The sequence below is a fragment of the Camellia sinensis genome, chromosome 1, assembly GCF_055761805.1.
Source record: "Camellia sinensis isolate YWXY chromosome 1, ASM5576180v1, whole genome shotgun sequence".
Lineage (NCBI taxonomy): Eukaryota > Viridiplantae > Streptophyta > Magnoliopsida > Ericales > Theaceae > Camellia > Camellia sinensis.
The window spans coordinates 220,112,272-220,184,360 of NC_138961.1; the positions used below are offsets into that span (position 1 = coordinate 220,112,272).

General features: G+C 32.7%; 4 protein-coding genes across 10 annotated transcripts; 2 read left to right on the forward strand and 2 right to left on the reverse strand.

Moving 5' to 3' along the window:
• Positions 1–4,631: 4,631 nt before the first annotated feature.
• LOC114302687 (heterogeneous nuclear ribonucleoprotein 1) lies at positions 4,632–10,604 on the forward strand. Of its 4 annotated transcripts, none has more exons than XM_028247730.2 (14): positions 4,632–4,872; positions 5,045–5,207; positions 5,313–5,402; positions 6,013–6,078; positions 6,306–6,371; positions 6,529–6,614; positions 6,726–6,771; positions 7,006–7,060; positions 8,039–8,115; positions 8,396–8,549; positions 8,635–8,765; positions 8,838–8,942; positions 9,619–9,759; positions 10,194–10,604. In XM_028247730.2, exons 2-14 carry the CDS (start codon positions 5,187–5,189, stop codon positions 10,254–10,256), a joined length of 1,101 nt encoding a protein of 366 aa, XP_028103531.1. In that variant the 5' UTR covers positions 4,632–4,872; positions 5,045–5,186; the 3' UTR covers positions 10,257–10,604. The 4 variants fall into 4 exon arrangements, with proteins under 4 accessions (XP_028103531.1, XP_028103533.1, XP_028103532.1 ...); XM_028247731.2 differs by having other exon boundaries at positions 4,681–4,872; positions 5,024–5,207; XM_028247732.2 differs by lacking the exon at positions 9,619–9,759.
• Positions 10,605–12,492: 1,888 nt separating this feature from the next.
• LOC114312108 (uncharacterized) lies at positions 12,493–19,790 on the reverse strand. Of its 4 annotated transcripts, XM_082895703.1 has the most exons (7): positions 19,064–19,410; positions 18,611–18,649; positions 17,871–18,517; positions 16,219–16,558; positions 14,562–14,643; positions 14,086–14,331; positions 12,493–12,811 (listed from the first exon to the last, which is right to left on the reverse strand). In XM_082895703.1, exons 3-6 carry the CDS (start codon positions 18,442–18,444, stop codon positions 14,125–14,127), a joined length of 1,203 nt encoding a protein of 400 aa, XP_082751829.1. In that variant the 5' UTR covers positions 18,445–18,517; positions 18,611–18,649; positions 19,064–19,410; the 3' UTR covers positions 12,493–12,811; positions 14,086–14,124. The 4 variants fall into 4 exon arrangements, with proteins under 4 accessions (XP_082751829.1, XP_082751820.1, XP_082751832.1 ...); XM_082895694.1 differs by lacking the exon at positions 18,611–18,649 and having other exon boundaries at positions 19,064–19,790; XM_082895706.1 differs by lacking the exon at positions 18,611–18,649 and having other exon boundaries at positions 12,493–12,844; positions 19,064–19,778.
• A 17,511-nt stretch (positions 19,791–37,301) lies between these two features.
• ABA1 (zeaxanthin epoxidase (ZEP) (ABA1)) lies at positions 37,302–46,013 on the forward strand. The gene is made up of 16 exons (XM_082895712.1): positions 37,302–38,131; positions 39,448–39,610; positions 39,822–39,896; positions 40,533–40,633; positions 40,758–40,873; positions 41,079–41,290; positions 41,623–41,714; positions 42,127–42,241; positions 42,344–42,447; positions 43,072–43,117; positions 43,242–43,306; positions 43,449–43,535; positions 43,919–43,973; positions 44,076–44,164; positions 44,252–44,339; positions 45,651–46,013. Exons 1-16 carry the CDS (start codon positions 37,623–37,625, stop codon positions 45,735–45,737), a joined length of 2,004 nt encoding a protein of 667 aa, XP_082751838.1. The 5' UTR covers positions 37,302–37,622; the 3' UTR covers positions 45,738–46,013.
• Positions 46,014–55,023: 9,010 nt separating this feature from the next.
• LOC114312110 (uncharacterized) lies at positions 55,024–56,733 on the reverse strand. Its single transcript, XM_028258290.2, has one exon. The coding sequence runs from the start codon at positions 56,487–56,489 to the stop codon at positions 55,284–55,286; it is 1,206 nt and encodes a 401-aa protein (XP_028114091.2). The 5' UTR covers positions 56,490–56,733; the 3' UTR covers positions 55,024–55,283.
• Between the last annotated feature and the right edge of the window lie 15,356 nt (positions 56,734–72,089).

Sequence of the window (72,089 nt, forward strand, 5' to 3'; positions counted from 1 at the left end):
TAACACAACAATAGACGGGGCCCTTATTTGCGAATCTTTTGACATGTTACTCATAGAATACATCAGATACCCCTTCATTTTACAGTACGTAATCTCCCTTTTAATATTCAAATTTTCAAGTTGATACTTCACCATCCACGGCACCTGTTTGCCGTTAATTGAACAATAACCATTCCCATAATAGACTAACCCGCATTGACAATCCACAGGAAAAATAAACCACACTTGCAAACTGTCATTACCATCTAACCTCTAATCATAAACATTTACTCTGACCAACCCACTGGCATTGGGTGCGCAAATAATTTATCAATATTTTATCAACCTTAATACTCTTTTGTTTGTATCTTAACCTCAATTGCGAAAATAAATTAGGCAACGCAAGTTCAATAAAACTGAAATCACTTGCTGAAATACCTTTAACAACACCAGTTTTTATATTGTCCACCTCCATTCAAAACCTGAACATTACAAATAAAACTGCATAAATTATAATTCTAAACAGTCTTAAAGTACATTTGACTCCTTAATGTAATTTTGCATTCTTTTCCACTAACAGTAGCAGTCACTAAATATATGGCACCCTTCTGAATACTTTCAACATTTCTCAACAGTGTATCTTTATAGTCCGTCCAAACATTAACTGGGAAAAACCGATCTACAACTTATATCCCGTAACGAACATACTCTTTGTCCTTACCCCCAACAAGCTTGAATCTTATTTTTTTTAGCATCCAAAACGAGTCGGACTGGTCAGGATCAACAATTGAGGTCTCAAGATTACCCTCGCCAACTCCAATAAATATCTTGTCAAGTGTGGGGACGGAATCTGACAGACTATTATCACTTATGACGAAAAACAATATGTGGCGGACCACAACTTCATCTTTAGCATCTTGTCCCAATTGAACATTCCCAATTTATTTTATAGCCTTAACTGCGATCTTCTCTGATTGATGGTCACATCTCTTGTTACCCAACTCAATACCATTAAGCAATCTCGCCACACCTTTATTATCAAATTTAGCGTCCCTTAATTGTTCATCGTACAGTTATAACTTCCTTACTCCCCTTTAGTCTTCCAAATATATCGGGGAATATTCTAAACATACCGTCTACGAATGTACGCTGCCTTAAAAAGTGCACAACCATGGTAACTACGCTTATATCCACTGGCCGCCGGTGTCCTTAACCAGCGGTACACAAAGGGAGTCCGATACTGGCTGCTCATTACTCCTTCCATTTTTTATAAAACACTCCAAATCTTTTATCTTACAAATTTTGCAAATTCTATTGCCTCTGCTAACCCTTCTATTCAGACACATTAGTTTTGATATATTTTCCCTCTGCTCCTCGTACCCACAAACCAATTTTGCCGAAACTGACCGCCGCCTCTTTTCCTACAGTCCTATTTGCCACGTCAAAAAACGATCTACACACATTTGAGTGAGCTACCCGTAATTCTCGAGATACTCTTTTAAGGAGTACAACATTGTACACCAAAACAATCAACAAAAAAAAAAAAAAAAAAAAAAAAAAAAAAAAAACTGAAAATGAGGGGCGAAACAAAGTACTAGAAAACAACTTTACCACAATAGCTATTCCACAGCAAAAGCATATTCCTCTATACCATCAAATGTGTTCTGGTACCAAATAAATAGCAAAAATACCCTGTGATTAAGTACAAAGATTCCCCATTCAAAATAATTCAAACACATTTATTTTCCCGCCTTTGTTTTATGTCTATCATTCTGTAAGAATATTTACTTTACAACCACACACACCACTAGAAAAGTGACACATGTATAGCATTATCTGGCAAAGGAATCAAAAGTACTCACACCACTCACACCTAGGCCCAGGTGTGACTTCCTTTTAACCCCACCCATACACGTGTCCATAAGTACAACAATAGACGACCCAGATCAGCGGGAAGGAGGTGTTAGTAATATTAATACAGTGCCCCCTAGTCACACCACTCACACCATTCACATCGGGTTTTTTAACTAATAGGGAGGCCTTGTACAACTGGTGTGAATTCACTGTTTACCACTACAAAATGCCTCACCAAGCCTCTTTCCGTTTCTATGCCAAGAATGTTTTCCTTACCTACCCACAATGCCCTTGTCTAAAAGAACAACTCTTGGAACTCCTCCAATCCCTTCTCTAACTAGCTTGTCATCCATACTACATACTTGTCACAAAGGAGCTCCACGAAGATGGAAATCCTCACCTTCATGCCATGGTTCAATACACGAAAAAGATCCAAACCTCTAACCCGAGATTTTTCGATCTCATTGGAACGAACGGGAGGATTTATCATCCAAACATAGAAAAACTCCATTGTCCAACACCAAGTTGACAGTATATACAGAAATGGGGGCGACATCATAGAATGGAGAGAATTTTCATCGAAAGGGAAAAGTCTCTCGAAGAACAGAGACGAACTCTGGTGGGGAATACTTGCAGAAGCAGAAACAGACGAATAATTCTTTGCACTCTGCAAAGAAAGATGTCCCACCGATTATGTCACAAAATACCCCCAATTAAAAACATTTTCGAGGGATCATTAGAATAGAGAGAGGCCCCCATATACTAGCCCCTTTAATTCATTTCCTTTCTTAAATGAAGAAGTAAAAAAATGGGCAGAAAATAATATTTTTGTTTGTAAGTCGAAATTTTGTACAATACGAGTTATGTCAAAATTATTGTCTCTCTGTTTGGAAGGAAGACGACTGGATTAGATTAGGAATACACAAAAATAATATCAACAATTTATATATTGACGAAGAACTCTCCTCATTCTCTGATAACAAGAACCAGAACAGCGGATCCGGTCCACAACGGTCTACCCTATTTCGGTTCACAGTGAAGGAAACTCCATTAAAGAGATTATAGACTTAAGACCCTCCATTGATAATAACTCCATTGAAGACCCTCATCCTCCATTCGACACTATAGTTCTGAAATCTGTTGAAGGTAAATATTACTTTGTTTCGATTTTGTTATCGCATTTGGTACCATTTTGTTTTCTCTGACGAGTGCGTTGACAAATTAAAATGAACCCTCGTTTTTTCCTTGAAGAATTGTGATTTTGGGAATTTGGCACTAGTTTTTCGAAATTCATTTTTTAATTCGACACTTGGCTTTCGAAATAGATTGATTTTTTTTGACACTGTAGTTCCAAAATATATTGATTTGTTTGACACTATAGTTTTGAATAAAATAGAATATTTTGACACTGGTTTTCTGAATTAATATCGAAAAAAAAACTTATGCACAAAAAAACTAACATTTTCATTACTGCGTTTGCTGTCACCAGGCATATTTGTACTTGATTTTGAACTTGCATTAGTTTGTAACTCTTATAACAAAATCAAGAATAATTGTGGAACTAATGAGAAAACTGTATAAATAATTGAGTATAAACCTAGAGAGTAAAACAATATGAGAGTTATTATGAGAGTATTGTTTTGCAAGCAATAGAAGAGTATAGAGTGTGTAGCAAGCAAAGTCAGAAACAATGGAAGAAGTGACAAATAATATTAAAAAAAAACTAGGGTTTAGTTGTTTTTACTCAAAAGGAGAAAATACATAATGAGTAAGAACAAAGTAATATATATATATATATATATATTTTTTTTTTTTTCTCTTTCTTGGATAATATTACTAGTGTAACATATTACTGCGAACCAGAAAGTAACATGTTACTATTATTGTTTACATCAATTTCAAAGATAATAATTTTTTGTTTAAAAAAAATTCGTAATCAACATGGTTCTTATTTAATAGATCTTCATAAGAGAATTCAAAAAATATTAATTTTATTAAAAACTAATATCTACTCAAAAATTATATTATTTTAAAATTTAGGCCTGGTTTGGCATATCAGGAAAAATACAAAAAGTTAAAAAGTTACTAAAAAAATTATCACTATTCACAAATTAAAAATATAAAAAAAATTAATTTTCCCAATATTTTAATACAAACAACGACTGGACAGCGTTGGTACTGTTAGTACATATTGGTCTATCCGAATGAACAAAAAAAAATAGATGTATATATTTATTAAGTTGGAGAGTAATGTTGGGCCCGTTGGGGCCCAACACGGGTCCGTTTTTGATAATTCGAACCGTTCAATGTATAGAGCTTATCAGGTGCTATATGTTTGTAAAAAAATCACGCTGATCGAATATAGATAGCTATGTGATCGAATCATATTTTTTTCAGCCGTTTATTTTTCACCATCCATTAATTTCATACAAAACTATTTTAATCACATAGTTATCGATATCCGATTAAAGTGATTTTTCATAAACATATAGTACTTAACGAGTTCTGCACATTCAACGGTTCGGATTATCGAAACAAGACCCTTGGTGGGCCTCACGGCCCAACAATACCTGTGAAGCCTCATGCACTATTTCAACCCAGCCGTCCTTTCCTATGCCGGCTGTCATTGATGATGCTGCCAGGGGTAAAAATGTAATTTTATTATTTTATATAATATTTTAATACACATTTTTTTCGTAAAAAGATAAAAAATTATCTAAACAGTCATATATTTTTTTCTCAATTTTTTAATCTTAAAAATAAAAATTACACTTATTTAAAACCCCCTCTTAATATTTGACCAAATCGCCCACTATTTTAACCCCACAAAACATATCAGTCCTCTTTACCCACCCAATCCATATATTTTTTTCTCCGGGAAGCTATAATAAGGGCCTCAGATAGGACCGGCGAGTGCGGGACTGAGAGGCGCGAGCGAGGAAGAGAGAGCGAGAAGGAGAAAGAGGTGAGAGGGAGAGAGAGAGAGAGAGAAAAAGGAGAGATCTGCGTTTAGGGTTTTGAAAACCCCAAACAACCAAGGTTAGTGAGCGTCTAAACCCTTAATAATTTCTTGTATTCTTTTTCTAGGTATTGTATTGTATTGTTATTCTGAAAACGAATTGGAGGAAATTGGTGAGTTTGTTTTGGTATATGATGATGATGATGATGATGATGTTTGTGTGTGAGAAAGAGGTGTGTCTGTTGTGTGCAGGAGTCGAGTGTGAGAGTTCTATTGAGAGGGAAGTGAGATCGAGAGCGAAGAGCGATCAAGAGAGAGCGCAGAGCGATCAAGAGTGTGCGATTTTCTCACCCTTCATCTCGATTTCCTAAATTGGTATCTTTCTTCCTCGATAATGTCGGACAGAAAGCTTGTGGTAAGTCTCTTCTCTTCTGTTCGAATTTCTTCATCTCGTTGTTACTGTTTGATTTGATCTTGCTACATACACAATTTGGTATATATTTTTTTGTATGGATTGTAGGTATTGGGTATCCCTTGGGATATCGATACAGATGGCTTGAAGGATTATATGAGCAAGTTTGGGGAACTGGAGGATTGTATTGTCATGAAGGTCAGTCTTCCCTTCCCTTATATTCCGTAATTGTGTCAAGGAATATATAATTTTTTTGACATTTAATTTGTTTATATGAACCGATTGTTTTTGATTGCTGGGAAGAACAAGATGGAGATTATAGAAGGTTCTTCATTTAAGGGATAGTGACATTTTTTTCTTATTCCAGCTAACAACTATTTTCTGTTTATAAGAGCTGATTACTATGCATGACTGGGTTCCCAATATTATAGGGTTGAAATTTTCACTCCATTGCTTTTGCATTGTCTGGGGATAATTTGGACCAGTGTGGGATAGGGGTTTGGTGTATTTTATTGATTGAAGGATGAATCCAGGAATTAGTGGAGAGTTTTGAATCTGGGTAAAATATTACCCTGTATGGAATGTGTTTTTTAACTTTTAAGCTTCATAGAGTTTGTGATCTTCTTTTAGATTCTCTATCCCATTTTGCTTGTGACAATTTTGTTTAATGCTTCTACAGTTTGATGGCGAAATATCTGACGCTGTTGTGGATAAATTTTAAAAACAAATTTTGTGTTTTTATTTATTTATTTATTTAAGTTGCTAAATACATTCATTTTGTCATTTTTTTCTTTTCTTTTCTTTGTAGGAGCGGTCCAGTGGTCGTTCTCGTGGTTTTGGATATGTGACATTTGCATCAGTTGAGGATGCTAAGGTGACTCCTTGATTATCTATTTAGTTTCTTCAGTCAATTACCATTATCTCATTTCTTGGACAGTCTAGTTAGTTTGTAGTGTTTTCCATGCAAGTATTTCTAATCTTTGTATGTTGATGTTTGTCAATTGTTCGTTTTGAGAACTTCACTTGGATGCAATATCAGTTTTGCAGGTTTAATATGATATCTAATGCCATAACTCTCTCTCTCTCTCTCATGTGAAACAGAATGCATTGTCCAGTGAGCATGTTATAGGCAATAGAATGCTGGAAGTAAAAGTAGCCACACCGAAGGTTGTGTTCTAATATCATTTTCCACTTTTGCAATCTTCCATTGTAATTTCTATGCTACTTTTATTTTTACACTCAATAATGTTTTGATTGTATGTGTATAGTTGTAGAGATATTTGCTAATAATTATATGTATATTGTTCTCAAATGTTTTTGATAGGAGGAAATGAAAGCACCGTCAAAGAAAGTGACCAGGATATTTGTGGCCAGGATCCCACCATCTGTGACAGAAGCGGCTTTCCGAAGGTAATTGTGGTTTTCGTGAAAGGTTTTTTAGGTGATTAATTTACGTATTGCAAACATTATTCTTGAGCTGTGATGAGCAGCTTTGAACTTCTTGTATTATTTTTCTTGCAGTTATTTTGAGCAATATGGTGATATAACAGATCTATACATGCCAAAGGTCTCTCTCTCCCCCCCCCTCTCCCCCCCTCTCTCTCTCTCTCTCTCTCTCACACACACACACACACACTCACTCCAATGCGTGACATTATGAAGACAACATTTTTAGTTACATCTCTACAGATACTGACTTGCACTTACTCATTACTAAATTATTGGAATGTAAAGATACTGATGCAATGTATCCTTGGGTTGTGAATTACATTGTTGATAATTAATGGTATCATTTTTGTAGGATCCAAGTACCAAAGGGCATCGCGGAATTGGTTTCATTACTTTTGCGACTGCTGGTCAGTCCTAAATTTACGCCTCCTTGATTTTGCTTTATTCAATTGACTATGTCTCTTGTCATTTCTCTTCTAGGTTTCACATGGTCATGAAGAAATTTACTTCATGCTTTGTGATTTTTGGTTAAAGGAGGATTAGAGAGGAAGATTGAGCATAGTGTGATATACAGAAAAAGAAAAGGGGGTTAGGGGGGATATATTAGAGGGAGTAGTTTGTAATGGGTAGGTGTGTTTGTTTAGCAGCATTTCTGGAATGCAGCCACAATGTTGTGGCTCATACCAAGGTATTCAAGTTGCTTTTGTTTTCCGCCTCTATTGTCCTCTAAGTTGAATTGGTATGTTCAGAATGCTTCTTTAAAACAATCATTGGAGAGAATTAGAATTTTAGTGAGTGATGATGCGTTAACTATCAAGACCTGTGGAGTGTATCGTTGAACTTTTTTGGAATGTATAAGATGTTATATGGGCATTGGATGCCGCTCATATTTTGTTTTGATTTGAAGATGATCCTTGCAGTGTGTTTGGTTGTTGGGGAGAGGGGAGGAAGGAAAGGAGGGGTAGAAGTGAAAAGGGAAGCAACCAAATGCGTACACATTATAATGGACAGACGAAGAGGAAGACTAGTTTTTTTAATATTCCTTATTTTTATTTTTACCACTTATTTACATAATGAAACTTTTCTTTTTGAGGAAAACACTCATTTCTCTTCTTTATCTAACCTAATTATCCAAGCAAGAAGGAAGACATCCCTATCCTTTCTTGTCTTCTCTTTTCTTTTTTTCTTATGCCTAATATTTTCTTTTGCTTTCTTTTCTCTCCTAGTTTCCGAAACCGAACCCTAGGTTATCTAAATGTGTTCAAACTAAAGGAAGTATGGCAAGTCCAAACCAAAGAAGGGTGTGTTTGTGAGCTGTTATTGGTTCAGAGTCTTCAGACTATTGTATGTTCACAAAATTAATCAACTAATTTTTTTGGTGGCAGAATCTGTTGACAACCTGATGGCTGAAACTCATGAATTGGGAGGCTCAACTATTGTTGTGGACAGAGCAACACCCAAGGCAATTTGCAATACTACTGGCCTGTTCAGTTTTGTATTTTTTTTTTTTTTTTTCTATTTGCCTGCAGAAACTTTAAATCTTTACATCCTGATGTAAGTGGGAGCCTTGTTCACTGAATACCTTGCAATATAATTTACTTATCTAGAATATCATGGAAAGTCACATATCCTAGACATTAGATAGTTTTGTGAATGCTTTTCTAACAGTAAGTTGAACATGTATTTAATTGTTTATGTAAGTGCTCTGCAGTTTTTTATTCTGCTCAATATTATATTCTCAGGAGGAGGAGTTCAGACCAATGAACCGTGTGGCACCAATAAGCCGTGTGACGCAGGGTGGATATGGGGCGTATAATGCTTATATTACTGCGGCAACTACATATGCAGCTCTTGGTGCTCCTACCTTATATGATCATCCGGGCCCTGTGTATGGAAGTAAGTTTTTTTCCACATATGTGCTCATGCAATTTTTTAGAGTACTATTGGAAATGCTCTCATGTTTATTTGTTTGGTGTTTTAGGGGGGGAATCCACTCGAGGAGGAATGGGCAAAAAGATTTTTGTTGGCAGGCTTCCTCAGGAGGCTACAGTTGATGATCTTCGTCAGTATTTTGGTAGATTTGGACGAATTTTAGACGTTTATATTCCAAAGGTAAAATGGCAGTGTTTTTATGGTACAACAGATGGATCTGGATTTTGAAATGTTTACGTGATCATGATGCAGGATCCTAAGAGAACTGGCCACAGAGGTTTTGGATTTGTGACCTTTGCTGAAGATGGTGTTGCTGATCGTGTCTCTCGTAGGTCTCATGAGATTTGTGGACAGCAGGTATTATTGGAAGGGTTATTGCCTTTTGTGTTACGTATTAATGTTGAAACTCCTTGCAAGAATTGAATGGCAGGATTTTCCTCGACATATTCTTTTCATTAAAAAAATGCTTTTTTTTGGGAGTGTGGATGTTGACAGTTTCAGTCTTTTTCATAAACATTTGCATGTAAATCCCACGTCTACAGCTGTGCCTTTGGGTGCTTGTATATCGAATTCTCATGGCATAGAAAATCTATTTGCCAGGAACTATACATTTCACAACCATGTGGTAATTTGTGATCCAACGTTCCATTAAATTTTGAGAAGGTAGATGGGCAATGCTTTAGCTGGCTTGGTTGTCTTTTAATGTTTCTTTTGAAACCTGTATTAGGCTGCCCTGATTTGAAAGATATAGTTCTGTCATTTGATTTTGGGTGGATTGGCTGATTTCTAGTAAAGCTCCGAGAAGGCAAAAGTAAGCTTTTCCTTTTTGTTACGTGGCTGGGGTTTTTCAGAAACTCGAAGCCCTACCCATATGTTAATTGAAGTGATGATTATACAATCATACCAAGTTTTTGTATGGCCCTTTTTTTATGGTTCTGTTATGAAACTGCCAGTGTGTATACTTGATTCATTAAACTTCTTAGGAATGGTGTTGCCATTTTCTAATTGTTGTATATGTCAACTTGCTTTGCAGGTTGCCATTGATTCAGCTACACCTGTTGATGATGCTGGCCCCAGTGGAAATTTCATGATGGATAACGCTGAACCATATGGCGGGGGTTATGGTCCTATGCGTACTTATGGGCGGATGTATGGAAGCCTGGATTTTGATGATGTAAGTGTAACAAGAATGCATATTGTGGTTGGTATAAATAGAGTATTGAAAGTCAGCATTTTAATGTGCCTCCTTTGGGAGCGGTTTATTTAGAAGTGCAAGTGTTACTTGTTTCATTTTGGAAGTGAAGTAGATTTGGTTTATTAATTTGGATAGTATCATATAGATGCTTATAAATTTGTGTAGTTAAGATTATTTTGTAGTAGCATCACCGGCAATGCTTTAAGTTTTGATGGCACATTTGTTTAGTCTATTTGAAGAGCGTTTTACCCCAAGTAAATATATACGCGTATACATTGTCCTTGCAGATTTTTCCTGTCAGTTTCTGTAATGCTTCTTTTTGCAATTTAATTTGGTCACAATTGGGAACTTAAATATTTTTTACAACATTATCTCATAACCTTTGCAATTTTTTGTTTTGTTTTGTTTTGCAGTGGGGTTACGGCATGGGTGGAGGGAGACCGTCTCGAACAGATACAAGGTATCGACCGTACTAGAGAGATAGGAGACTTCACCTTGAAAATAATTGGCATTATTGCGCCTTTCAAGTTTATTTTTTTGGTATTCGACTGAATATTTCATGGCATTTGCCAATCAAGTTTGGTTAAACCATCAGGGAAGCCATTGAATGGGTAATGTTGCAAGTGATTTCATGCTGAATGCAGCTTCTGAACTTGGCATATCAAAAACTTTGTATGTTATATTCCAAATATGGCTTAGGTTGTTTAGAGTGTTTTGCCTTCTGGCATCTCATGCCGGAATTTGTACTAACAGCACAATAACTGCTGCCAACTGTAGTTGATAGAACTTACTTTTTTTATTGAATAATTTTACGCATTTGGTAATTCATATGAGTCCTCTATTTATCTACACGCTTGGATGTTGCGGGCTAGTTAAAATCTATTTGGAAAAAACTTAAAAAAACTGAAGACAGCTGGTATTTGATGTTTCCTGCTCTACTGATTTTCCCATTATCAATGTTGGAGACCTGATCTGGTCAGGAACCTGATATGTATACTAGTGGATCAAAGGCGTTTTGATACCGGGTTGAAGATCACGAGTCTTGCCCCTGCCTGAAATCCTCCTCAAATTTTAGTTTCAAGTTCCAGAAGAGGCACATTCAGTACTCATCATCATTCGATCCGGCCTGTTAATTTTATCTGAACTGATGCAGAAAATTGTGATTTAAAAACACTTGAAGAATGCGGTGAACAGTGGTTGCAATTTTGTGTGTAATCGTCAAGCTTTATTCGTGGTTTCAGATGAATGATTGGTAAACTTATCATTGAATCCTGTCATTTTGTTTCAATCACAACAATGTAAACAATCACAAATCTAGTTCAATAGAATCTTCAGCTGCATGGGGTGGTATGCAATACGTTCATGACTGTTTTTACTTCTTTTTCCTCATCTATAATTCAGTGCTTGTGTTGAAGGAGGAATGAGGAATTATGCATTTTGATTGATAGGAATAATGAGAAATTAAGCAGGAAGGATATCCTAAGAGACGAGAGGGAAGACTTGGACGGTAGTTAAAGTGGTTATGGTCATGACACTTGGGTGTTAGTAAGGTAAAACCTCATATTTGAGTCAACGAAGTATAGTCAACTAGTGGTAATTTAATTCTACTAAGTTACTAACCATGTACATCTTATCATGCCGCAAAATAATAATAATAATCATACATTTAAAAATAGACATTGCACACAAAATAATAATAATGCATTTAAAAATAGACATTGCACACCTATTTTCTCAGTTTATATCATGTAGTCCGTTTAGATATCAACCAAACACAAATTAATTGTAAGATATTAACAAATCAAACTGGGTTTTTGTTTGGTAATTCATATTCCAATGCGATAAAGGTCTGCGTACCAAAGGACAAAAAATGTGACTCAGAGAGTAAGCATCACTCAGGCTGCCACGCCAGGTGGCTAGATCAATTGTCAAACACACACACACACACACACAAATTGAACCTTGTCATTCACCAAATCCTGAAAGAATTTCAGGCTTCATAATTGTAAGATATTAACAAATCAAACTGGGTTTTTGTTTGGTAATTCATATTCCAATGCGATAAAGGTCTGCGTACCAAAGGACAAAAAATGTGACTCAGAGAGTAAGCATCACTCAGGCTGCCACGCCAGGTGGCTAGATCAATTGTCAAACACACACACACACACACACAAATTGAACCTTGTCATTCACCAAATCCTGAAAGAATTTCAGGCTTCAACTTCAATGGTGAAAGAGTAATGTTAGACATTATGAAAAACTTCATAAAAATTCTCTATCATTGGATTACACACGCAATAAAACACCGCACACACTAATCAAATGATAGAAAATCTTCATGAAGCATTTCATGATATTTCTTACCTAGAATTATTCATGGTGAAATTGGAGAAAAATCTTAAACTAATCATTGAAGAATGTAAGGCCCGTATGAAAACGAAGGGAAATCGAACCCCAAATTCCACATCTTTCCAAATTTGTCATCAGCTATGGAAATGGGCAAGCATCACTCAGGCTGTCGTGCGTGCCGGTGGTTATATCAGTGGGTAATTAATCAATTTGGAAAATCTAGTTTAGCCCATAGAATCAACAGTGTGAAATTGGAAAAATAATCATAGTGAGAGCTTTGTGTAATAGAATGGAGTTCCCACAGCACTAGAAGCCTGTTGGCCATGGCTGGAGCTCTGCTGAACCAGAAACTCAATGCTTAAATTGTCTCAAAGCAGAAATCATCAGTTTATAAAGATCTCCAATTCAAGATTCAATACAGAATATATATACTACTTCACAAGGTTCTAAAACACATCATATGCCCCAATCTAGTGATGCAAATGAGAATCTACGTTAGTATCAAAATAACGACTACCTTTACATTCGCTTCACATCTAAAAGCTGTCTTGTGTCCAGCAAACCTAAGAACCAAGCCTTCTACTTGCATAAATATGCTAGTCGGATTATCTACCTGTTTGATTGCTGAATTATTGTTGATGAAGAGACCTTGGCAATGTGCAACAGCTACTCCAACTTAAGCCTGTGACACAGTTCCGACTGTTCATTGCTTTTTCTGTGCCCATTCAACATCAAACAAAAGCACAAGGAAAAATGCATGCAAATTATAGTTGTGATCACTCATCCAGATGGGATAATAACATTTTAGGTTCTACTAAATTAGATAGACCTGAAAAGAAATCACATATTTTACACAGATGATATCGTGTTAGTGGATGAGACTAGAGAAGGAGTAATACTAAATTGGAGACTTGGAGAGAAACACTTGAATCTAAAGGATTTAGGGTAAGTAGAACTAAGACAAAGTACATGAAATGTAATTTTAGTAACAGTAACAATGGAAGCAAAGAAGAAGTGAAAATTGAGGATCAAGCACTACTTAAGAGTAAACATTTTCATTATTTATGATCGATCATCACAATGGCTGGGAAGATTAGAGCAGATGTAGTCTATAGAATTAAGGTCGGGTGGCCTAAGTAAAAAAGTGCGTCTGAGGTATTGTGCAATAAACAAGTACCTACTAGTCTAAAAGGAAAGTTCTAAAGAATGGCTATTAGACTGGCGATGTTGTATGGGACGAAATGTTGAGTAACTAAGAAACAACATGTAGATAAAATGAGTGTTGCTGAGATGAGAATGCTAAGGTGAATGTGTGACAACACTACAAAAGGCAGAGTTAGGAATGAGTATATTCGAGAATGGGAAAAAGTAGTACCGACAAAAGATAAGTTGATGGAGAATAGATTGACATGGTTTGATCATATATAACGGAGACTGATAGAAGTAGTAATGAAGAGATGCAATACAGTGACGGTAGATAGAAGTGTTGGGAGAAAGGACAAACCTAGATTGATGTGGGCTAGTGTAATAATTAGAGATATGAATCTCCTTAATTTGACTAACGATATAGCCTTGGATAGAGTCGAATGGAGAAGAAGGTTTCATTAGCCGACCCCATTTGATGGGACTTAAGGTTTGGTTTGGTTTTACCTTACTTTAAGAACAGTCAGACAGACATACATTGTGCCACCAAACTGATATGCTAAATTAATGCAGTGTCCAATAACGTCATAATAATTCTATGCATGGTTATGAACATAGAACATATCATGTTTCTTATTCCATACAAGCTAATCGCATAGATTTTGCAGATAAAATTTTAGATTAATGTAATTTGTAGTTGATGTTCACATCAATTTGTGAAGTCAAGTGAAGCTTTCTGATATTTAGATAAGAGTAAAAGAAATCAAGACATCAAGGAGATACTGAGAAAATACTACAAAAATTAGGAATTACCTCATCTCAGGGATAAATCAAGAGAGAATATGCATGGAATTAGGATGCATGGCAGGTAAAACAACCCCTCAGCACACCCATTTTGACGTACTTACGGAAGAACACAACTTTATGTGAAGTCTTCGCCACTAGTTGGGCGGAACTGTCTGACTTTGAGCTTCTCATCTCTTGGGCTTTCATCTGAGCAATTCTCAGCTTGTTCAAGATCTTATCCATAGAAGCCGATCTCTTTTTCTCCAATTTCATCTGAACCAAAGTTGTTGTTAGTAAAGGACACATTCTCCTATACAATTTTTGCACCCCGTCAAACCTATTCATAAGGTATTCATGCAATCTCATAAACATGGATTACGGGTAGAACATAGAAAAAGAATTAGCAGAAAAAATCCTATGAATTGGGGAAAAAATTCACCCCGAAAAATGGATATATAAGGTATGTCTTAGTAACATTTGATTGCATATGAGCATAAATTAACCTCGAGCTTCCGAATTGCTGCCTCAGCTTTTGCCTTCTGCAAGTTCTCCCATGCAGTGATCTCAGCTTCCTCTCTTTCAAGCCTAGGCAAGAAACAAAATGTTAATATACTTGAGATTTCTTCCACATATGTTCCATTATGATTAGCAAGTATGAGATGGAGAGGTGCATGGCATTCTTCGGGCCTATTAGCCATGGAAATCATGCTAGTTACCAAAAGGGACTAAATATCCTGACAAAGAGCTCTTATCCAATTTACGTACACATTTCCTCTTCAGCTTGCCAAATTCTTTCCTCCAAGAGATTTAAAATTGTCAAGACCCCTTATTTTTGGGTAAAGATGCAGAATTAACCAGTGCTAAGTCAAATAGGAGGAAATGCGTGGTCTCAAGTGGAGATGTAGTAACAAACAGGCCATTGGATGTTGCATTGTTGGAGAAATGGCTGTAAAGGGCACTGATGAATAAGAGAGCCTATGAATCATGGAAGTAAAAGTAACGCACCAAACAGGAACAAGCGAATCACAAGAAATCAGATTCGCCACTCAAACACACACTTCCACCGGAAACTTATCATGAAATGCAAATCTCCTTGCCAACAAAGGGCAGGAATTTTTATTAAATATATATCTATGGGATGGGAGACGTGTTTGGTATGGATTTGTTTCTATTTGAGTTGCTCTTTCCAGAGTAACACTACATAAGCAGGCCTGGTTAGGAAATTATCTTCCAGATTATAGTTGTTGATATGAGTCCCAAGATCTGCAAGAAACCTTCAGAACTAGGCATTAAAGACAATGAGCATTCTGACATGCCTGTATATTGTGAGATTGGCTCCAGGGGTGGTGATGTAAAAACATGGACCATGAAAAAGTTTTTGTGATAAATTATTTTTTCTTGTGCTTGAAAGGTCACTTCATCTGTTGACAATGTTTTGTGTTGTCTGTGTCTAATTTGGAGTTTGTGGATCCATGGAGCCAAAAACAAGTGGCTTAATAGGGTTACATACTTGGGAAGTTTCCAGGATAAGTTTTGAGAGTGTAGAAGTGACAAATAATGGCATCGAGAGTAGAACAACTAACATGGTGGCTTTTTCCATGACAATCAAAAGGACATTCTTTTTATTATTTCATCGGTCATGCCCTTGTCTCTGTTCCTTGATTACAGTCGTTCTATAGTCTGCTTTATTGTTTCTTAAGGTCATCATCTTTCTCATTAAAACCTTATGAGAAGGCTAGTCAAATAGTTTGCAATTTCAGGGAATATCCTAGAAACTCCTTTGAAACAACACAAACAAATAAATAACACAGGATTACCAAAAAGAAAGATGGTGTTCAATCTCAAGCTGTGGACATGGTTTTCCATCTGAACTACTGAAAGAGGATGACTTCGAATCTCAGAGTACGAAATGTAGTCCAAATGAAAAGTAGGACGGAGAGAGACTAAACCAATTCCCAACTCCAATGGAAACACGTCTATGAGATGATAAATTTAATTGTTAATGTGACCCCTTAGATTCTGTCCTGTCATTGAAAGGTTGTGCTGGTGAGGTTGGTCTCTTAAGTTACTTTTTTTGGATAAATTCTTAAGTTACTGACTTCATTGATAAGAAAGTAAAGTAATGAAAAAGAACAAGGTGCAAAAAAAATAAAAACTTACTTTGACATGTTATTTGCTGCCTCTGCAATATCCCAAGATGAGGTCAAGTTTTTAACATCTGGTGAGCCATTCTTAATCTTTCTCACTCCATGTTTTTTGGCCTGTTTTGTCACAGTGGCTCTTTTGTCTACCTGCACATCCCTGATTTCCAATTTAGCAGAATCGTTGCTGTGCGACTCCACAATGGGAAGGATTGAGGGAGGAGATGTAGAGAATGATGACCTTCCTTTGGGAGATGAGCCTGTGCTATCCCTAGGACTCATCTGGGTTGCCATATCCCGTCGTGAAACAACACGAGAAACCATGGTTTCTGCATCCTTGGCGCCATCAAGCTTCTCATCTACAATTGACCCACAGTGACGGGCAACATCAGAAATTAAATCTATCATAAGGATAATTATGCTCCAGAAACATCATCCATTTTGATGACCATAGACCTCGAAATATTAGTATAGACTCTGGTTTTTAGTTGGCATCCAAAATCTCTCTCTCTTCTTGTTTTTTTCTTTTAGGTTGTGTTTGGATGTTTTGATCTTGGATTTGAGTGGATTTGCAGAGGGAATGGAAAATGGAAGCGAAGACTGGCAAAATTTTAACTTCTATATTTTTTTACTTTTCCTTCCAACCTTACTTTTCATCCACTAATCCCTACTCAGTTAATGATTCAAACATAGCCTTAATTTAGTGATCACGGTGATGTGTCCTATTACCCTACCAACTTGTGCAAGCAAACAATATGCAAAACAAAGTGACTCATTCAATCTGCATCACACAACCAAAGCTTTACTGATGTTCAATGCAAACAATTTCAATGTCCACTATCTACAAATAACTGTTCTATACATCTCATTGGCTATAGATTTGAAACATGGCCACATCCTCCAGTTTACACCTAGGGGCCCAAACAACAAAAAGTATATAACTTAGACAAACAGGAATGATAATGTTGTATCTTGAACGGTGTGGTTTTGAGGACATGACTTCACAATCTCCTTTGTTAATTGACACTCAACACTCTATCTTTCCAGCATCTACAAATAGCTGGCATAATTTGGCTGCAAGTTCATAGAAGAGAAAACTTTCAATTTTCATAGGTACAGGCTTATGTCAACCAATAAATTAGCACAATTACCAAGTTGTCTCTGATTTCCATCAAAAAAATTTAAAAGAAAAAAAATTTGCTTCTCTTTTCCAGTCAATCATTAAACAGCTGTTATGCAGCGAAAAACTCTTCACAGAGAATTTTTAACATATATCATTTTTATGTAATGCTCTGATTCTATTGATGTCCTGGTACCATTACAAACTTCATCATTAGTAGCTGGTACAAGGTTCAGACTCTTTTCATTTGCAGTGACAACAAAAGTTGCAAAATGCTCACTAATCATATGCCAAAAATGTGGTGACAAGATTAGGCTGGTATTGCAATAAAATGGTTTTACAAACTAAAATAAATTTTCCCATTATGCCGAATTATCATCTTTAACTGCTCTAATTCACTAGGGTTCTGACTTCTGAGAAGTGCTTAAATAGAGAAAGATGTCTTTTAATTATATTAACATATGTATGATCATTCGGGTACTTGATTTCAGAATTTGGAGTGCAGGTTAAGAGATTGTTTGAAAGTGGGCAGACAGTGAAGAAAATAATACCTTGGGAGCTGGGTAGTGAAGACTCACTTAACAAATCTGACCATCCAGGTAGACTACCCGCTCGAGCCATAGCATTCCCGGTAAGCATAAGCAGTGGATTAGATTGTGCACCATTGTTACAACCATAATGAATTGATAGACCATCTGGCACTATTACTCCAGTTGTAAATGGAGAGCCCGCAATGAAATCCCTAACACTGGCCCCTCCTTGCAGCACTGGCATGGCAGGGGAATAGTTCGAGAAGCACCCAACACCTGGAGCCCCAAGTGGACCGCTCTTCGATTTAGGCCGTCTCTGAGTTTGTGCAAGCATAGTCTTGCTAACACCAAACCCCGAAATTGGGCTAGTAATCCACCTCTCGGCATCATCCCATTTTGAAGGCAAAGTCCTTCCGCTGTTGAATGGCATCAAGGCAGCTGCACTTATATGCCTCCGACTGCTGTTTGAAGGCAGTGGCACTCTTTCCGAACTCCATCCCTTCTGAATTCCGCCTGCATTGCCGTCTCGGTAATCCGGTGTTCCCGGGCTTGTATATGTACCTGAATTGCGGGACAATAAAGAATGTTTCCTCATACCTCTCAATTGCGGCGAAGAACAGGTCACATTGCGCCCTGCATTGCCCAAATGCAGTGAAGCCAATTGTCCCCTACAAAGATTAGATTTTTCAAAGGAAATTAGACTCGAGTGCTTGAAAGAAAGCAATTTTCAACAATTTGACAGTTCATGTAGCCTGTTCTACCTTTGCAAAATCACATTCTTGGCCCGTTGTAGGGTTTATCTGTGATTGAAACACAGCATTTCCCCAAAATTAAAAATATTTCTTTCCTAAGAATTAACCCTAGCCATGGCTTTACTCTCAGGTTTACCTATACATTCATATATGTATAAACACAATCCTGACCATACAGCAGAAACTGAGATGTGGGTGGATCTTGGACCACTCAAACGAAGATTAGGTACAGCCAAAGTAAAAAATGAAATCAACTTTCAAATTGAAAGAAAATCAAACAAAACTTAAATGCGATTCGAAACTTGGAAGCAGTAAAGAAAAAAATCGTACCCATCTATGTCAGACACATTTACTACTCTTGTTGACCATTGCTAATATGAAACCTCACACTCTCAAAAGCACAATTCAAAACAGAAGCTACAGTACCACAAATCTAAATAGCCGAGCTTTCGAAACCCTTACGTTGAAATTTGGAGGAGCCTCCAACCAGAGAGCGTGGCGATAGATCAGTCAACAGTTGATTCTCGAGCTCAGCGTCCACATTTGTATGCGTATACATATAAAAGCAAAAGTAAGGGAAGAGAATGAGAGATTAGGATAAAAATGTCAGTGTTTTCAGGGTATAATTATATTTAATTTGGTGAAGTAGAATGAGTAATGATTTGAACTAATAATTGATTAGTGATTGGGTACGGGGTGGTGTTCATAGGGCGTTCGACGAAATGCTTAGCTGAGGAGTGAGATTTTGGGAGGGAAAACAAATAGGGATGCAAGTGGTGTGGGGTCTGAGTTTTTGTCCGGAGAGTATTGGCCAAGACCCAAAGGGTAGGCACACATTTGTCTGTGTCGAAGGGCAGTCCATGTGACGTCCAACGAGTCAGGGTGCAAGTTTCTGACTCGCTCGTGTCCGCGGTTCGCATTACATTCAACATTCAACATGCACATCTACATATACTACATGACACATACATTGCATACATTATATGTGTTTTTGGACATCTTTACAATAAGCCTCTCTCTCTCTCTCTCTCTCTCTCTCTCTCTCTCTCTCTCTCTCTCTATATATATATATATATATAATGTGTTTTTGGACATCTTTACAATAAGCTCTCTCTCTCTCTCCATGTCATTTTTGAGGTTGAATAATATTATGGAGAGAGAGAGGCTATATGTTCACGGCTTCGGCTCCTCTTTCATATTTCATTTTGTGGGTTTATTAATTTCTGGCTCACAATGTTAATTTCAATTATTTATTTTATAAGTTCTATAATAAAAATTGTCTTTATAAAAAGTTAATTTTATCATATATTGACAATAAATCAATCAATTGTATTTTGTTTTGTAAAATAAAATATAATTTGTTTATATTTCTAATGATATCCAATAAAATTGATTTTTTTTGCATAACTCGTTGAGTTATCATTGTGGTTCTAAAATAAGACCCATGAAATAGTGTAGGAAGGGATATAAAGAATAATGGTATGGGAGAGAATAATGTTCCCAACTTGGTCGACTCTTGCTTGCTTGCCCTAAGGACAAGCTAGATTACGCAGAATAAAATTTGGATTGTGTTTGGACTTAGGTGGTGAAATTCAGTATGTGAGAGATGCGTTTATTGACTTGCTTGCAAAATCAATAGAAAATACAAAATAAATAAATAAATAAATAAATAAAAGTAAAAACTAGAAAGTAGGCCTGAATCTTAGGCCACTAAACTAAACTAGAGACTCGGTCTGTCATCTCATTTAGGTCAATCCCATCGAATAGGATACAGGCATAAGGTTTTTGGTCTTGTGTTGGGGTCACTGATGGGCAAGGGCACTAATTTCCCAAACTAGGCTAGCCCAATCTCAACCCTTATTATGTTATATTTGTCAATCAAGACACGTTGTCGTTAAATCAAAATGTTTTATATTAAAAAACAAACAATATCATTAAATCAAATTTTTTGATTTTCACATTATTTATTAATTGTGAATGTTGTAGAACAAAAGAGCAAAGAATAACTACAAAGTTAATAAATTAAAAATATAATCAAATTTAATTTATTTATATAACAAGTCAGTTCCAAAATATCTTTTTAATGATCAAAAATAATATCCTTTTTCATTTTAAAAAATACTCACCTAAGGATAAGGGTGGGGGATATATGCCTTGATGCATGTGATGTGTAATGAACCACATTCAAGCAAAACCTTTGATATTTGCTTCTTGATTTGTTATTATGTCATCTCAATCAATTGATCAGTTACGTGCTTACGTCCGTTCATTCACTCTCCACTGCATGGTTTCGATATCAGAACACAAAAATATGTGCAAACTTGTGTACATCAAAATATCTAAATTTTACAATAATATTAAAAAAGAAAACATCCCAAAACTAAAATCAATGGTCACAATCATCCACAACAAAAACTTTAAATACACACCGTTGATCTACTTCTTGTAGTAAAAATTTGGGATATTTTCTGGTCTTCTAGATTATTTGCAAAATTTTATCTATATGGAATTTGAATTTTTATGATATCTTTTTATGGATAAATTTTATATAGCAAATATTATTAATATCAAAATGCATGTCGCGGTCGCAACGACGTAGCTTCATTAACACTACACTGTTAGATTTTCATTACCAATAATTTTATTATCCCTAAAATGTTATTTTAAATTTGTGTGATGAGTGTTAGTTGCTTGTGCTGCTTGCTGGACTCTGATCAGTGTGTGGTAACTAAAGCCTTGGGATTAACAGTTGTATCCGGGCCCAACTAGATATTATGATGGCCCATTCATTTGACTATAAGTGGAAGATATAATTCCATGTGAAAACAAAAATGCTACTACATGCTTATTCTTAGGAATTTATAATTTATTTTGAATATATTTATGTGATAAAAATTAAATTGATGAAGTGTGAAATCTATGAGCAAAATAAATTTAAATCATTGATTATTTTTTTTAGGTAAATTATGGGTTCATAAGTTTGAGTTTGTAGTGTTATTGATATGAAAAAAGGCAAAAGATATCAACTAAGTTTGGCTAATAAGTGTCTTAAAGATAAGAAAATTGAGATATTTTTATCTTAATTCAATATAATTTTTACTGAAATGAATACATTTTAATATGTTTACATATATTCCAAACACTTTTTAGTTTAATTTCAAAATATTAAACAATGTATCAGGAACACTCTTTCACATTTATCTTACTAGTGGTAACTCAAGCTGTACACGGAACTTTATAAATTTAAAAAATATATATTATAATTATCTTGAATTAATTTAATATTTTATCATGTGGTATACATGAAATTTATAAGTTAACTTTTATGTTTATAACTTTTTAAATTATTAGTTTAAAAAAAATTTAAAAATATATATATATATATATATATATATATATATAAATCTATTTAGTGCAATTTGATAATTTGTATTAAAAAAAGTTAAACCTCATTAAATGAGATTAAATGAGTTATGACATACCTGTTCTTGTTATGAAAATACACAAATTTAAAAGTAATAATTAAGACAAATATACAATTTTATTATTAAATGTGAAATGAAGTGATATTTAATAATAATTAATATGATATTTCTATTATTAATCCAATAATTTAAGTTACATTTCTTTTGATTTTAATTTCATAACTAAAAATACAATATGAATATAATACACACACGGATTTCTAGTCTTTAAGAATAAAAAGGTTTCAAAATATTTTAAAACTTTCATCATTTTCTTTTAATTTTTTTTTTATCTAATTTGATTTAAATTTGAATAAAAAATTTGATTTGATATGAATTATTTTAACTTTTTCATTAAATTTTTATCAATTTTTAAAAGCACCTTCATTCTTATCCCAATTTTTTTTCTTTTCACCAATTTTGATGAAAAAATAATAATTTTCAAAGTTTCATCTTTTTAAATTTTTTTGATAAAAAAATTAAAAATTAAAAATTAAGGGTTGAAGATTCTTTTAATTGAAATTATAGTGAAATAACATCTTAAAATAGTCAAAGTTTGAGTATGTGGTTTGTTAAAATGTATAATTTAATTAATTTTCTTCTCATATTTGTATAAAAATTGACACTTATGACTACATCATTATAAGTTAGATTATGGGGAAAAAAAATTGAGGCGTCAAACATTTCTCATTTGTAAATATCCTACATATTAAAAAAAGAAAAAAAATATATGTAGCTTTTGGATATGTGTTTATCAGTTTTGTTTTATAGACATAAATATAACGATTATGGTTTAGACCCGACCCATTTTGTATTCCAGACTCGGATTTCATGGTTTCATATTTGTCTCATGTCTTGCTTCCCTTGTACATCCTTAATTTTGGTTATTGGATTGTAGTGGTTGTGTTTGGAACAAGTTTGTTGCTTAATTTTCAAACCTTTGCTGCTCAGAATTTTACTCCTCCGCTTGAGTGGCACTTCTTGCGCCCCTCCAGCAGGCTTTGTGAATTCTCAGTACTTTTGCAGTTCTGCAAAACTACTGGAAGAATGTATTCTACGCTCAAGTGGTTCCTTCTGCGATTGAGCGAGATCAGCTCAAGCGGCCTTTCTTGCGCTCAAGCGTTGGTTTGTTGTCTGCAAAACTACTGGGAGTGTGCATTATGCGCTCAAGCGGAACAATTTTATTGTGTTTGATGCTCGAGCGTCACTTTTTGCGCTTGAATGAACTATGCGTATATTAGTCTACAGCAGCACCTTTCTACATCACTTTTTCACACCTTTTTTCTCTCAAAACCCTAGATGTAGAGCCTCTTTCTCTAAAACCTACATTCTTTCTATATTTTCACTTAGATCTAATGATTTTTCTACCCGTGTACCTATGTTAAAAATGTAAAGCATCTAAATGGCTACATTTTGATCCGAATAGAGCTTGGTTTTGGCATCTTTGAAATCTCTCCATCTCTTTCTTTGGTCTCCTAAACTTGAGGTAGAGACTTTCTACACTTTTCTATGAGTTTTAACTTAGTTATTTGTTAATGTGTAAGAAATATGAGAACTTGAGGTGATTTTGAACAAATCTAGGGATTTGGTTTAAAATCAAAAGAGAGTTTTTCCAATGCATGTATTAAAATGGTTACGGGAGCAGATGTGAGGTTGTGTTGTAATAAATCTATTGATTTTGATATCCGGGATGGATTTTGGAAGAAAAGAGAGTTTGCTCTAAAATGTCTCAAATAGTTATTTTGCATAAATAAATGGAATTTGTTTTGGGAATATGAAATTGGATGAATATTTATATAAATGGTGGAGTTAGATATGTAATACCTCTCACTTATGAAAATTTAGATAATTTATCTGTTGTGGAGATTGTATATTTGTTTATAAATATCTGTTTTGGGCTATCGATGGAGGATATTTATGATTGTTGTAGAAATTGCACGAGGATTAGGTGAATTGAAACTAATCTCTTATCCGTTGTCATTGAATATGACTATGTCTTTGATACGTTGTAAATATATGATGTTTTGGAGAAGAAATTGGATGTACTCTATATTTAGGAGAAGAAATGTGATGGACTCCATTGAATTAAGTTGACTTGTGTGTCTAAGGTGAAAGTCCCGAAAACTGTATGCATACATGGGTACCGATTCTCGCTGACAAAATATCTGTAAAATAGCAAAATGAAAGTGTTTGTATAACGGCTGTATTGATTAGAAACCCATCAAGTTGTATCATCAATGTGATTGTCTGAATGAATTGGTGAATGAATCATGAAATGAGATAACACGGTAAATGAATCATGAAATAAGATTGAATCTAAGTAACATGAACTGTGATATAAAGCTTGGCATGACATGATTTTTGCAAAAGAGTTATAAATGATTTTATCGTAGGCATTGAATATGTATCTCAAACTTATATCTTTGTTAAGATTCATATATTATGTTAGATTGTTTCTGCTAGGTTTTGGATCACCCTATTTGAGAAAAACCATTTTTAGGTGTTGGAGATATGCCTCCGCCAAGACAGTAGTTTGGGGAGATTTGGAACAAAAATTTCATTTTGATTGTATTTATTTTGTACAGCCAAGGGCTTAATTGCATTAAGCCATACTCATTTTGTTGTAATCAAGCAGTGACTTGGAAAGATATAAATCTTTAGGACATATGAATATTTGTGTAGCTTTCATTACTCTTTATTATTTGTAACACACGCTGTAAATTCAGGATGAGTTATTTATAAATGTATATCGCATGTGTCACATTTTGTATATTAACTTTGATGAATGAAAATACTATGTTTTTACTTGATTGTCGTTTATGAGATGCGTTTACCATATTTATTTTGGGGCGTACAATAAACACTTGATATTTCAATTTAAAAAAATTAAAAAAGTAAAAAAAAAATAGATTGAATTTTTTAGAGATAAAAGAAGCCATCTAACTCTTCTATATAATATTCAACATTGACTATTTAATCACATTAAAAAAATATAAATTATTCCTATATATTATGCTATTATATACAACTATAACTGTAATAAATTAATTATAATATATATGAAAAGTTATATTAAGCTTTCATTTTTAATTAATTGAATTATAATTAACAAACTAACAAATAGCAGTAATAGTATAATATGATAGAAAGAGGATAAAAATAAAGAATACAATGATATTTAAAAGTTTTAAATTTACCTAGTTATACAAAAATCTAATGTTATAGTAAAATCTTGAATTCTCAATAAATTTTCACATTTTCTATAAAATAAAATGACAATAAAATATAAAAAATTTGATACCCATTTTTTTTACTTCAATTTTATAGTCTTCATTGAAGAAAATAAAATCCAATCAAAATCATTGGCACATAACGGATATAGATACTTCGATTGCAACCATAATCATCAATGATTCTTCTCCACCATGCAAACCTGTAAACAAACACATAAATCTCACTAAAACCGAAACCAACAGTAGAGAAAGAGAATCACACAGGAAAAAAATAAAATTAAAAAACAAATAAATTTATGGAATGGTAGGATATTACCCCCAACAACTTAGACCTCACCCTGCCTAATCCGTCAGCTCCTCTGCCAATGCCCGCAAAGTTTAGGAGTTAGGATGACTTAATCAGAAGGAAGACAAGTTTTAATATATATTTTTAAAAAATTGGTGAGAGAGAGATTAGGATGGTGAGATTTTGAAATATTTTTATTATCTTTCCATTTAAAATTCATAAATTAACGGATAATTATTATTTCTAAAATAATTAAATAAACAAATCAGTTGATAGTTTTTTTTAATCTATTTTATAAATTGAAAAAGCAATAATTTTATAAAATTGATTAATTTGTCCCATTAAATGATTTAAAATTTTGATAGATATATATAAAAAAAATAGATAATTATATTACTAAATCATAATTCAAATTCAAATATTGTTATATCTTTTTAAGATCCATATCTAAATTCTTATCTTCTTTGTTTTTGTGTGGTTTCTATTTTTTTTTTCAATTTATTTTAGATGGAGTTGTGGATTTCTATTTTTTTTAAATTTAATTTATTTGTGGTTTCTATTTGTTTTTAATTATTATTATTTAGGTAAGTTATGATGCAAGTTAAATATGTGACAGGTATGTGAATTTTATTGATTTAGAGTATGACATTGGGAGATATTTTTAAATCAGATTTGTTTAAATAGACTTTATAGATTTTTAAAATTTTAAATTGTTTATTGAGAAGCAAAAGAAATATTTTAATTGAATAAATAAAAATTAAATTTATTAATTTTATCTGTGTGTATATCTGATTTTTTTTTGTTTTTATGTTATAATATAATATATAAGATATAGATGGATATCCACAACTTTCATGAAAAATATTATCTGATTTTTTGAAGGAGAGAAAATAAATGCAAGTTTTAATATTTTTTTTTAAATTGGTAACAGAGATTATGACGGAGGGATTATGAAATATTTTTGTTATCTTTCATTTTTCCTTATATAATATAGATAAAGATATAGATATTTATATTTGTTTTAGATATTTTTTTAATATACAAATTATTTTTTTTAGATTTTTTATAAAAATAATTTAACAATCTCATAGTGTATGGTAGAAGTTGAAAAGGGTGTAGTAATAGGTATGTGAGAAGTCACAAAGGCTTGTGGGTTGAGAGAAGTCAATAAATATTGAGTTTTTTTTTTAAATAAAAAAAATTAAAAAATTAAGATTGGGATGTTGAAACTTCCACAAGACTTATGGGTTAAAAACTCCATTTTCTTTATATAATACTAGTATATCACCCGTGCTATGCACGGATTGTGCTTACAATTATCTATATATGTGAATTGCGATTTTTAAATGTCTTCTTTTTTCCTTTTTTTTTTAATGTCTTTTTTTTTCCTTTTTTTATATTATATTAAAGTTTATTATTTTGATAATAATCATATGTGTTAGACTTTTCAAGGAATTAAATGTCTTTTTTTTTATTATATTATATTAAAGTTTAATATTTTAATAATAATCATATGTGTTGGATTTTTCAAGAATTTTTTTTTATACTTGTTCTTAATGCATTAAAGTGTTATTATGAGTGATAATAATCATATGTGTTGGGACTTTTCAAGGAATTCATATATGTTGGATTTCAAAGAATTTTTTTTATGCTTGTTCTTAATGCATTAAAGTGTTATAATGAGGGTAAGACTGGAGGGTTGGGAGAAGTTAATAAATGCTAAGATTTTTTTTTTAAATCAAAAAATCAAGAAATTTGGATTGAGAGATTGGATCTCCCACAAGACTTGGGGTTAAAAACCCCCTTTTGCTTAATATATAGTATAGATACTAGCATATCAACCGTGCTATGCACGGATTGTGTTTATAATTATCTATATATGTGAATTGTGATTTTTAATTTTTTTTTAATGTCTTATTTTTCTCCTTTTTTATATTATATTAAAGTTTAATATTTCACAAGGCTTGAGATTCAAAACCCCCCTTTACTTAATATATAGTATAGACTAGCCTATCACCCGTACTATGCACGGGATAATTATATTTGTTTTAGATTTTTTTTAATATATAAATTATGTTTTTAAAGATTTTTTATAAAAATAATTTAATAATCTTATCATTAACCATAGTGTATGGGCGAAATTGAAAAGGGTACTGCAGTAACTATACACACATTGTATCTATAATTATTTGTATGAGGGGATTTTGACCAAATCAATAAATGCAGTCATGTGGAAAGACATGTGGATTGAAACAAGTTAATAAATGCTGATCATGGGATTTTGACCAAATCAATAAATGCTGAGTTTTTTTTAAAATAAAAAATAAAAAATTTAGAAAATTCAGATTGGGATATTGAAACTCCCACAGGCCTTCGGGGTTAAAAATCCCCTTTTATTTAATATATAGTGTAGATAGATTATTTAGAGCCATTGAACAAACTACAATCACATTTTTCTTTTTGTGAATTAATTTCAATCATATTAAAAAATCAAATTATAAACAAAAGAAGATAACTTCAATCATACAAATCACAATTTTTTTAATGCTATCTAACTACAATGGCATTTTTCTCATAATAAAAAAAAATAACTGAAAAAATAACCATTAAAATAGTAAATAAAAAAGATTATTTAGAATCATTGAACAAACTACAATCACATTTTTCTTTTTGTGAGTGTTTATGTTTATCTAACTTCAATCATATTAAAAAATAAAATTATAAACAAAATGAGATAACTTCAATCATACAAATCACAATTTTTTTAATGCTATCTAATCATCATCAATAATTAAAAAAATCAATCACAAAATAAGTCAATTGATAATTAAAAAATACAATAATTTATTTTTCAAAAAACATAGTGAGTTCAAAAGATTAATTACAAGTTTTTTTTTTTTTGGTCAAAATACAATCTAATCATCATCAATAATTGGTACATTATGTGACCCTAATAAGTACAATCCATTTTGTTTTTCAAAAAACACAGTGAGTTAAAAATCAAATAACAAATTAAGTGAATTAATAGTTAAAAAAACACAATAATTTTTTTTTCAAAAAATACAGTGAGTTAAAAAAATCAAGTACAATTTTTTTTCCAAAATACAATCTAATCATTATCAATAATTGGTACTTTAAAAATCAAATCAGAAAAAAATCAAATCAAATCACAAATATTTTTATACTATCTAACTACAATCATATTTTTTTTTATAAATAATTGTAAAGAAAAACCATTAAAACAGTAAATAAAAGATTAAATCACATTTTAAAAAAAAAAATTGAATAAAGTACAATCACATCACATTTTTCCCATAATAAAATAAATAAATAAATAAATGAAAAAAAAGAACAATTGACTAACTACAATCACATTAAAAAAAAAGAACCATTGAACTAATTACAACCACATTTTTTTTTTGTGAGTGTTTATATTTATCTAATTTCAATCATATTAAAAATAAAATTAAAATAGCAAATAAAAAGATTAAATAACATTAAAAAAAAATCATTGAACTAACTATAACAATCATATTAAAACAAAGAAGCCATTGAACAAACTACAATCATATTACATTATAATCACATTTTTTTCTTTGTGAGTGTTTATGTTTAGGGTTTAGGGTTTAGTGTGTATTGTAGAAGTTAAAAGACTTGGAAGAATTTAATAAGTGCTAAGTTTTTTTTTAAAAAAAAAAATCAAAAAAATTAAGAAATTAAGGTTTACATATTAGAACTCCCACAAAACTTGTGGGTTAGAAACAGATATAAATAAATAGATAGATATAGATGAGTGTTTATGTTTAGGGTTTAGGGTTTAGTGTGTATTGGAGAAGTTAAAAGACTTTGAAGAATTTAATAAGTGCTAAGTTTTTTTTTTTTAAAAAATCAAAAAAATTAAGAAATTAAGGTTTAGATACTAGAACTCCCACAAAACTTGTTGGTTAGAGACAGATATAAATAAATCGATAGATATAGATATAGATATTTATATTAGTTTTAAATTTTTTTTAATATACAAATTATTTATTTTGGAAAAGGTACTGCAGTAATTATGAGAGAAGTCAAAAAATCTTGTGGGTTGAGAAAAATTAATAAATCCTGAGGTTAATTTTTTATTTTTAAACAAAAAATTAGAAAATTAGGATTGACATATTGGAGCTTCCACAAGCCTTGGGGGTTAAAAACCTTCTTTTACTTAATATATAGTATAGATAGATAGATTAATAAATTTAAAATAATTGTATATTATTTTTTAATAAAATAACATGTACTTATTTTGAAATTTTGTTGATCCATGCCCCTGTGACACTCCCGAGCACTTGCTTAATAGCAATTAATGTCAAAAAAATCATATTTAATAAATTTTGAATTAAGCACTAATGACAAAGATTTTTTCAAATCAAAATGAATTTAATGTATCGTGGCATATTTTATATTATTTTTCATTTTGTGCTTTTTGTTCTTGAAAATAGAAAAGAACGATAATTAATACCCTAAAAAAATTTGTTTGGTCGATTATTTTTAAAATTTATTTTTGAGAATGTTTCAAAAAATATTCCTTTTTTAAGAAACACTTTTAATTTATTTACTGAATTTTTTATTTTTTTATTTATTTTTGTCTGTTTGATTATGAATTAAATTGTTGTTGATATTACATATTTTTCTATTCCGAAAATGTCCATGACAGTTTACAAATTACTTTTGTCAAAAAAACTATTCATCTTTTTCGACTCATTCAGACTCTACAAATTTTAACTATTATCTTTTTCATTTCTGAACTATATGCATTTGAATACGTGCACCCAAGACTAGTGTATATATATAGATACCAAAAAAAAGAGACTAATAATTAGATATTGTTGGCACTATAAATTTGTAATTTTTATTATTATTTATTATTTATATAATTGTAAGATATGTGGCATCCTCCTACTCATTTGAAGATTATGAGAAGTTATGAAATGTGAAAAGATAATAGAGAATAAAGTGGAGAACATGGAGCATGAAGTAGAGGTTGAAGGAAGTTATGAAAGATCATGTAGTATGAAATAGAGAAGGTGGAAGAATAGGTTGTTTTAGGTAGTTTTTTTTTCTACAAATGTTTGCCTATAAATAGTCATTTATGGCTACATTGTTAAAGGATCCAGAACTTAAATAAAAAACAATTGATTTTTATTTTTCTTGTCATTTATATTTCTTATATTTTATTTTACACACTTTTTTTTCGAAGCATTTATTTCAGCACTTCATTTTCGAAGCATTTTATATATTTCCTTTTCAAAGCATAGGAGTAGAGGTAAATAATAATTACTTTGATTGTTCATTCAATCATCCCGATTATTCACTCAATCATCTTTCTCGGTCTCCCTCATTCTTTAATTTTTCTTTTCTTTAACACTTGACAATTTTGAAGTCCTCTTCATTGAGGCAAAAGAACAGTCAACGCAATCGCTTGATAATTGACTTGAATTTAATCCGTAAGGATTTTTCAATCTTTGCTAACACGCTCACATTTATGATATTGTCCTTGGTATGAAAAATAAGCCAACAATTTTTGATATGCCCAGTGAGACGTCAAATGTAATAAATGAAAAATGAATTAAATTTGTCCATTTCAAATAGCCTAGATGAAATTTATTGGTGTAAACAAAAAAATTTGGATCTTCAAGAAGAGATCAATTTTCTTGATGAAATAAACTTTCATCCCTTACAATATTATTTGAGGGAAGAAAAAAGATACCGTTTAATTAGAGAAATTCATCAACTTGATATGAAAATTTGTGAATAAAATGATGAGTTATCAACTCTCACTACCAAGTCTTTAATTGAGGCTTTAATGGCCGGAATTGATGAATTTTTTCAGAATTTTTTCATGGTTAAAAATAGCAAAAGCAAAGAGTTGATTTTATTAATGGCTCAGGGGGTTCAAGAGCCCACTTTTAAAGAGCCAAATTATGAAATTAACATAACGAAAGTGCATGTTCTTGAGCCAAATTTGGCTAAGAATGATGTTCCATGCATGGTTTGCGGGGTCCAAAAACTAATTTTTAGAGAGTCAAGTCATGAAAATAACATATCTATGGGTGATTTTTATAAGCCATTAATGGCTAACATAGAAAAACAATCCACTTTGTCAAATAATTATAAAAATCAATTCGGCGAAAGTCATGTTTTTAAAACAAATATGGTCAAGAATAATGAACAAGCAACTGTTCATGAATTCAAAATTTTTGACATTTTTCAAAGTGTCAAAAAGTATGAATTTTCATAGTCACTGTACAGGGAGCAAATGTACAAGCAAGCCTGTACTCCTTTCTTCCAAGCTCCTGTCTGTTCGATCGACCTGCGAGCACAACGGCGGTGAGCTACTCGACGGTGTGTGGCTGAAAAACCCCTCCGACGATCAAATCAGCGCACACACACACACACAGGGATAGAGAGAGAGAGAGAGAGAGAGAGAGGAGAGTTGAGTGTTTAGTGTAAATCTCACCAAATGTTCATCTGTCTCAGCGTGGGGGGTGCAGACTCACTTATATACCTTCTGCTTTCCAAATCTACTCTCATTAGTCTCTCGACGCGTGGTGCTGCTATCCCATCTGTCAGCACAAATCTAGCTGAACATCACCTAACTGCCAGCCCACACCACTGGGAGCTCGGCAACCGTGCTGCAGTATCTCGGCTGTCAATGGCCGTGCTGCGCAGCTAGCCAAACCGTTCCGCTCGCCAAGCTCAATGACGATCGAGATCAGTTGCATTTCGGCTTAACCGAGCTCGGCATAAGTCATGCTGGTTAGCCGTCGGCCTTCCTGCCGAGCTAAAGCATAAACCGTGGAACCCAGTGAGGTAGCGGACATCTCGGCCGAACCTCACTTGACCGCTAGTACGACATCAATTATGCAACTATGCCATTACCGAGCAACTATGTCATTACCGAGCAAGTAGCTTGGTTTCACAGCAACTATGCCATTATCGCGCGAAAATCCTTTCTGGATGGGCCCAGGCTGCCACGACCCAAATGTGTTGGGCCCATAATTTGTCCGGCCCTTACCATGGCCCAATCCAAATCATAAATCTCCCTCTCAGTCACACTATACCATGACTTTTATTGTTCGAAATCCATTTTGAATTTGTGGATCATATCAAACGTTGACTTTGATGGAATGCCTAACAAATAATATTTCGTTATTGCAATATATTGGGCCAAAAATATGGTTATTAGTTGATCCATAAAACCATCACTATTTGATTTTGTGGTTACCTTCGAAATATGTTCCAAGACATTTCGAAACACGTTATTCATTGAAATATCATTTTATAGCCATTAATGGCTAGTTAAAATGCCAAACTAATTTCATAGTAATCCAACTCTTTGGATTTGGTTCGAAGAGATGTCGTGAGCACTTTCGAATGACAACTTTGATCCTTTAGTAATATATGTGACTTTCGAATGGTGGTTTGTCATCAATAAATACCTTTGAAATGTAATATGGGACGAAAAAACTTTCGAAATGTGTACCTTTCTTCAAATATATGTACAATGACAATTAATTAATTGTCGAATAATGCCTATTTTTGGCATGATAATTAGTGGCTTTACTGATAACCATTTGTATAGCCATTTGTTACATGAAAATATAACTAGTATTCTACAAAAGTTGGTTCGAAGAACAACGATTTTGGTGTCTTCGGATAATTAATAATTTGTTCGAAGCACAAAATTAATATTTTCATTAATTATGTGTGAATCAGAGCATACAAAATTTAAATAACCACAATGTTGGCTAAAAATTGCTTCGAATGCCCTTTTGCCATAATTTTGTAAATTTCGAAGCACTCCATCTTGCATTAACAGCTTCGAAGAAATAATAATAGTGGTTATGAACCTTCAAAACTTTGCTGAGTATTTCCAAGAATGTAATTCGTCATTTGTCGGCACTTTTGACATTTGAAGAATGATTTTGATCCTCTATACCACCTTCGAAGCTTGTTACTAGTCCATAATAGCTAGCATGTGTAACAACTTGTTAAAGTGAATCATGTTTAAACATTGACTTTGCCTTGAAAATATGAGATTCTGAATGATTTTAAGTGCAAGCAACATCAACCTACTTCAAAAAGTTCCAAGTTTTGTAAGTGTTTGAAGTACGAGTAAAATAAAATTGTTTAATTTCCTTCAACAGATTGATACCGATTCGAAGTACATATATAATATTCCTTCAAGGTATATATATATATATAATTCGAGACATCTAGTTATAATTTTATACTCATTCGAAGCACTTTGTTGGTGCTATTATATCATTCGAAACACTTTATTGATATTATTCGAAACACTTTATTGCTTAGATTAGTCATATGCTTGGTTGGCTATTCAAAAATTCAAGTAAACATCATTTTCAAGGGCCGCGAGGGGTAATGTTGGCACCATAAATTTGTAATTTTTTTTATTATTTATTATTTATATAAATTGCAGGACACGTGATATCCTCCTACTCATTTGGAGGTTATGAGAAGTTATGAAATGTGAAAAGATGATGGAGAATAAAGTGAAGAACATGGAGCATGATGTGGAGATTAAAGGAAATTACGGAAGATCGTGTAGTATGAAATGGAGGAGGTGGAAGAGTTGGTAGTTTTAGATAGTTTTTTTCTACAAATATTTGCCTATAAATAGCCATTCATGACTACATTATAAAAGGATCCAGAACTTAAATCAAAGACAATTGATTTCTATTTTTCTTGTTATTTAAATTTCTCACATTTTATTTTACGCACTTTCTTTTCGAAACATTTATTTTCAGTACTTCATTTTCGAAGCATTTTATGCACTTCATTTTCAAAGTATAGGAGTAGAGGTAAGTAATTGTTACTTTGATTGTTCATTTAATCATTTCGATTATTCACTCAATTATCTTTCTCGGCCTCCCTCATTCTTTTAATTTTTTTTTCTTTAACACTTGGTAATTTTGAAGTTCTCTTTATTGAGGTAAAAGAACTGTTAACGTAATCACTTAATAATTAATTTGAATTTAATCTATAAAAAAATTTCAATCGTTACTAACACGCTCGTATTTATGATATTTTTTTCCGTAAGAAAAATAAATCAACAAATATATAATTGTGATTGACGTTGTGCTCCACCAAAGATTTAGCAAAAGATTTATCAATATGATCAGTATACTATAATAAGATGGTGAGTTGTCCTCTTATCAAAAGCACATGATCCACACCAGACAAAACCCCAAAGAAACCTATGATTTTGTCCCAACTCATATGTTCACCACCGGCCTTGGCCCAACCCTTTCGATTATTTTAATGTGGTAACAATATTTGATTTTGTATGTTTAATTTTTTATATATATTTGTTTGTTAAATATTGACTATAAAAGCTTATTTTAAAGAAAAAAAAGGCAAACAAGTGAGCATCAAATAGCACTAATCTAATAGAATTTGACTAATTGATATAGGAATATTTTATGTATATCTGTAGATCCTCCGAATCCATTTTTCTACAACTATTTAAAAGGTTTTTTTAATGGGATATGTTATTGTCCAGTTTAACACCTGTCACGCAAGTCTCTTTTGGTGGGTTTGTTTTCAAAGGATTAGTACGTGTATCGGTCTATTAGTCTCGTCAGATTAATAGTTTATTATTTATTTAAAAATTTTTATTCTGAATTAATAGTTTTTTAGACTATTAGTCTCACAAATATGAGATTATCTTATCCTATAGGGGGTGGGATAAAAATCATAGAATAACTCATCCCATAGGATTAGATAATGAAATTATATTTTTGCCTTCTAGTATTTAATTATGTATTATATTTAGTAAAATTTAAAAAAATTTAAATGTCTCAATCTGAAAATAAAATAATTTTATTTAATTTTTATTTTTGTTTTATTTATTTAATTTTTTAAAATATTTTTTTTATAGATATTTTATTTATGTTTTATTTTAAAATTTTGTTTATATTTATTTAATTTTATTATTTAAATTTTAATAGATGTTTTATTTTATTTCATTATTTAATTATTATTATTATTTAAAATAAATTTATTTAAAATTTTAATTAAAAAAATAACATATATTTTTATTTATATTTAATTTATTTAATTTTTTAAAAATAAATTTATTTAATTGTGCAAAAAATAAAATAAAATAAAATATTATTTAATCTAGTTAAAAATAATTAAAATATTAAAACTATGTTTAATATTGCTATTACTTAGTAAATAATTGAAAATGATAAAATAGTCATTTGAGCATTTATCCTTCTCCATAATATCCTAAACAAACATTGGATAATTAAAAATAGTCCAATCCAGACATCTAATCCCATGACTAAACAAACATAAGATACAAATTCAGTCTAACCAAATAGTCTCGGGATAATACATCCCAAAACTAATAGTCCGATAGATTACAATCCTCCCCTATCCAATCCAGCCAAACAAAAAATCTCTAAAAAAAGAGTTCTGATGCATTTTCACAACCTTTAGAAACTAAAAAAAATGAACAAATTCATTTTCTTAGAACACATCTAAGATGCGTTACTAAAAAAATAATATCGATAATCTCACCATCAATTGCTTCATTTATGAATTACATAAAAATAGAAAAAATGCCCTATAAAGAATAATATTTTATTAATAAAGTAATCATATTTATTTTGAAAAATATGCTCTTCAAACGTTTGAATTTACTTAAATCACATCTAATTCAGATAAATAACAACAGGACGGCTAGCAATAACACAAATTCCACATCTGATCAATATAACCAACTGGTCGGCCACTTTTGCTTTTTGGATGCAGCTCGCCTCCCGTCCAAGATTTTAACGGTGCTATTTGGTCTGTGGAGGTTTATTATAAGTTTCGTTTTAATAACTTAAACCGTTTAATGTGTGAAACTCGTTGAGTACTATATGTTTGTAAAAAATTACGATGATCGAATATTATTAGCTATCGCATTGGATTAGTTTTGTATAAAGAAAATAGACGGTGAACAAATTAATAGTTGATAAAAAACTGATCCAGTAAGATAGTTATCAATATCCGATCAACATGATTTTTTATAAACATATAGTACTTAACGAGTTTTACACATTAAATGATTCAAATTATCAAAATAAAATCTGTATAATTTTTATAGACCAAACAATATCGTCTAATCCGATCTCAGACCAAAGGAAATGTGGTCCGTTGTTTTTTTTAATAAACCTTATCAAGGTATCGCTTCTCTTGGCAGTTTGCCTTAAAAAATTGGATGGAATACGACACCTGGGAGGGATACAAGAAGAAAAATGAGTGAGAACACTAATTAGTGCCACCACTAAGGATGTGGCAGTGGGTAAAATTGGATGGAATACGACACCTGGGAGGGATACAAGAAGAAAAATGAGTAGGAACACTAATTAGTGCCACCACTAAGGATGTGGCAGTGGGTCCCACCCACTGCCACAATGTTGTTGTGTCTTTTTTTTTTTTTTAAAAAAAATAGATGCCACATCATTAATGATTATTTTAAAGCACCACTTTTACGCTGTGTTTGGTTGAGGGATTTGGAAAGAGAAAGGGAAAAGGTGTGTGAAACTATGTGAAATGTAGGTATATTTTTTTCACATTTCACCTACCTTTTCCATTTCTTTTTCCAAATCCCTTCTCAAATCCCTCAACTAAACACAACATTAGCGTTCTCAATCATTGCCCATGCAAGAACAACCACAGAAAACATAAATACCTAATCAAATATATTTTTATTCCCAAGTGAATGCTGAGGTAACTAACGAAGAGTGGGGCGACAAGAGAGTGCCACATGGCCTTAGAATCCCCATCATTGGTTTGGTGCACAAACCTTCTTCTCCATGGATTGGTTCCTAATCCTCCTCCTCCATCACCACTCACTCACTCTCTCTCTTTCTCTCCTCTTTTTCTCCTCTTTTTCTTCTCCATTGTGAAAAGAAAACCCAATACAAAAGATCAAAGAAATCCCATTATTCTTTCCTAATTTTTGCCAACTCTCTTAATACTTAACAATGGCTTCAACTGTGTTCTACACTTCACTAAACCCATCAACAACGCTTTTCTCAAGAACCCACTTCCCAATTCCTATCTCTAGAGATTTCTCGCTTGAATTATTACACCCTGTGAACTCTAATTACGGTTTCAGAACCAAAGAGAATGGGCGGATGAACAGGATGACAAAGCCCAAAGTCAGTGTGTCGGAAGCCCCGCCGGAACGAAGCAGCGCCGCCGAAGTTGATGGGAACTCGAAGAAGCTGAGGGTTCTGGTGGCCGGGGGTGGGATTGGTGGGTTGGTTTTCGCGTTGGCGGCGAAGAGGAAGGGTTTTGATGTGATGGTGTTTGAGAAGGATTTGAGTGCAATTAGAGGGGAGGGACAGTACAGGGGTCCAATTCAGATACAGAGTAACGCCTTGGCTGCTTTGGAAGCCATTGATTTGGAGGTTGCTGACGAGGTTATGAAGACTGGCTGCATAACTGGTGATCGGATTAATGGATTGGTTGATGGTATTTCTGGTAATTGGTATGTTGTTTAACACCCCCCCCCCCCCCCCCCCCCCCTTTTTTTTATAATTGGGTGTCCTGGTCAGCTTGCATGCACCATGACTTTGATTTGCATAGCTTATAGTTTTCATTGAATATTTGTGATCCCGTCTACGTGATCATGTCAATAGAATTTTGAGAAGTATTGGCAGTGTTGAACTTTTGGAACTATGACAAGAAATTTATAATTTCAAACTAATTTTCATTGATATTGAAATGGATGCTGCAACTGTGATGACAAATTTATATTTTCAAGCTATTTCTGCATGTGGGAAGGTCTCTGTATGCGTAGGCGATGGAAATGGGTTGAATTGTAGTAGTTCTGTACTTTTATTTTCAAGCTTTGCCTCCATATAAAGGATCATGTAAAAGGATAATTAGAAGTGTGGGCCGTGGCTATAGAATTCACGAAAATCAATGACAATAATGGGCATTCTACTCATTTGAATGTTCCCATGAAGTATAGGTTGTGTAGATATACAATTTATGACAAAATTATTAATTTCTGAGTACTTTAGTGGTTCCTCCTAGCTCAAATGAGCTAATAGGAAGCCCCTAGCGGAGCCTATGCGAGTAAACCATAAGATGTTTTGTAGACAGAAAAATTACGAATCTAGAAAAATTTTACCCTGGAATTTATCCAGAAAGTGAGTCTATGGTGTAGATTCAAACTTGATGTGTTGTGGGCCACACCTAGAATGAATCTTGTCCACACATTTTAAATTATGGGTGATTTTCAAGGTTTTTTTAATTTTGTTTTTGTTTTTTTTTGGGCTTGTAATATTGTTTTTTTGTAGAAGTGTCATGACTCAAGTTCCTGATGTATAAGAGATATTTTGTTTTAAAATCTTTCCCATTGAAACTTTGTTGGAATATATTCAACTACCAAAAAAATGGGTCCTTGACATCCTTAGGGTACGGGTGGACTGAGTCAGGCTGATATAATACATAGATAAGCTGAATGTCATAAATTTTTCCAGAATTTAAATACATAGCTCCTACAGATACAGAGTTTCCTCACTGGTTGTTTAAATAGTTTGCTGATTAGTTAATGAAAATATGATGATTTCAAATCATGTGCTTTAGAAGAGGAGGATAATTAGTTTTATCAGTTTAATTAATCAAGGGAGATAAGCAAATCCGTTATTGGCATGTAGCTTCCATCCAAATTAAAGAAAGTTTTCCCTTAATAATGGAATTCCTTCAGACTGGAATTGTTGATTTTAGTTGCCTTTCCAGGTGAAATGGTTGTGTTTAAGCAACTTATCAATATATTAATGCATAGTTGGCTGTCAGGTACTGCAAGTTTGATACATTCACTCCTGCGGCGGAACGGGGGCTTCCGGTCACAAGAGTTATTAGTCGCATGACTTTGCAACAAATTCTAGCTTGTGCTGTGGGGGAAGATGCTATTATGAATGACAGTAACGTTGTTAATTTTGAGGATGATGGTGATAAGGTAACATGAACTATAGTGCTTGTAGATTTTTATTTTTTTGCCAACAAAGGTTGAGATTGTCCTCTTATTCTTGACATTGGGATTGTTGCAGAGATTTTTTTAGCTCTTCTTTATCTTCTTTTCATAACATCCATTTGACAAACTGATTCATTAATGAATGTTTTGGCCTCATCTTGAGGTTGACAGTTGTCTTTGTGTTATGCAAAATTAGGTTACTGTGATTCTTGAGAATGGACAACGTTATGAAGGTGATCTTCTAGTTGGTGCTGATGGAATATGGTCAAAGGTATAGGAATTTTAATTTATTTAGAAATTTGAGTTTATTTAGTTTTATTTTTTTACTTCCTTTTTTGGAACAAGCCTTTGGTAATATATGCGCTTGGTGTAATGGATCATCAAAGTTTGGTATATTATTGAATATATAGATATTAGCCTACCTCACACTCTTGGATGACTTCTCTCTCAGTTCTTCTTTTCTTCGCCTTCTCTCCTCTTCTTTTCCTCTGCTCTTTCGTTTCCCTTACTGGTTCTATGCCAACAGTCTTTTCCTATGGAAAAGTTTTTCATCTCTAACTAAACAAATATAAAATTACACATTACGTTGATATTGGGGTGGTGATGTATGTTAACAATTTTTTGGAGATGATTTATGCCAAAAAGGTCTAACCTTATTGGCCGTAGGTACCTAGTGTACCAAAATTTCCCTCTTTTTTGGGTTTACGTTCATTTTATACTCCTGGAAGCTTCAAGAAACTACCTTGTTTAATTTCCACACGGAGCAATTTTTTGGAGAAATTCATCAAAAAGTGGAAGATTGCAAATGTCGTTTTTTTCCTTTGGTGGACAGTCTTCTGGTCTAGAAAATGTTATATGGATTTTCTCTGTAGTGTGAAATTTATAGATACTCATTTCTCTTGAACAGGTGAGGAAAAATTTGTTTGGATTCACAGAAGCCACATATTCAGGCTACACTTGTTACACTGGTATTGCAGATTTTGTGCCTGCTGATATTGAGACTGTTGGGTATGCTAATATTTCATTATTTTGTTGCTTTATAGGTTTATTTTTTTTTAATCTTCATAGACTTCTTTATTCTGTACCTTGCGTCTTGAGGGGAGAGGCTCATTTAAAATTTCTCTTTTTGAAGGTACCGAGTATTTTTGGGACACAAACAATACTTCGTGTCTTCAGATGTTGGTGCAGGAAAGATGCAGTGGTATGCATTTCACAATGAACCACCTGGTGGTGTAGATGGTTCCACTGGTAGATATTCCACTGTTGATATTTTTGTTATCTACTGTATTTTTTTTTTTTTTTAGATTCTAAACATGCAATTTTAACAGAGGATTGGCCATTTAGAATAATTGGCATTTGGAAAGTTTTTGTGTAGGCACTCTCAAATAGTCAGGGCAAAGATATTGATGATGATGAGGATGTTCTGTCTTTAAATATTCTATGTTTGTGTCAGGTAAAAAGCAAAGGTTGCTGACGATATTTGAGGGTTGGTGTGATAATGTGATAGATCTGTTGCTTGCCACTGATGAAGATGCAATTCTTCGACGGGACATATATGACCGCGCACCAACTTTTAACTGGGGAAAGGGTCGTGTAACCTTGCTTGGGGACTCTGTCCATGCAATGCAGCCCAATTTGGGTCAAGGTGGATGCATGGCCATTGAGGTACAAATAGCTTTGCTGTATATTGTTTGCCTAAATTATAGTTGTTGTTTGATCTACGTTATGTTTGCTAGATCTTTGCTTCACTGAGGATTCTGTGATGTCACAAGTACTTATTTTCTGTTTACTGAGTCAGAAATATATATACCCCCAAGACTTGTATTATTCTTATATTACTCTGGTGTTGAATGTCCAGACTTATCTCATTATTATGTAGTTTCTCGCATTAATTATTCTATTGTTTTGAACAAAATTCATCGTTCTAAGAAGCAAATAAACATTACAATTTCTATAACATTACAATCTTTGCTGAAATATTTCATTCATAATTTCAGGATAGCTATCAGCTGGCAATGGAGCTTGATAAGGCTTGGGAGCGAAGCGTTGAGTCAGGAAGTCCTATAGATGTTGTCTATTCTCTGAGGAGGTAATGCAATTTTTCCTTGTCAAAAAATCCAAGTAAAATTTGATTTGTATGAGCATTCACCCCAGAATATAATAACCTTACAAATGAAATAAAATTTTAAAAAGTATACTCCTCTTAAAATGCCAAAGCACATTCATGCATGTAAGGGGAGGGATTGCACCATTTTATGAGTCTTTCGACGAGAGGTTGTGTGACCATGTGAAGGACATGTCTCGTGTAAAATATCTAGTTTTAATGCAGTACAAGGAGTGTTCCAAATTTTCCATTTTGTAAGGTTGTAAATGGTAATAACTTTAACCAATGTCAAATGTCTGTGTCACTACTTTGGCTGACATGGAGCTTCATAGATCAAAATGCTACCTTGGTGACTATCTCTTCTCCTTTTATTTATTTAATTTTTAAATTTCCCCAGCTATGAGGATGCAAGAAGACTACGGGTTGCTGTTATCCATGGATTGGCACGAATGGCTGCAATCATGGCCTCAACTTACAAGGCATATTTGGGTGTAGGCCTTGGCCCATTATCGGTAGGAGTGTGATAAACACATGCTGTTGCCTAATTAAAATAAACTCAAGTTTTCCGTGGAGTTCTGCATGCATTTCATAACAGCTTATATTCTGTTTTACAGTTTTTGACAAAGTTTAGGATACCACATCCAGGAAGAGTTGGAGGGAGATTTTTTATCGACCTTGCAATGCCTTTAATGTTGAGTTGGGTCCTCGGCGGTAATGGGTCAGTTCAGATAACCCTTTTTCATATCAGTTCTTAGTATAGGCTTTCATGTTTTTATCCTGATTTTCCTTCTATTCTTTCATTACAACTAATATATAGTAATAGGGCTTATTCTGAGCTTGCTGGACTTATTGGCCAAATGCCAAGCATTACACATCAAAACCTCTGAGCCCTGAGATTTTCAAAATAAGCATTTTGGTGTTTTTTTTTGATAAAATACTAAATAAATTATGAAAATCTAGTTTTTGTAAAAAAATCTAGCCATTTAGTTTGAAGTTTGAACTAAGGGGGTGTTTGGCAAAGGTTATTTTTTTGGCTTTTTGGGCTAAAATCCACAAAAAGACAAAATAGGCTAAAATAGCCAATAAGACAAAATGTCACATCAAACCCATAATCATTTCACTTTTTTTCTCACAAACATCACATTCAACTACAAAAATATCCAACTATCTTCTCAAACACAAATTTTAGCCTACTAAAATAGTCAAAAATTAAAATAGCCTATTAAAATAGCAACTCCCCAAACACCCACTAAGGGAAAAAGTGGAATTATTTTGAGTAATCTACGCCTGAAAGTCATGTAGTTTTGTTTAAAGTTTAAATGAGGCTCTATTACTTTTGCAGCTCAAACCTTGATGGGAGATCATTAAGTTGCAGACTCTCAGACAAAGTATGTTGTTCAAGCACTGAGATTCTGTATATGTCACTTAGAATATAGTTCAAATATAGCTCTTTGTGCTTTTTGATAATTGGAATTTTGTTCTAACGCTAATATGTGGCAATAATTAACGAAGGCAAATGATCAATTAAGAAATTGGTTTGAAGATGATGATGCTCTTGAGCGTGCTGTTAATGGAGAGTATGTATAACAAGCCCAAAATCTGCCTTTCTTTTCTTTTTTTTTTCTTTTTTTTAAAATTTTTTTTATAACATATTCTGTAGTCATGTGCACGTTCCATCACTGTGTTCATGTCGATTCGTTTCATTTTTTTTTTTTGTAGGTGGTGCCTACTCCCATATGGAAATGCAGATGGTGCTTTGAAACCTATTTTCTTAAGTAGGGATGAGAAACAACCTTGCATAATTGGGTATGCCTTCATTTCTGTATATAAAAATTACTTTTATACACAAGGAACAAAAAGGTACACATCATGTCACTACAGGAATTTAACGGCCTCGTTTTAACTATATACATTTGAAGGCATTCTTTAAACACCATCATTCTCATGTGCTGTCATCTACCATTAACACGTCATCTACCAGCAATGAGTCAACACGACGTCGTTAAATTTATACACTTATACAGCATTCTAAAAACAACATGAAAGGTGGACTTACGGTGGCATTTTTTCTTCTAATGCTGCTAATAATCCAAACTGTTGACATGCCTTTATGCGTTGCACTCAATTTGTTCTTGTTATAGTATCACCATATATTACAGCAAAAATATGATGCATTATTGTGATTACAGGAGTGTATCACATACAGATATTCCTGGAATGTCAGTAGCCTTACCTTTGCCTCAGGTTATATGAGAAGTTGTCTAAGTTTTCCTTTCCATTTTTATTGGCGGTATTGTTCTTACTTTCTCCTTTCAATCCCAAATAACAAGGCCTTTCATATGTCAGGTTTCCAAAATGCATGCTCGAATAAGCTGCAAGAATGGTGCCTTTTTCGTGACAGATTTGCGGAGCGAACATGGTACCTGGCTCAGAGAGTAAGTCATAGAAAAACTGCATGTATATTTCCCTGTAATCTTATTCAGAGATCATTATTAAGGATCTCACTTTATTTACTTTTGCAGTAATGAAGACAAGCGGTATCGGGTGCCTTCCAACTTTCCTACACGTTTCCGTCCATCAGACATTATCGAGTTTGGTTCTGATAGGAAGGTGATACTCTCTTTCATGTGTGGTTGTGTAAATGTTATGGATCAGTTGCAATTTCTCTGAGTAATACTGAGGTTCATGTTGCCTTGAAGGAATCTTAGGAACCGTAATTTGCTAACTTGACCTCAGAGACCACTTGCAAAAACTTTACTTTCTATCATTTCCTTCTTTTCTTGAACCACTTTTTGTTTTAAAATCTTTTTCTTTACTATTACTAAGTTACTAATTAGATCTTATCAATGCGTTGTTCCCCAACAACGAACTTATACCTGTTGAATTTGGTCTATTTTTTCTGTAGTCTATACATGTTGAATATTTATTTTTAGGTAAACCTCAATGTTATGAGGAAAAAGTTATTGATAATTCAAAACCGAGAGGGGGACGTATCTCACGCAATATAAGAAAAAAATGCATGCAAAAAGAATCAACTAACTGACTCGAATTTACGAAGTTCCCAACCTATCTAAAGCCACAAGATCCTTATCCAATCTAGGAAGTTCTGAAAAAGTAGGTAAATAAGACCATGATCACAACCCCAACTAGTTAACACATCTGCAACACTATTTACTTCAGAGTAGCAATGAGCAATTGAAGAGACCCTAGTAGCGAATAAACTCTTAGCCTTAAAAGAGATATGGACGCAATTGCCAAGAGGGAAAGATAAGCCAGTCAGAAAATCCACCAGCACTAGTGAGTATGATTCCACATAAACATAAGTAAAACCAACAGTACATCAAAACTTAAGACCATCCAATGTAGCAAGACTCGTAAGAATGAACAAAAACAAAAACCACCTGACCATTAGAATCCCTAACTACTCCACCCCCTTCAGGCACACTAGAATTACCTCTACCGCATCTATCACTATTGAACTTCACAAATGAAGCATCCGACTTGCTCCATTTTAACAATTGAACTGAGAACAATTTCATCCTAATAGGAGTAAGGTGCAAACTGTCAAAATTTACCTGAGTGAGATAGTCTGTGAATTTTGGACTGTTACTTAGCTCATTAGAAGTGTATAATGGCTTGTTTGTTAATCCATTCTAAAAGCATGGATTTGTTCTGCCTTCAATTTCTAAGTGCAAAACAGAGAGATTTTCCATTTTTAGGCGGCCTCTAAGTATGCCATTAGTATTTTGAAAATGATTATATTTCTTTCAATTTATTTTGCCCATCCACAAAATACTCAGTATCGGTTTTGCATTACTAGTAAACATACTTGGTAGCACAATTAGCTTGTGTATCATGAGTAGGAGTCCCTACAAAATTCTATGTTCAATAATGGCATATTAATTTTCTGGCATTGTGCAGGTAGCGTTCCGGGTAAAGGTGGTGAAGGATCCACAAAAGATTGCAGAGAACAAGGAAGTGGGTGGAATTCTACAGGCTGTATCATAAGTTTCAACTAGCCCTTTTTTTAGTTGAGATATATGAAATTGTACAGCATTCATTCTTGGCAGCGGAGCCAGGTAAAGCCTGCCGGAATTTGTGTAATGTAGATCCTTATAGTGCCATACATGAGAAAGAGACTCGTGATTTTCTTCAAGTTGGAGCTGAAATGAAATTGTCAGTTTTCTTTCTTGAAATGCTGAAATTTGTAAATACAAGTATAGAAAGAGAGAGCCATATATAATTTTTTTCATCTTGCAATTCAATGGTTTGTCTTGTTGACTATTTTAGTCTATTGTGTCTTTTAGTGGACTATTTTACCCCAACCCTCTTCTCAAACATTCCCAGTGTTGAAAATTGTTTGATTTTTATATGGGTGTGTGCGCCTAGAGTTATAGAACGAAACTATGTTATTTGGGCTTGGCTTGATTAGTTTGTTTGAAATTGACTTGAAAAAGTGAACAAACTAAGTTTGAATATATTGTGAAATTCCTTAAATTTTTAAGCTAGACCTGAACGAACTTACTACAAATCACTCCCTCGTTTACAACACTAGGTGTGCCTGCGTGTGGAATCCTGTGTAAAGCATGGTTGTTGCTATTTCCAACACAATGGGGGTGATGGGCTCGTTGGGCCCAGATTGTAGAAGCAGCCCATTCCGTATATTGTGCCCCTATCTTCTGGGCCTGGTCTTGGCCCATAAGAAAGCCTGTTTAAAATGAACAAGCAGCACTTAATTCCCTGACACTCGCAGTACAACCTAAATCTTTGGGCAGTTCAATGGATGCCACTTGCCCAAATTTAACTTGGTGGATGGCTTGCGTTGTGGACTATGTTAAGTTGCAATTGTCCTATTTTCTCTCTGAATTTTCTCGTCTTCTCTTTTCTGTTCTCAGAGAAAATATTCCTCAGCCTGATATCTTTCTTAGCTTTCGCTAGCTGTTTTTCTAGCGGTGCCATTGTAAATGCAACTGTAAATTAAAGGTAAATGGAGTGGATGAAAAATTATGGTTATTCCTTATTCTGCAGAGTCTGAATTGAAGGATCTCATAGGTAAATCACGTATTTTCTGAATCTGATCAATCAATCCAGCAATGGGGTGATATTATAGAATGAATATCACCCACACAAGTCATAGTGCAAAATGGTTCTTGATCGTTATATTTTGGGAGAGATACGTTATTTTTCTCTTAATCACCCATATCTCATATCAGATCAGATATGGAGGATAATATTTCATCTATCCATATCAGTTGATATGATAGACATGTATATCCTGAGTGGTTATCCAAATAAGTTTTGAATTCAAATTCATATTCAAACTTACATGGATAAGGTTCAAAAGGTTTAGGTTCAAAAAGTTTAAAGGATCATGCCACATGGGCGCCCAATTTCTAACAGCAACACTGAACGAGTTTCAAATTTTTTTTTGGTAAATAAAATATGATAATTCCATTATTATTGTTTATCTTCTCCAAGATAAAGATTGTAAATGAGTCAAGTTAAATTTGAAATGTTTGAATTCAACTAATTGAAAATTACTTGAGTTTGAGTTTAAATTAAACATAAATAATCAAGTTTGAGCTTAGCTTAACAAAGATTTAAGAAATTCAAAGTTGGCTTGAATCAGTTTGATTACACAAACGAATCAAACTCAAGCTTCAAATAGCAATGTCAACGAATAACCAACAATTTCAGAATAGATCCCTTATTTTTTTAATACAAATATGATCTAATCATATGATTATTGAGTTTTAAACAATTTGATTTTTTCCTACTGATCTACTTTGCCGGCAATGAAAAATGAATAGTTCAAATCAACAAGGTGAACTTACGGTGGACTCACAATTAATGAGTTTATATTTGGATCATAAATTATAAATTCAAGTAAAAATTTAAAAGGGAAACGCACCCAACATTACATAGGTTTCGTTTGGCATCATAGGATGGGGCTAAAATAGTTACAAAAATGATAAAATAAACTAAAAAGTCAATAAAATAAAATGTCATATTAAAATTATAATCATTTTAATTTTTCTCTTATAAAAGTTAAAAAAGTCAAAAAATTCATTTCAAATTAAACTTTCTAACCCCGACTAAAATAGTCAAAAAATTAAAAAATTAACCTACTTTTCAAACGAAGGCATAGACATCTACACGAGTATTGAAACGCCAAAGTGGGTAGTGTGTCTCCTTTGAAATGACAAATACCCAACACGCCACACACTCACCATTAAAGACAGAAACACCCTTCAGATTCAGAAGCCACCGCCACCCCCCTCAAACATAAAGAAAACAAAAACTTCATATCAATATCAAACCCGCCCACCTTGGTTGGTCGGTTCAATCCAACTTAGGATATTATGTACTTGCTGATCACATGATCTACTGCTCAGATTTTGATAATATCATGCACTTTGATCAGTTTCAATGTGATTAGGATTTTGTAACAAATGGACCCCCCTACACAAGTGGATTCCTTTAGTCGCTTTGCCCGAAAGGCCCCGACACTACCTTCAAATGAAGAGCTATGCTCCCATACCTACTCGTTAATGAATCCCACTGACGGTGTCCCAGCCAACTGCCAAAACTAAATGTAAATTTTGATATTTTCTCGTGACTTTTCTTGTGATTATTTGTTCAGTATTTTTAAAATATTAAATTATTTATATTAATCTTTTCGATGAATAACATAATAATTTTTTTTTTATAAATGAAACAATAATGATTCACCGTTGTTAAATAATTGATAAAAAATAACTCAATTAATATATTTTGCGGTGCATTATTTATCAAAAGCATGTGGCTGTTCTGAAAGTAATAGCTATCAAGAAAAATTTCCATTTCGCATCTGTGACTGTGACTCTGAGTGCCAGAGGTGACTGTTTCTTCCACGTGAGAGCAACGGTGGTGGCACGTGATAGGTGAGTAAATGGCGGAGGGGAATCGCACGTGACGAATCAACGGTCTGTTTCAGGTGGTGGAAAGTGACCGTTGGACCAGTTATTGATTGATGCTGAGACTCTCCTTCGAGAAGTTATTCGGGTGTATTCATCAGTGGCGATCAAATTAGGAGGGTATTTATTAATTACATTTTTTTTTATAACCAATAATAATAAGTGGATAATAATAATTTTTGAATTAATATTAAGGCCTCGTTGGGGAACATATTTTTTTAGTAATTTTTTGACTTTTGGGCTAAAATATGATGTAAAAAGAACTAGTATGTTTGGGATGACTTTTTGACTTTTTATGAAAATATGTGCAAAAAATAGAGAGAAAAGGAAATATTTGACTTTTTGGTATGAGTTGTTGGCTTTTTGATTTTTTTAGTAACTTTTTGACTAAAAATGGCACTTGCCAAACGAGGCCTAAGTATAAAAAATTAAATAATTATTACAAAAATATTTCACATAAAATTTTTCATTAACTTTGAGTAAAATTAAAAAGAAAGTATTGCGTGTAACTAGTGTATCATGGACAATGTAAAAATTTCATATATTTAAGTCGTAAAATAAATTATATAATAGTAAGATAAATCAAATTTTTACAAAATTTGAATAAAAATTTCATATAATAGTGATATCACGTCATTATTGACATATGATATTACCAACCAATAGTCAAGCAACATATGAAGGGTGAACTCCACTTGCAAATATAACTAACATTCTATTAATTTTTACATATATATAGTGAGATTAATTATATTTGTATATCAATAATGATGGATATTACCTTCATATTGAGATTTTTTCACAAAATTTTCATACATAAAAATATAATTTGTTATAGTCACTTCATTTTCAATAAAATAATCACTATTGTTTTCATAAATTTAAAATGCCCTTAATATTTTATTCTAAATATTATTTTTGTTTAAAATTTTATTTATATACATATCTAAAGAAAATAAAAAAAATAAAAATGAAAAATCCAGGAGGGGCATGTGACCCCCTAGTCCCCATGTGGCTCCGCCACTGGTGGTATTAGAGTATTCGGGGATGTTACATGTACGAATTAATGCACTAACTAGTGTATCAATATTAGTTATGACATTATTATTGACCCCATTTATTATATAAATTACAAATATAAAAAACATCTTAAACTATGCTACATCATCAATTGATACATTAGTTAGTACACAACTTTGTGCATATAGTATTATTCTAGAGTATTACTCCAAATCATTTATTAGTGGATAAGTATTTAGTTGTCTTTAAAAAAAGATAAAAAAATAATAAATCTTATTATTTTAAAGAAAATGCTATAGATTTCAAACTTATGTGAAAATTTTAGTAAAAAATTTAATAGATTATTTAAATTTTTTAACTTAACTCTTATTTTAATCAATAAAAATTAAGTTAAAATACCACCATCAATGTGGTCTAAAAGTAAAAAAATAATTTTCTCTTTCTTTCTCTTTCTATTGTGTGGTGGTGTTTTTTAATCTTGTTTTGGTCATAGGTGAATACTCTTCTTCTTCTGTGAACTTTTTGATTCTCTTTTTTGTAATTAATTGAGCAACTGTTGTTTTGTCAGTCCTAATAATTATCGCCATTAAAAAGGATTCAAATGCAATCAAAACCGGCCCAATATGATATGAGAAGACTATATGCCTTGACAAACTTCCTCACTAGGACCTCCACGTGCCTTTATTGTGAAAAAAATGCCCTCAAAACGACTGAGCTTGGACCAATATATTGTTGCTTTAACCTTTCTCGTTGCATTTATTGAGGGATAAAAAAAAAATTGGATTCCAAGTGAGTGTCAATACAAACAAGCACATGAGTTATTTTAGCTTGAGACTATGCTATGACTTCAATTAGAAATTGTGTTTGGTTTATTAATCATATAATTTTATTAATTTTTTTAAGAAAGTAAGATTATAGATCTCTAAAATATTACTATTTTTTAAGATAAATTTAAGAGTAATGTTTTTTGTGATATATTAAACTTTTTTCTTCTTGAAATCATAGACCTATACCAACCTCAATTACATTGATGCAGTTATGCTATGAATAAAAAAAAAAAAAAAATTACTCACAAACATGCATGTAAACACAATAATAAATTGAATTGTGTCTGATTCTGTGATTAAATTCTGTATATGTAAAAGAACTCCTAAAATCTCAAAATTTGTATGTTATATAGATCTTTTTCACATACCAAACGACTCGAAAGTTGCAAGGAAAAAAATACTGAAAATGAGAGAATTTCTAGCTAAAAAGATGACAGCTCCCATCACATGGTAATAATTAGGAGTTCCAAATGGGGACATTTTGACAAATGATTATATGGAGCGTGTCGAGCTAGGCTTCTCCTCGAAGCAATTCGGATGCTAGATTCTTTTTAATGTGGAACCCAAAAAACAAAAAAAAAGATACAAATATCATCACTAAAGTGCCCTTAATTCAAGAACAAAAAAAAGTGTCTAGGAGTTAAAATTGACCATGTCAAATGCGAGGCCGATATAGCTATGAACCATGATTGTGTTTGAACAGCTATCTTTATCAGTTCGTTCGAAAAAGAAAATGGCATCACATTTACAGACTAAAACACTCTAAAGTGTTTTTGCATTTGGATGCTTCGAGTGGCCCCTACTATACAATTCTTTACAACTTTGTGACCATTTCGTTTCGTTTGGAGCTTGGTGGATGCCTTTAGAATCTGGCCGTTCCTTGGATCTTGTTTGCATTAGCTTTCGAATGTACTTCTAGGTATAACGCCATACCTAATATTACTTTATTATTTAAAGTATGATGGATGAAGTTTTTAAGCCATAAACTTAACTGTTAAATTGTTGATAAAATCGTTTACCAAGCCATTGTTAGTGATTCAGGGCACCATCTTATCTCCAAATAAAGAGTAATTATTTTATTTTTTTTGAAAAAAGAAAAAAAATATAGAAACACATAGATCAATTACAAAATCACACACAAATCTTGTGTGGTTCTGTTATTGATTTTTATACAAGTAAAACAATTATTCAAGAGAATAAAAAATAAATAGGTTTGACCCATAAACATTTCGTATACTCTTTTAATAATACAAAGACATATGACCACTTTTCCTTCTATTTTTCATATAAAATGACCATGTGTATATCCCTTAATTATTGGATAAACATTGTGTTAGCAAAAATCTGGTTTGGGTCAGGGAAAAGTCGATAGGAAAAATCGATTTCCACAAACAACTTAATCAAACAATGTGGTTGGTGTCTTATACCTTGACAGATTCAAAGACTTCTTTAGATGTTGTAATATGAAGAAACAAGTACAGAATCACACACAACTCTTGTGTGGTTCTGTTATTGATTTCTATACAAGTAAAACAATTATTCAAGAAAATAAAAAATAAATAGGTTTGACCCATAAACATTTGGTGCACTCTTTTAATAATACAAAGACATATGACCACTTTTCATTCTATTTTTCATATAAAATGACCATTTATATATCCCTTATTCTATTTTTTATATAAAATGACCATGTATATATCCCTTAATTATTGGATAAACATTGTGTTAGCAAAAATTTGGTTTGGGTCAGGAAAAAGTCGACAGGAAAAACCAATTTTCACAAACAACTTAATCAAACAATGTGGTTGGTGTATTATACCTTGACAGATTCAAGAATTTCTTTGAAGATTGTAATATGAAGAAACCAGTACAAACAAATTGAAATCCGATTGAATAGCACTTAAACTTGTCACTTAGTTACAAGAATCAAATTACAAATTCAAATAACATCACAATTGACAAGGCCAAATTGGGTTGCAAACACTGAATTACAGATAAGCTACTCCTAAGTACAAGAACTACTCCTAGATAAGTTATACTACTCCAAAATTTCACATGAGTTGTAAATTTGGTTGAAGGTCTTGTCTTCTTCGAATTTTCAGTTTTTATATGGCTTCATTGGCCATGCCATGCTGCCACGTATCCCTTTGCTGGCTTCCTTTGTCTTCTCATGATCTGCAACTGCTTTAACTGCCTTAAACTCTCTTCTTTCCTGAAACTGTCATGTGTTACATCTTTAATCTTCTTTATTGAGCCACTAACTTCATGCCCTTGACTCTTGGACCTCTTCTGCGCATGTCTATGCCCCTATTGACAGAAGATTTCAAATTTATGGTGCCAACACATTAGTAGGATAGAGTTATTGATAATTTCTTTTAAATAACACCTCCTTGAAGTGTGAAATTCGTGTTAATAATTTACAATGTGTCTCTAAACTTATTAATAAGAATATAGTCAACACATGATGTTTTATTTGAAAGGAAAATGGATTTGAATTAAAATTATCAAGAAAATTATGCCTTCAATTTTTATTATTATTACACAACTTGAATGCAACTTCAAGTCTTCCCTATATTACTCCAAACCAGTTGTTTTATTCGAGGTCAAAGGCAATGGGGTACATAACAAACAAACAAATACAGGGTTTTCCAAAAATTTTATTTTACATTATTCAAATTTTAACAAAATCCTAGTTGTTGGAGGCAGACTCTGGTGACTGCTCTTGAGTTTACAATATGTGAATGTGGGGTTTATGGGGATGATTCTTACTCAAGTATACACAACCATAAAAAATTCTCTTACGTACACATTCGAAAACATCAAATTAATTAACGCTCAGAGTCGGTGTGAAAACTATGAAAAAACTCCATCAGACCGCCGCGCCTCCCACTCCCCCAAACTATACTCTCTCTCTCTCTCTCTCTCTCCTAATTTATGAACTGGACCCCTTGGATCTTGTTGTGGCCCTCCTTTTTCTCATACTAAAATGTATCATACTTTTTCTAAACATTACAAATTTACAACATTGCCCCTGTCCATTAGGGATAAGCAAGATTCAGTTTGGATTAGTTTGAAAAAATCAGGGACTAAATCACTACCAAAAGCTATATAAAATTCACAACTAAACTATCATACCCAACCAAGTCTCATACAGGATGAAACCATGGTTTATAATTACTTGCCATCCTCATAACCTACTTACAAAAGTATTGTTAATAAAAATATTCCAAACAATTGCTCAACAATTCAACTCATGGCAGTAAATAGCAAGCAACGAGTAAAAAAAAAAAAAAAAAAAAAATTCCAACCAAATTTCAACTAAATTTTATCATTTGTCTGCAGGCAACTAAAAATTGTCATTTTTTTTTAATATTAAAATATATTTTTTACTCTTGATTATTTACATGTCCACACACCCCTTGTATTAATGTTATTTGTTTTAACATTACTAGAAGATTCAATGTAATTATACAAAATTTACAAGACTTACAACAATTTTTCAAACTAATGATAAGTGTGATTTACAAAAATAAAAGAAAATATTCTCCACGCACCCAAGAAGAAAAAACAGAGTACCTCGTTGTTCTGTCTCTAAAAAGCTAAAAAACGCTGATAAGGTTTCAGTGTGTCGGGTTTGTTTCCTCTGGTTGAAGATTGATCTCTCTTCCTTTTCCAAATTCCAAAACACCTCTCTCTCTCTCTCTCTCTCTCTCTCTCTCTCAATTTAAGAAGAGACTTTTGCAGACAATTCCCGCCATTTGCTATTCCCTTGTACCCTGTTTTCAAAATCACCGAATTAATCTTGTTCGAGTATTAAATATTTTAATCAAAAAATTTAAAAAGTCATTATAAATTATTATATCATTTTTTTTTATTTTTTTTGTGTAAAAAATAAAAAAATTGTTAAAATAATTTATTCCCAATGAGATCTGATTTTCTCGGGGAAAAAAAAAAAAGCGTCACCTGAAAAAAAAAATAAATAATACTAAAAAAAAAAGTAACAGAAGAAAAGCAAATCTCATTTTCTCCCGCCCCAAACAAAAGCTCAACAAACAGACACTCACTCGCACATCGGGCCAACAATACGATAACATCTTTAATTGCACTGTGAAATGCACACATTAATGTTTTTTTACCTTGAAAGCGATGCCATTTGTCCCACACCACCAGCTTAACCAAACCCATGCATTGTTTTCAATTTAGATCCATGTTTCAGGTTAGGACATTGGACCCTTTTCCTCTTGTCCAAAATATTTTTTAATAAAATTAAAAAATTGAAACTTTGATTAGTTTTATAATTTTTTTTTATTTTTTATAATAACAAAGATAGAACAGGTTATTGTTAAAATCATTTTAATTGACATTTGTAAATCACTTTCTAAAGTTCACAACAGTATGAAATGTAGACCCACTCAACATTGTTAAAAGTAAGGTGTTGGGCACTCACTCTTACAGCATGTGAGAAAAAGTTTGTGACACCAACATACAACATGGCATTATCATTTCTTCATAATATATACAAACAATTTACCAAACAACAATAACAAATTTGTGATACATATATAAATTTAAAAAAAATTATTTCAATATAAATACCTAGCAATCAAGTATTTTGAACTCTTTAATCTTTTTTATACAGCTTTCATAGTACAGCGAAACCGCCTAGATTTTTTTTTTTTAATAAAAAAAATATTAAAAAAAAAAAACCCAAAAGAATCTCGTATCTGCCAGTTGCCGGTAAAAATCCATCATCATGACCGTGAAACCGACTCAGCCAGTTTGCCGAATCGTTCAACGAGAACCGGGGGCAGCTTCTTGGCCGGTTTCCTTTCCTTCTCCGGTCGAAAATCGAACCCTAACGCTTCCGAGACCTCGTCGGAGTTCCACCCGGCTTTCAGGAGCGAATCCGAGAAGCGATCCGCTTTCAGGAGCAGAGCGTCGAGGACCGCTTGGTTGTCTAACAGAACCATCTCGCCTTCGAAGAACCCAGAGGCCGACACGTGTACGATTTCGGAGACGTCCGATTCGTCCCACCCGCCTTCTCTCAACACCGACCCGATCTGGTCAATGTACTCGTCGACCCATTTTGGCATTTCGGATCTGGGCATGTCGAAGTACCGTTCTGGGGACGACGAGGAAGAAGACGACGAATTAGAGTTCCTTCGCCGCCGATCCACGGCGGCGTCGCTCCAAAACTCAACCCATCTGGGGGTTCTACCGGCGGTCACGGCGTCGAGGCTTCTCCGAGAAAAATTGGATGACGACCCGGCAGATTTCTCGTTGAATGATCGTTGGTTTGATAGGACCTGAGGGTCTGAGTTGTTGAACAAGGAAGACTCGCGATCAAAGAAATCAGAGAGATCGAAACCACAGCAAAAGATTCGATTCTCGTCAATGAAGAAGATGGGGTTTCCAGCTAAGCAGGGATTACAGGGAATGTAGCAATGATTGAAGATGGGTATCAAAAGGGGCGCTCGTTTGATTGCGTTTCTGGCGATTTTGAGGGCTTTCTCTGGGTCGGAGGGTCTGAGTCCCCAACGCTTTGACCAGAGAGCGTTGCGTGCGATGTGGAATGAGATTGCGGCAATGGGTAGATCGATGGAGGCACGAAGGTGAAGCCGAGCGGACCCGGATGAGCGCCAGTCCGGGAAGCCGGGGCCGACGGGCAAGCCTGTGGAGAGTACGGCTTTGAGGTCAGGAGGGAATGCGAAGCCGAACTCAGCTTCGGCTCGGGCAAACTCGGCGTCGGACAAGCCGGGGTGGACTTGGATTCCGGAGTTCCTAAGGTGGGTGATGAATTTGACAGCGAGAGTAGTGAAGGAGATGAGGCCGTTGCGGGCGGGGAGAGGGGCAGAGGGAGGTGGAGCGGCGGAGGCGGCGGCACGGGCGGAAAGGCGGCGGAGGCCGGCGACATGAGCCGGGTTGAGAGAGGTCATTCTCCGGTCGACGTCGACCATGGTGGTGGTAGAGTAGCAAGTGGAGTGGGGATAAATTTGATTGCTTTGGTTTTGGAATATATTGACTTTGCCGAAAATTTGCTGCCCAAAATTGTTGGTTGTCTCTCTGATCTTTGTTACTTTTTAGACTGATGCGAGAGAGAATGTATAAAAAGACGAGAGAGAGAGAGTGGCAGTGGGATGTGTTGTGGTGATATGAAAATCAAGTGGGTCTCTCAGAGAAAACGGGCAGAAAGGAGACTCGGATTTTGGGCTTTGTAAAGAAACGTTGGGTATTTATAGCAGGTGGTGAGGTGGGTCCCGACTTTGTGATTTTGCTAATTGAGGTTTTTTGTAGTATTAATTTCACTGGAGTTTTCACTAATGTGAGTGAAAAAAAAAAAAAAAAAAAAAATTGAAACTAGAGTAGCTATTTTTATGTAGGAAATTTTTTTTGTAACTCATAAAAAGCGAGAGTAATGTCGTGACAGGCCTAATGGCCAATTTTTAATACCAAATTTGTTGTTATCCAATAATAGTGCAATTAACCAAAACACTACAAAAATTTAGCACGAAAATGTTGTTATTAGAAAATTATATTAAATATAAAACGAATAGTAATTTTTATAATTCTGTGCCCTCTTGCTAAATTTAAATACAGAAATAAACTCCAAAAAACAATTAATTAATTTTACGATTTTGGAAGTGCTCCACTGTACCGTAGGTGCAGACGTAGTACGTGTAGAAATGGGCAAAGACAAAGCTTGAACTCTTTTATGGAAGTGGCGTGATTTGTCTCATGCATAACCAACTTTTTTTTTTATTTTTATTATTTTTATAAAGGTTATTTTAAAAATATGATTAAAAGTTAATTTTTTAATTAATTATTTTTTTTGAAAAAATGTGTAAAAAGATATGAAATGATGTGATTCAAAATAAATTAAAAATTGATTTTTTGACTACTAATCCACTTCCCAAAAGAACTATTAATGGACTCTTCTTTCATGTGACAAATATATATATATATTTTTTTTGATAACCGAGTATTTAGATCAGCGTTTTTTTAGGATGTACATCTCGATTAATCTAGGAGTCCTGAGCTGATCAACCAGGCAAAGATACAATAACCTGCTAGTAATCCAGTTAGGAATGGAAATCGAACTCAAGACGTCCGGAGTTTATGGCTCATTCCAGAGTTTTCCTCCCTCAATCAATTGGGCTACCTTTGCGGGTTCATGAGACAAATATTTTGAGTAATTTTATTTCAGTATATATTTTAAAAAATATTTTAAATTAATGATAAATTTTATAAATATTAAAAATAAAATTATAATTTTTTTTCATACATTTATAATTAACTTTTGTAAAAACTTCTGACTTGTAATTTCTTCTAAATATTTTAAATCAATTATCAATAAATATATAAAAATAATATATATCTTTCTATTTAAATTAATAATTATTAAATAAAAGTACCACATATACTTGTTTTAGAAAAATTAAATATGATAAAAAGTTGAGATTTAACTGATTAATTCTTAAATAAATATGTAACAATAAATTGATCAATAAATTCAGTTACCATAACATTGATCAATAATTTGTCTTTTTACGTTATGGCATGTCCTTCCTTATCCAAACAAGACTATTCATCTTTTGTTTTCTTTGACGGGTAGATTGGACCAATAGTATCTCACTTCTCCAATATAACTGTCAAAGAAAAATCATAAAAATAACTTTTATAGTTTTTATATCTCATTAATAGCGTGTCGAGTTATTATAGATGCGTCTATTATGGGATTGTTTGGAGTGTTTTAAATAAGTGTATTTTTTTAATTTTTTGAATTAAAAGGTTGAGAAAAAAAATTATTGTTTAGGATAATTTTTTGACTTTTTGCGAAAAAATGTGTATTAAAAAATTATATAAATTAGTGTATATGAGAAGATTTGATGGAATAGGCTGGACGGTGGGATTGAAGGTGGAACAGCGTGAGCAGAGTATGGGGGAGATGGTTCCCTGCTTTTCGGGAAGTGAATTGAAGGTGTTGTTCAGCCTGTGGGGGCCTATCACGGGTCCCGTTTTGCTAATCAAAACTGTGAATGTGTAGAACTCATCAAGTACTATATGTTTGTAAAAAGTCACGTTGATCGGATATCGATAGCTATCTGATCGGATTAGTTTTTTTTCAACCATTAACTATAACACCATCCATTTTGTAAATTTTAACTGATTTGATCATATAGTTACCGATATCCGATCAAAGTCATTTTTTACAAGCATTTAGTACTCGACGAGTTCTACACATTGAACGGTTCAGATTATTAAAACAGGACCCATGATGGCACCCATGGACCAAACAACACAATGTTATTTGTGCACCTAAATCGGTGCAATTTTTCCAAAAAGCCAGCTGCGCCTATGGGACTTCAGAGTTGTTTGAAAATTAATTTTGTGTAAAATTAAATTTTTAATTTTTTTTTGATAAATAGTGATAACTTTTTAACTTTTTGGCTTTTTTTCATTATCCCAAACTAGGCCTACATATAGAAATTAGTAGGTGACTTGGCACCATAAATAAATAATTTTTATTAGTTATCATTTATATAATTTTAGGATATGTGACATTCTCCTATTTATTTAAAGGTTATGAGAAATTATAAAGTATTAAATATATGTAGAAAGATGATGGAGAATGTGGAGGATCATGGAGTATGAATTGAAGGTTAAAGAAAATTATGGAGACATAAAGATAAAGTGAAAGATCATGGAGTGTGAGTGTGGAAAATTGAAGAATATGGTAGTTATTAGGTAGTTTTTTTCTACAAATGTTTGCCTATAAATAGCCATTCATGACTATATTGTAAGGATCCAGAATTCAAATAAAAAACAATTGATTTTTATTTTTATTGTTATTTATATTTTTTGTACTTAATTTTTTGCACTTTATTTTATGCACTTTATTTTCAAAGCATATGAGTAGAGGCAAATTTTTTGTACTTTATTTTATGCATTTCATTTTCGAAGTATAGAAGTAGAGGTAAATTTTCTGCACTTCATTTTATGCATTTCCTTTTCAAAGCATAGGAGTAGAGGTAAATTAATGATTAATTTAATTGTTCACTCAATCATCTTTCTCCGTCTCCCTCGTTTTTCTTTTAATTTTTCTTTTTTCTATACTTGGTAATTTTGAAGTCATCTTCATTGAGGCAAAAGAACCGTCAACATAATCGTTTCATAATTAGTTTAAATTTAATCTGTAAGGATTTTTCAATTCTTACTGACACGCTCGTATTTATTGTATTTTTTTCATAAGAAAAATAAGCCAACAAATACATGAGAATTTACTTTTAAAATAAAATATTAATTTTAAGTCTTAATATTTTATTGTATAAAATTTTAATAATTGAAAATTAAATACAAAAACAAACAAATTTGTTAATTTTTTTTAAAATTATTATAATTGTGTGTGATCCTACGTAAAATAGGTTCATAAAAATATTTTCTTTTAAAAAAAATGTATATTCTTAACTTGAAATCAAATCTTTATTTGTGTTAATCAAATTTACTAAAAATCATGAGTTCCACTTGTATCAAAATATTTTTTTCTTAAAAAAAAAATATATCTTAAAATTCTATAATATACAAATTATGACTTGATTATAATTCACGGTGTATTATTTTGGTTATTAATCGAAAAAAGCTTTACTAATTTCTTATATTTTTTGTAATGTTTATAGTGGTGCATCGGGTTTTAATTATACTTCAAGTGGTATTTGATTTTAATCTATTATAATATTTTTATATGACAATATTTATGTATTTTATTACATGAAAAAGTGCTTAAGGTGGGTTGACTCAAATGTAGGATTTATGCTAATATCAGTAAGATCGCAAGAGTTATTCATATTGATGCACACAAAATTATAAATTTAAATCATAAATGACGTACTCAAACAGAATTAAACACAAAATCGCTATAAACTTAATAATTTTAATTCTCAAAGGGTTTCTGATTAATTATGTGACACATCATAATAACAAAAAAAAAAAAAAAAATTTATTCCAACCAAATTATTTTTTCATATTTTTTCTGACAGAGCTCATGAATGTGCATTATCAGTAATAGTATAAATTCAAAATTTTTATTTAAAAATTATTCAAGAAAATAATCAATAGGTGCCTTAAATATACACAATCATTTTCGATATATCATTATTATTTAATAATACTCTACACTATTTATCATTTGACATTTATCAATTTATCTTCTAAAAACTTAACAAAAAAAAGTATTGAGTTCATTATTTTAATCAATCAATATTAAATTGAATGCTACACATGCACATGTAAAACACTTCAAAAAATATGATGCCTGACATAAAATCACAATAGACTTAATTTAATTAATGTAATGATATTTTATACTATGATACGTGTTATAAAATAATAATATTAATTTTAATTTAAAATAAATTTCTAATTTAAATTATTTATTTTAGGGTAAATTACATTTACCTCCCCTGAGATTTCTAACAAATACAGGGACCTTCCCTGTGGTTTTAATAATTACAGTAACGTTCCCTGCTTTACTTGACAATATCAAGATTCCCCTAATCCGTTAATTTCGCACAAACGACGTTACTTGATTATACAAAATGACCATATTGCCCTTTTATTTGAACACAAAAAGAGCAAAATACCTTTTAATTCCTATATCTCTCATACCTACCTCACCAACACTCCTCCTCTCTCTTTCCTCTTGCCTCCTTTCTCTTTGTTTCCAGGATAGAAAGTCCCATTGAGAATCTGTAATGGGTTATCCTGTTTCGAGTTCTTGAACTCATTGTTGTTGGTATCTTTGCTCCAATTACCAACATAGCAACTACCATCAGACCAAGTAAAAACACCATAGCCTTTGGGTATTCTGTTTTTGGCCGTACCCATGTTTCCGATTGGTGGACCAAGATCCCATGTAGGTGTCTCCATCGGATCTGATGAAGGTTTCGAAACCTTCTGTACGACCCGACTTGAATTCACCTTCGAAGGTAGCTCTAGAAGGCCAAGAAAACTTTCCTTTTCCCGAAGCTTTCCCTCTCTTCTACTCTTCTTCGTACATACACCCGTCGGTTCACAAATACTTTCCTGATCCGTGAGGCACATTTACGGCGAGATCTCTGTTCGCTAGAAGTTTCTCCGCGGCGGATGTGGTGGTGGTGGGTGTGACTCAACGAGCGGCGGATTGAGATTAGATGCGGCTAACGAAGGGGAGCGACGGAGGCGGAAGAATAACCACCATTGCTTTGATGGTCTCGATTTCTCTGTCCGTAACTTCGTCCTCAGATTTCTTCTTCTAGGGGTTGTTGTTCTCTTCATAGAATGATGATAGAACTGGTTCACATTTTTGGGTACTGGATTTTCTCGGAATCTTCTACGCTCGTTGGAAATTACATCACCCATTTTACGACTTCAATCAATTGGGTTGTTATCACTCATAGATCCATCATCTTGTGCCCCTGTGATCGGCTTATGGCAGTGATTATGCTGAAGGGACTGATATCCTAGTACTGCAACTATGTTGCAGTTGAAAGGGCAATGGTTGGAAGCTGTATGCTTGGATTGTTGTTGTTGTAGTTATAGTCACCATTTTTTTGTTTGGTCACATTAGAGGGATGTTTGTAGTGGTGGTGCTATAGAAACAACCCCAAATTTGGGGGTTTGTCTGCTCAATTTGGCTTTCTTGAGTACGCCTCTGGCGCTCCAGTCCAGTTCTCGTATAAAGAACTACAACGTGCCACAAAGGGTTTCAAGGAGAAGCTTGGAGCTAGAGGATTTGGGGTTGTTTACAGATGCGTTCTTGCTAATAAAACTATTGTTGTAATGAAGCAGCTTGAAGGAATGGAGCAAGGTGAGGGCATTATGGACATTTTAGTGTTTACATTTGATGACATCAGCAAGGTCTGTTAGGTGTATAAACGGCTGTCAAAGTTTGGGAGAATCTTGACATTGTCAGGTAAAGCAGGGGAGGTTACTGTAATTATTAAAACCACATGAGAGGTCCCTGTATTTGTCAGAAACTTCAGGGGAGGTAAATGTAATTTACCCTTTATTTTTAATAATAAATTTGGTTAAATGATTTGTTTATTTTGGTAATTTTAGTTTTATTGTGTTATAAAAGTATAATTATCATATAATGATTTTGCATGATATATATTAAATTATAAGATAGTAAAACAAACACTCATTTTGATATTAAAAATAATAGTCAACTTAAGAAAGAGAATTAGTAATATAAAACTAAAAGTGATTCTAATTATTTAGTTTTATTTTTATTTGAAAAATAAAAATATGTAGAAATAGAACTACATAAAATTTATTTAAAAGATTAAATATAAATATGTTGTGATTGGATTAAGAAGAAAATACATAAATTAAATATGTAGATTCTTAATTATTTTTCTTTAATATTCTTTTTGAATTATTCATACATATTGTATATAGGTATATAAAATTTAAATTAAATATAATTGTTTTGTAATAAATAATTTCAAGTTAAATAAAAAATTAAATACAAATTAATATTAAGATATCAATAAGATAGACAAAAAAATATAAAAATAAAATTAATTTCATCCATACGAAGCACATAATTAAACACATTCTGTCTTATTTATTTATATATCGCGATATTTTTTTTCAAATATCATAATAATTAAATTAAAATATTAACTATATAAAAAAAATCTAACAACAACAAAACTAAATACATGATGAAAAATATATAAAAAAATAACAATTTCTTAAATAGAGTCCATATAAAATTGATTATTATAATTGAAATTGAGTTTATATATAATTTTATATGTAAATAAAAAAAACACGTTGATGTGACTTTTTTAGAAAAATAATAAGCCGTTAGAATGTGTCACCTATGTAAAGGAAAAACACTAATAATTTAGTTAAATTATTTATATTTTTGAATATATAAAATATTAAAAATAATTGTTAAATTAGAAAAAAAAAGAAGCAATAATTTAAAATTTAAATAATGATTCTAATTATTTATTTTATAATTTTAGTCATATCGTTTCATAAAAGTGTTACTTAAATCAACATATTTAATAATTTTAAATAAATTATTTATGTATATTTTAATAATTTTAGCTCTATGTGTTATAAAAATGTAATTTACATAATATAATAAATCTCATAAAAATAAATATTCTTAATATTTAATTTTTTTAAAAAGTGAAAAAAGTAGAATAAAATTAATTGGTAAAGTTTTGTTTATGGGTAATTTAAATTAATTAGAAGTCTTTTAAATATTAAATTTTAGAAAGAATTTTAATAAAGGTGTATTGATATGGAATTTTAATAAAAAAGGAAAAAAAAAAGAAAAAAAAGTAGAGATGCGCTACATAAGAGAGAGAAGAAAAAGCTAAAGGTAAATAATATTTATTTATTTATTTTGATAATCTTAATTCCATCGTTTTATAAAAGCCTTATTTAAATCAACACATATAATAATTTTAAATAAATTATTTGTGTATATTTTAATAAGGGATATTTGCACGCAAGTTTTAATTTATGAACTTATAATCCATTAAAGTTCTAAGTAAGATTTTTTTGGCCTTTAAGTCCCATTAATTTTTTAATAGTCGGAATTGTCTTTCAAATAATGATTGTTCATCATTTATAATTATCTATAAAGGAACATGATGATTTAACATTTATTTTGATTTTGAAAATTTTAAAATATCAACTTTCAAATTGAAAAAACTAAAAAAAATTATGTACCAAAAAAAAAAAAACTAATCAATATGTTTGGTTTCAGTTTTCTAGAAATTGAGTATTTTGTTTTTCGTGTTTTTTATTTTTATTTTTAGTGAATATTTTTAAAATGTTAAGCAATTTTTTTAAATTTTTTTTGTGGATGTATTTTACTTAGATGTATCCAAATAATAAAATATTTGTGAAAAAATATTTTAAAAATTAATAAACACACAAAAATATAAAAATGTACTGAATTTTAATTTTTTTTTCTTTTTATATTTTTATATTTTTGGTATTTAGTGAATTTTTTAAAGATCATTTTCACAAATATTAAACTTTTTAACTGTATTTGTGTTAGGTGTGTCTAAAAATTAAAAAAAAAAATCTTAAAATATTAAAACAATTCAATGAAAACAAAAAAAATACAAAAAATGAAAAAATAGAATTTTCTAAAAAATAAATTTTGAAAACTTACAACAAACAGAGCTTCCGTTTGGAAAGTGAATTGACTTTTTGACTATTTTAGCTTGAGGCTAAAAAGACTGGTTTGGGAAGGACTTTTTAGTTTTTTTGACTTTTTGGTGAGGTGTCTTCATGTTAAATTACAAAATTGCCCTTCAACTACTTCACCATGTCAACTCATTGCTAACGTTGGTCGTCCACGTCAGATTAGCCTTTGGACCGAAATTGATTTATATATATATATATATTTTTGTAAATGGTTTTTTCATGTGTTTTTTTATTTTGATTTTGATTTTAATTTTAATTTTTTTTTTCATTTTCTGTGAAATGATAAAAAGTGAGATTTTATTTTATTATCCTGTGTATTTTAATTTATTTTATTATTTTTTTTTGACAAATGGTTTTTCATGTGTTTTTTATTTCAATTTTAATTTTTTTAAACTAATAATAATAATAATAATTTTTTAAATTATAATTTTAAAATAATAATAATAATAATTTTAATTTTAACATAATAACAATAATAATAATTTTTATTTTTATTTATTGTCCTGTGTATTTTAATTTTTTTTTAATTTTAATTTTAAAATAATAATAATACTAATAATTTTTATTTTTAATTTTATTTTATTGTCCTGTGTATTTTAATTTTTTTTAATTTTGATTTTATTTTTAAATTTTAATAAATATAATAATAATTCGACAAGCCCCAAAAAATAAAAAACAGGAATTTACAGAACTAGGGTTGTGCAAAAAACCTGAATTCCAAAACAAAAAATTGATTTATTTTTAAATTACGTTGCGAATGGTAATTTATGTTTTTATGTTTTTTTTTTAAATATTTTTGAATGAGGCGTATTTTTCCCGTTATTTTTTTTAATTTACGTTTTTCTCATTTTTTAATTTGTACACATTAATTTGTTTTTATATTTCAAAAATGGGTTTTCATGTGTTTTATTTATTTGTAAATTACATGGAAAATGCTAATTTCTGTTTTTTTTTTGGATGAGGCATATTTTTGTCGTTCTTTTTTTTTTAATTTACGTTTTTGTAATTTTTTTTAATTTGTATACATTAATTTGTTTTTAGTTTTCACAAATGGTTTTTCATGTTTTTTTCCTTATTTTAAAATTTCAGTACTTCAATTTCAAGCGAATCTGAAAAATAAACAAAAAAAATAAAAAAATAAAAAAAATGTCATGGTTGGCTCGCTCCATTGCCGACTCTCTCCGTAGCGACGACGATGAAGAAGAAGAAGAGAAGAGCGCCACACGAATCCCTAGACCCTCTCAATCCGAACACGATGATGAAAATGAAGAAAATCGATCGGCTCGTGGCGTCAGAGAAGACCTCTCCGAATTCACAGAAACCCTAACTCGCCAATTGTGGGCGTCGCTTCTTTTCTCGCTCCTCCTCCTCCTCCGCCTCCGTATCTCCACCGCATTGATCGATCAGTCTCCGATGAGGGTGGCATAGGTTCGGTTGGAATTTTCAGGAAGTCACGATGAATTTATCAATGGATTACCTGATCGGTCGAGGAATCAAGTGGAATCAGAGATTTGGAAGATGGATTTGAATTTTGTGGCGTATGAGCAGGAGGATCCAATCGAAGGTTGCGTGTGTGGTGAGGCGTTGGGCCTCAGATTCAGAGGGCAAAGTCAGGGTATTTTGGTAAATTTACCCCAATAAGGGTTTGAATCCAACCTGTGAAAGCACTTTTGTCTCCATGTGGCTAAATAAGCCTTTTTTGTCCGGACGTGGCTAATTTAGCCCCAACTTTCCTTCCCAAACACCACCTTTGACTGTTTTTTTTTTTGAAAAAATTGAAAAAACTGAATTATTTTTTGTGCAAAACTAAAAATTTTGTGTCTATAAAGGAGTATGATTGTAGAACATTGATGTGCAAAACTAAATAAATAAATTACTTTAATAATAAAAAAATTGATAATATTATCAGTTTTAAAACTAAAAAAAAATGATAATATTCTCGGTTTTATTAGATAGTTGAATCAAACCAATAAGTAGAAGGGTAAAAACGTTTAATCTTATGCTTTGTTTTTTCATCAATTAGTGAAACAATTGTCTAGAACATTACTATGCAAAATTGATAATGTTATTAGTTTTAAAATTATATAGGGTGAAGCGCCAATAAATCCTAAAATGTGATCTTGTGAAGTGTTTAGTCCTCAATTTATTTATTTTATTTTTATGAACCCAAAGGTCCTATTAAAGTGAAAATTACACAAAATGATAGTTACTTACATGTTTGGGTTTAATTTTTTAAGAATAAAAGTGGGTTTCTTCAAATGTAAAATTACACATTTGGATAATCTGCACTATATAGGTTTTGAATTTTTCCTCCTTATAGAACAAATCTCACATTACGAACAAAAACGTAACATTTCAATGTAATACTCTAATAACGCAATACTCCAATGTAATGTAACACATTAAAAAAACTTATTGGTGTACTTTTTCCAAACGTAATAACGTAACACTCCAAAAAAACTTTTTAGTGTACTTTTCCTAAATGTAACAACGAAACACTTCAAAAAAACTCTGTAGTGTATTTTTCTCTCCTTAGTGTATTTTTTTTTCTAAATATAACACTTCAATGTAACACACACAAAAAACTTCTTAGTTACTTTTCCCAAACGCAATACTCCAATCAATGTAATACCAAACGTAACACTTCAATGTAATACATAAAAAAAAAAATACTAAAAAACTGTTCAATGTACTTTTTCCAAATGTAAAACCCACAATTTGAAAATTATATATATACCCAAAACTTGCTAACAGATTTTTGCACTTTTCTTGGAATGGTTGGAAGAATTCTACATCCTTTTTTTGAAGTGTTACATTGGAATATTACACTAAGGATTTTTTTTTTAGTGCTACATTGGAGTGCTACGTTTGAGAAAAGTATACTAAGAATTTTTTTTGAAGTGTTATATTTGAGTGTTATATTAGAGTATTACAGTTTAAAATTATACATTTATCCATAGTTTACTAAGGAGTTTTTGTATTCATTTTGAAATATTTGAAGAATCACACATCCTTTTGTAATGTTCGAAAGTTTCCATATTTCAAGTCATTTTTAGAGATTATTTCATATTTACCCATATACTTTGTCATGATTTTCAGTGACCTCCCAAACTACTTTTGCCCCTGTCGTCAGATTTGAAACAGAAAAGGTAAAAAAAATTACATTTTGGCCTCAAATTTCAAAAGAAAGATACAGATCCACCAGCAAACCACTACTTCAAGCCCTTCTATCTCCTTCGTCATAACTCCATTTTGCCTCATTTTTACGTCGTTGGATTCAACTCACGGTCTAGTTTTCATATCACATTTCACATGTTTCGTTCTTCCTCATTTTGCATGTTATCGAAGCTCTGAAAGTTGATTAAAAAAAATAAGATTTTTCTTCTTGTTTTCGACTTTTCTTCAAACCATCTTTTGGACTTCATATCTTTCTTGATTCTTGACGGTTCTACTTCATTCTTTTGTCATTCTCTTTACCTCATTTCTTATTTCGTCCTATACTACTTCGCTTTCTCACTTTTTTGTGTAATGGGCGGTTTTTGTATGTCGAAAGTTGTCCGAAAACTAATTTTGAAAATCTCAAAACATTCATCTTTTGTTTCTTTTTTCTCCATCTTTGTCATTCTTCTTCTTCTTCACTTATAACATGATATGGAACATGGTTCTAGGTGGTAACGAAACTGGTGATAGTGGTGGTGGCGGTTCGGCGATGGTGGTGGAGTTGCTAGTTCGGGTAGTGATATTCTTCTCCTTCTTCAATTATATACACACATATCATTTTTCCTAATGAAATTTTCTCAGCACCATACACATTACAAGCACTCAACCGCTTGCCTTGTCGATTGAACTCACTAATCAACATGTTAAAAGAAATCTTTGTGGGGTTTGACCTTTCTTGACACATGAGGACTAACACCGACAATGCCTCTTCCACTTTTCCCACGACACAAAGTTCTCCAATAATATTGTTGAAAGTGATTTTCTTCAGGGCCTATGCAATCTTAACCATCAACTTCACCAACATCACCACCAGAACCACCAACTTTCCCGCCACCGAACTCCATTACCGCCACCATGAGCATTACCATCACCACTACTTTACAACACGAAACCCACATTTTTCACAACCAAGTTCCATTACCACCACCATGAGCATTACCATCACCACCACCTTACAACACCAATCCTACAGCCATTGCCAGACCGCCACCGCCACCATCACCAATTCCATTACCACCAAGAACCATGTTCCACATTATATTATAAGTGAAGAAGAAGAAGAAGAAGAAGAAGAAAAGGAAGAAGAATGAGGAAGATGGAGAAGAAAGAAACAAAAGATGAATGTTTTGAAATTTTCGAAGTTAATTTTCGGATAACTTTCGGCATACCAAAACCACCCCATTACACGAAGAAGTGAGAAAGCGAGGTAGTGTAGGTTGAAGTAGGAAGTGAGGTGAAGAGAATGGCAAAAGAATGAAGTAGAACCGTTAAGAATCGAGAAAGATATGAAGTCCGAAAGATGGCTCGAAGAAAAGTCGAAAACGAGAAGAAAAATCTTATTTTTTTTAATCAACTTTCGGAGCTCCAATAGCATACAAAAAGAGGAAGAACGAGACATGTGAGATGTGATATGAAAACTAGATCGTGAGTTGAATCCAACGACGTAAAAATGAGGCAAAATGGAGTTATGACGAAAGAGATAGAAAGGCTTGAAGTGGTGGTTGCTGGTGGTGGTTTGCTAGGTGAGTCTGCATCTTACTTTTGAAATTTGGGGTCAAAATGTAATTTTTTCAACCTTTTCCGTTTCAAATCTGACGGTAAGGGAAAATTAATAGTAATTTAAATAGTATAGGGGTACGCGTGAAAATAAAAGTAGTTTGGGGGGTCACTGAAAATCGTGACAAAGTATAATGGTAAAAATGAAATAATCTCTCATTTTTATACTCATTTTGAAATGTTTTCCAAATAAAAAAGATTTCCATATAAAAATTAATCCTAAATTTAATTCTCATAAATTGTGTACCATACCTTTCTAGCAGAAAAGATAAAAGAAAAGGAAACATAATAGAAATAAGGATATAACTGTAAATTCAATTTTCAAATAGTATATAAAATCTATATTTTCAAAATGAATGGGACTTATTAGTCTATAAGAAAATCGACTAAATGAATCATCATTATATATTGATGTGGCATTTTAATAAAAGAAGAAGAAGAAGAAGAGAGATATGTCACATAGGATGGAGAAAAATTGATCACAAACACTAATTTATTGTACGGGAAAGAAATACTCCTCGTATAATCCTGTTGATCAAGTCTGCACTCCTCCGTACGACGTCGCTTTATCACCAGAAAACACAAACGTGAGCTAGCCGGCGGGTGTGTGCCGGAAACCTCTCCGATGCCTAAGTCAGCCAACTTGACAAATAGACAAAGCTCTATGTATTCAGAAAGCAAAGTTGTGTGTTACCTCCCCAAAGGTGATGTTTGTGAGCTTTTATAGGTTTCGAGTGGCACAATCCTAGTAGGACTTCTACTCCTCCATGTAGAGTCCTCCTAGGATTCATACTCCTAAAAGATAATGCTTATCCCTCAACACCCCCCTCACTGCTTAAACCAAGTGAGATGGTTTTTACCATGGCCGAACTACCATATGACCGAAATAAAACTGGCTATGCTGAGCCACAGAGTAGGCCGAACTATCCTTAGTTCGGTTTTCCTTTTACTCCTCCTTATCTCGGTTCTCTCCTGTTCAACCCATGGTGTGTTTAGACCGAGCTACCGAGTAGCAAGGTTTTGACCGTTGTAACCACAATACATCATGACTGGACTACCTCTGAGACCGGCCTAACTCCAAGTTGCTTCCGGGCCGGAGTAACTTTACAATTCTTGGGCCGGAGTAACTTTATCTCTCTTGGGCCGGAGTAACTTTTCGGCCTTGTTACCCAGTCCTTCGTACTTTGGGCCATAAAGTCCATCTCATAGCTCGGCCCAATTTTTACCAAAATTACCCTCTCAATTGCCCCTTAATTCCATCTGTACAGCATGATTGGGATTAACCGTTCATCAGCCGAGCTATAGTCCCCAAACCTTCCAGTCGAGCTACAACCAATTAGCCAATCCTGCCGAGCTAAACTTAAACCGAGTCGCCCTCATCCGGTCATAACGTCTTTTCAATCACCAAAAACTGAATCGCTTCATTTTCCGTATACACGTGGCACGTTCCCATTCGCAGAAGGCAGCTGTCAACGCCGTCTTCGTATTTCGCAATTTTGAACAGTCCCGCCCAAATTTTGGGCTTTCTAACAAAAACTACCCCTGAGGCCAGGTCCCTCTACTTTTGCCATTCACCTTCTTCCTTCTCTTCGAGTTCTTCATTTTTCTCCAACTTTTGCAACTGTGAAGTTTGTTTCGCGTGTGCCTCCTTTGCTGCTTCCATCTAGGTCTTCTTCAATCTGGTAAGCAAGCCTATCCTTCTTGCTCTGTTTTGCTTTCGTATCTGTATATTTTGTTTTGTTTTCTTTTTGCAAACACTTTTTTTTATTCTTGCTTTGCTCTGTACTTCTTAAAAAAAAACTTTAACTGTAGAACACATGAGCATATGATTCATCCTGTAGAGAACTAGCTTTTGATCCTTATTCATGATGCAACTGAACTAGGATACTGTTTGTGCTATATATGTAGATCACTTCAAACAATAACCGAACTAGAACTCGTAGAAATAACAGTAGTTTCAGTAAGTTACCAACTCCTGAATCACTCTAGCCGAGATAAGCTCACCGAACGAGGTTTGAACTCATAAAACTAGGAACCTCGGTCTTTAACCGAGCTAAGCCTTTGGGGCTAAGCCAGTTTTCCTAGTTTCTGAATCAAACTCAGGAAGCTGCCCCTAGAGGCTCAACCGAAGTAACAAAACTCATAGTTCAACCGATTTAGGCCTTTGGGGCTAAACCAGTTTTCTTAGTTTTTTAGACCGAACTCAGAAAGCTGCCCCTAGACGATGAACCGGTCTAACAAAATTGTTTCCAAAGCAAGTATGCCGAGATGCTTGCCAAGGTCTGGCTAATAAAAACCCTGCTTAAACCGAGCTACCAAGCATTTTGCTTGAACCGAGATAGAACTTGTCCACAAAACCGAAGTAGGGCTCTTTTACCTTGCTTTTAATTTGTAGCACGGTCCAATGATCTATGCTTAACCCCTTTGTTTTCTACTTTGCAGACTTAGGTTGCCCAGGCACTCCTCCGTGCGCTCAACCGAGCTACTGAGAACAACTATTGCACCTATATAAATTATTCATAATTTATACCCTAAATGGGGAAGTATAGGTATCTAGTAGACAC

Coding starts and splice junctions, on each gene's coding strand:
- LOC114312108 (XM_082895694.1), bottom strand. CDS start 18,444: ATGAGGAAACATTCTTTATTGTCCCGCAATTCAGGTACATATACAAGC. Junction 16,559..17,870: donor TTCACTACCCAGCTCCCAAG/GTATTATTTTCT, acceptor GGTCAATTGTAG/ATGAGAAGCTTGATGGCGCC. Junction 14,644..16,218: donor GCAGCAAATAACATGTCAAA/GTAAGTTTTTAT, acceptor TTTCTTGCCTAG/GCTTGAAAGAGAGGAAGCTG.
- LOC114302687 (XM_028247730.2), top strand. CDS start 5,187: ATGTCGGACAGAAAGCTTGTG. Junction 8,550..8,634: donor TCCGGGCCCTGTGTATGGAA/GTAAGTTTTTTT, acceptor TTGGTGTTTTAG/GGGGGGAATCCACTCGAGGA. Junction 8,766..8,837: donor TAGACGTTTATATTCCAAAG/GTAAAATGGCAG, acceptor ATCATGATGCAG/GATCCTAAGAGAACTGGCCA.
- ABA1 (XM_082895712.1), top strand. CDS start 37,623: ATGGCTTCAACTGTGTTCTACACTTCACTAAACCCATCAACAACGCTT. Junction 43,118..43,241: donor GTTGCAGACTCTCAGACAAA/GTATGTTGTTCA, acceptor TAATTAACGAAG/GCAAATGATCAATTAAGAAA. Junction 43,536..43,918: donor AAACAACCTTGCATAATTGG/GTATGCCTTCAT, acceptor TTGTGATTACAG/GAGTGTATCACATACAGATA.
- LOC114312110 (XM_028258290.2), bottom strand. CDS start 56,489: ATGGTCGACGTCGACCGGAGAATGACCTCTCTCAACCCGGCTCATGTC.